Source organism: Schistocerca gregaria, chromosome 2 (genome assembly GCF_023897955.1).
Source record: "Schistocerca gregaria isolate iqSchGreg1 chromosome 2, iqSchGreg1.2, whole genome shotgun sequence".
Taxonomy (NCBI): Eukaryota; Metazoa; Arthropoda; class Insecta; order Orthoptera; family Acrididae; genus Schistocerca; species Schistocerca gregaria.
In genome coordinates, this window is record NC_064921.1 from 982,543,367 (window position 1) to 982,615,455 (window position 72,089).

Sequence of the window (72,089 nt, forward strand, 5' to 3'; positions counted from 1 at the left end):
CACCGTTTCTCTTACAGGCTAGCTTCTCGAACCTAATGTGGAATGTTGCTTAAGTTTCAAGGCCCGTGCGCTTTTTTTAACGTTTGTTTGTGGAATGTTAATGTACATAATGAACGTTTCCTCGAATACAAAGAAAATTTTTTGCTTCTGGCACACTCTTCTGGCAACATCTTTCGACTGTTTCAGCTGCTGTTGAGCACCATAGATCAAAACAAATCAGCATTCTTTCGGAACTTCCCTTGACTTCCTCCCTGTGATACATTATTTGTATCAGGAGTACGTTACACAATAACACCGGAATTTTCAGCTGTGATGTAGTAACATTTCAATTAAACTTATATTTCTCCTACTTGGAAAGCTTACGCTTTAATCTTCAAGTTCATCGTGTTGCTAATGAGTTAAGAGACAACTGCCCTTTGTAAACTTTGTTGTTTTAGTCTTCAGTTCGAAGACCGGTTTCATCCAGTTTTCCGTGCTAGTCCCTTCTAGGCTTTTCCTTTCTTCGTAACCACCGCAACCTATATCCATCTGTATTCAAGGCTTGGTCTTGCCCCATCTGCCCCTCCCCTCCCCCTCCCTCCACACACACACACACACACACATACACTTGCTTCCATTAACAGGCTGATAACTGGCTGATGCCTCAGGATGTGAACTATCAATCAGTTCCTTCTTTCAGTCAGGTTGTACCACGAATTCCTTTTTTCCTCCGTTTCAGTCAGTACCTCCTCGTTTATCATTGTATGTATCCATCTGATACTCAGCATTTTCCTATAGCATCTTATTTCAAAAGCTTCCATCCTCTTCTTGCTGTAGTTGCCTATGTACCACGTTCCATTGCCCTACAATGCTGTACTTTAGACGAAATACTTTCAGAAAAGAATTTATGACGCCTAAATGTATACTAGATGTTAGCACGTTCGTCTTCTTCAGATATACTTCTTTGCTGTTGCCAGTCTGCATTATATATCTTCCCTACTTCGGCCATCGTTAGCTGTGTTACTGCCCAAATACCAAAAATTATCCACTACTATGTGCCTAATTTCCTTGTATAATTCCCTCAGCATCGCTTGAATAAATTCGACTACATACCATTATTCATGTTTTTTTATTTTATTGAAATTCTGCCTATAATCTCTTTCCAAGACACTATCCACTCCGTTCGAGAGCTTTTCCAAGTTATTAGCCGTCTCTGGCAGAATTATATGTTATCGGCACACTGTAAAGTTTTTCCTTCTTCTCCTTTAATCTTCACTGCTTCTCCGTATAAAAATTGAGTACCATTGGGGATATTCTACAACTCTAACTCCTTTCTCAACTATGGTTTCCTTTTCGTGTCCTTCAACTTTTATAATCGCAGCATAGAGCCCGTAGAAGTTGTAAATAAAATTTTGGTCCTTGTGTTTCATCCCTGCTGGCTTCAAAATTTTAAAGAATGTAATCCAGTCCACACTGTCAAAAGCTTTCTCTGAATCTACAAACGCTACATACACGTAAGTTTGCCTGTATTAAGCATATATTCTGAGATAAGTCATAGTGTCAGTATTGACTCGCAAGGCAGTACATTTCTCTAGAATTCGAACCGGTCTTTCCAAAAGTCGGCCTATACCTGCTTTCCCATTCTTCTGGAAAATAATTTGAGTCAATAGTTTGCAACCGTGATTTATTAAACAGATGGTTCGGCAATATTGAAATATACCAGCATTGCGTCTTTGAAATTGGAGTTATTATGTTTCTCCTGACGTCTGAGGGTATTTCGCATGTCTCATACATCTTGTAGACGAGGTAAAATACTACTGTAACGGCTAGTTACCCCCTGGATCTCGATAATTCCGATGGAAATTCGTGTACTCCCTTGTCCTCGCCTCCTCTTAGGTCTCTCAGTTCTCTGTCAAACTCTGCTCGCAGTATCATATCTCCCATCTTATCTTCACCTACTTCCTCTTCTTTTTATAAAATATTATCCTCTAATTTGTTCCCCATACCATGACCCTCTAATATTCCTCCCACAGTGAATCTGTTTAGCATGTTCAAGATACTTTCGCGTCCTCATTTATCTTTAACTGTTTTTCTTCAGTTAGTAAATAAATCAAGACCGGTTAAAGCTGTGTACATTTTTTTCCTCCCTTATCGCAAAATATTGTCAACAACTATATCCGCAAAATGCAAAGTTACTTTCACTGTATGGACTCTTAAGACAGTTTTGTTGTCCCACAGTAATTTACAATGACTTTTCTCTGTTACTCTTGACTGAATACAAATTCAAAAAGAAATTGGAGAATCATTTGCTGCAGAATAACATTACATAAATTACACGCACGAACTTGGTGATATATTATAGATTTTTTTGTATACTTTTCGTTTTGTAGTATATTTTTCGTTTCTCAATCCTGGTTAGTGACTTTGTTTCGTAGTTGAATAGAAGCACACATTCGGGCAGACACCCATAGCAGCCAATGAAACTAAGTAATTTCTAGAAACGTAGAGAGTAGAAATGGAATATTCATCCCATTTGGCTTGACCAGAACATACCAACAATACTACTCAACCTCGTTAGAATGGTTCATTAATAACTGAACTATTTCAGATATACCTGTATGTTTCAGACTGTGAATTTTAATGTGCTACAAGTAAAACAATAACATTAGAAAACTATTATAACTGGAAAGCAGATTGGAGATTTAATCCACAAAAGAACTACACAAAAATGAACCTGTAAAGTGCAATGCTCTGTAGTTATATGGAGACCTCATACTTCAGGCAACTTAAACATCAACAACATATATAAAACCATATTTTTTTAATAGTAATTGGTGTCATGATCTCTTCTTGTGTGTCCCTCTACGGCTGACTGGAATTTTTTAAAACTCTTACAAAGTCTTTTTTCCCTTCCGTAACCTGTTTAATTGCCTCTTCTTTCTACGAAAGTACATTTGCATTTATTCGTCTATGTCTAATATGCACTCTTTCTTTATCTTATTCGTTGTTATTGCTGTCGAGTACGTAGCCAGTTATGTTTTACTGCAGCAGATTTATCTGGCGCGTTAGATCTACATGCATAATACATTCTGTATGTTCACCAAGAAATTGCGTCCAGTATGCTCTGTTTAACATTTTGGAATAAGCACCTTTCATATATGTACGTATTAGAATCCTGGAAACATGTAGAGCTGTCAAAGGAAATTCAACATCGAAAAACAAAAATTTTGTAGAGTGAGAGAACAAGTTAGTGATTCCGACGTCTTAGTACATATACACTGAAGAAATATAGTGTGGACGAAGGAGGAAAACATGTTTAAATGTATGATGGATATGCGGCGTAATAACAAGAAGACATCCATTAGTTTTCCTGAGTCATTCCCAGTTTATGAATCTCATTTTCTTCTCACATTAAAATGCAGGTGTTACATGATACCATAGTCTTAATGAAAAGCTATTACAGTGCGAGGTTATTTTTCTGATGCAGTGAAGATAAATAGCTATTACACATGTGGTACCCATTTTGTAAGTTATGTCCAAGAAACGGACAGGCGTTGTATGAAGCTTGAGGAAATAGTCGTTTTGGTCCGATGTTGTATCGGTAGTCGCTATAAACAGCACTACGTGTCAAATCACTGTAAACCGTGACGATGTAACTTCATAAATTACTGTTACTACGGGTGGATACGAGACCGTCTGAGATAAGGTAACCTAATAAACGGTTATTAGTTTAAAGTGTCCATCGTGATGACGGACTGTGGTACGTGTTTCGGCAACAAAAGGTCCGGGGAAATCTGTTAAAATGAGTGTAAGTATTTCAAGCACACCGGAAGTTATAACGTGCCTCTCCGCCGGAGTCGCCGTGGTGGGGGTCGGAGGGGAGAGTGGTGTGCTGTGGTGGGGGAGTAGAAGGGCCGCGTGGTGGGGATGGATGTCCTCACTTGCGCGCGGGGTGGGGACGCACTGTCACCGACACCATAGAATTTGTCTAATTGGCCGGTGAGCTTTTTAATATGGTAAGTGAAGCTAAGTACACTATTAAATATAATTACAGCAGAAGGTGTCTGGTGAAAAAAGGCAGCAGAGCTTCGTCTGCAGCCGAGGCAGCCTGGACGGTCACGTGGAGCCGCAGAGCGCGTCCGGGCGATCCGTTTTCGATCGCCGGACCTCGCCGGTGCCTCATAAATAACATCAAAGGCCGCTAATGGAAACGGTGCAAACTCACTCATTTCCTGGGCCCGGGCTGAGCCCGCCTGGGCCTAAATAAGCTTAAATGCCGCACAAAGCGTGGCCTGCGTTTTGTCCGGCGCCTGGCGCCGCATCTCCCATCAGCTGTCGCGAAAACGCGCGCGCCACTCAAGTAGAAGCTTTGTAAACAGAGACGGAGCTGCACAAAATGCGCGCAGATTCGTTAGCTTATCTAGATTTGCCGTAAATAAAAGAGCGTCCTTCCTGTATCTTGATCATCACGTTTCGCACAGCTATCCTACACCTGTTTACATCGCTGCACTGCCAAACATTTAATCTGTCAAGTACGTGCACTCTGCTATGAGCTCAATGTGATGCGGATTGCAAAGACTTCCACTAAATGACCTACTCAACGGTAGCGTACCTTTGATGGAAAGGCTATTACCGAAATTGCGGCGGCAAGAATGAAATATTTTACAGTCACAATTAGTGTGGTAACTTCATCGGTGAATGCACATCAGATAATGTAGAATACAAGCCATTATTCTATGTATAGAAAACAACTATTATCTCCTACAGACTCAACGTTAAAGGGAGAGCAGATATCTCCTTTCATTGCTCTCCTCGAGCTTAGCCTATAGCAGACATTAAAAGATGGGGTTCTTGATGAATAGTGCTAGGATCTGCGAAAGATGGCGTTCAATAATATCCAGGCAACGCGTTAGGTATTCAGTTTTAGGCGTTCAGGTTAACTAAGGGAAAAATTATATCACAACTGTTCGAAAACTATCTCGTCTCGATATGACGATTAGCACAGCTTTTATATATAATACATCCATATTTCTAAAAATCCACATTAGTTTCACTTACAAAGAGAAGGTGGTATTATAAATTTCATGATCAAAATGTCCGTCAACTAACTGCAAAGATTGCCATACACGAATTTTGAAGTGAAAGTTATCTCTGCAAGTTTCGCATTTTTGTTGGAGGTGCACCATAATAGCTTCAGTACTTCCACGCGTTTTGTTTCAGGTACATCTGCTTATTTTATCATCTACATTCTGTCCATAATTTTTAACTGAAACTAAAAACGACGAATTAAACTGGAAGAGCTCACATGAGTCTGAATATTACCAAAAGATAGATTCTAGGTGGTGAAACGTGTTACAGTTTATTAAAACGAATGGAAAGACTGGATACATATAGAGTGATAAATTCATTCATAATCAGTAGCTTACTGGCACAGTATATAATTTTTCATAAGCATCAGAACAAAATTTCTTAATAGCTAAATAAAACGATTTTCGGATATGTGTGAATTTCTAAGGGACCAAACTGCTGGGATCATAGGTCGCTAGACTTACACACTACGTAAACTAACTTAAAATAACTAACGCTAAGGACAACACACACACCCATGCCCGAGGGAGGACTCGAACCTCCGGGTGGAAGGGCCGCGAAATTTGTGACATGCTGCCTCTAACAGTTTTGGATAATGGGATACGGAGAATTAAATAAAACCGATTTACAATATAAATGCGAACGATTGCAAAAAAGATGTGCTTCAAATGAAGCGTTATTGTTAAATTATAAAATATTGTCAGGAAATTGAAGATCCAGTAGTAGAAATATTCATTAAAAAACCTTTTATAGAGTTGGTAAATGTTTCGTTTTGTATAGAACTTCGTTGCTACATGGAATTTTCTTCTCTTGGCTGAAATGTACAACAGCACTAAATGATGAGTGAAATATATTTTATAGCATGCATTGTTATACCGACACGTGTCTATAAAACTCTACCAAGAGTTTCACAAAAATATACTGACGTATACAAAGACCACAAATAGTTTGCTGTGAAGTCCACTCTTAAAATAATTTCACTCCATTTCCATCTTACGTCTGTTGTTTCTTAGTGAACTTCCTCTATGCCCTCGTTGTCGTTCGATATCTTGTGTATAATATTTTCAAATTTATTTTCCTTGACGCTTTTCAACGTGTGGAGGATATTAAAACGATATCAAACGACTCTCTCTCTCACTCTCCCTTCCTCCTTTCCCCCCCCCCCTCTCTCTCTCTCTCTCTCTCTCTCTCTCTCTCTCTCTCTCTCTCTCTCTCTCTCTCTCTCTCTCTCTCTCTTTCTACTTACTTTGCGCTGAGTATATCATTCTTCAATCCCTGACAATTTTTCACTCTTCAACCTTTTCTTCCCATGAAAATGTTACGGTTCCAGGATCCGAGGTAATCTTTTTTCCTTATCTATAATTAAAGCGTCTCATTCACAAGTTGTTTCATTTAAATCTTTATTTCTGCTGCCACAATTGCAGCAAATAATGTTTAATAGATTCTTCACTGACTCTTTCTAGCAGATTAAAACTTTATGCAGGACCAAGTCTCGAACTCGCCAACTTTTCCTTTGCGGACAATTGCTCTACCGACTGTTCTACCACAGCACGACAGACAACCTGTCCTCATAGCTTTACTGCCGACAGTACCTGGTTTCCTACATTTCAAACGTCACAGAAGTTCTCCTGCGAAGCTTGCAGGAGTAGCATTTCTGGAAGAAAGGATATTGCGTAGACATGGTTTAAGCATCATTTCTTCCAGGAGTGCTACTACTGAAAGATTCTCAGGAGAAGTTCTGTGAAGTTTGAAAGTTAGGAGGAGACGTATTGGCGGAAATAAAACTGTGAGGACGGATCCTTCCTGAGTCGTGCTGGATAAGACGGTCGGTAAAGTATTTGCCCGAACAATGTAAAGGTCTCAAGTTCGAATCTCGATTCGGAACACACTTGTTATCTGCCAGGAAATTTCATATCAGCGACACCTCGCTCCAGGATTAAAATTTCATTCCAGATTCAGCAGCTTTGTACTTACAGTGTAAAAGCATCTATAACTGACAAGAGAGGTCATCTAATATTCCTAAGATTCCCATTTTTGTGTGAGAGTCAGCTCTCTGTTATGTTTCAGCAAGCAACTGTTATTTTCCAGTTCTGTGAGGTTCTTTATGAACTCATAAAGGAGAAAACAAAGTAAATGAATGAGCTGTTGGAATGTTTACTTGTTTAAATGGTTGTCTAGAAGATATTTGACGAAGTATGCCACATATCATAAACGGCATTAAAAACTTTTGCGAAATAATTAGCTTATTTTGTGTGTGTGTGTGTGTGTGTGTGTGTGTGTGTGTGTGTGTGTGTGTGTGTGAGAGAGAGAGAGAGAGAGAGAGAGAGAGAGAGAGAGAGAGAGAGAAGGGGGGGGGGGGGACGAGTGAGGAAGAGGAAATAAACTGTAGACTGAGGCAAAGTCTAAAAGTACAGTAAGCGATTTCATATGGATGTAGGTGCGGAAACTATGCAGACGTAAAGAGGCTTGTATAGGATCAACCGATGTACGGACAATTAAACCAGTCTACAACAACAACTCTTCAGCATCCGCATTCTTCTGCTCAGAAACCCATCAACACGGTGTATTCATTTACGTTTTTGCTGAATAATGAAAATCTTTCGTATTTTAGGCAATACTATTACTATTACTATTTGGGTTCTTCTTTAAGTAACCATCACTTATAAATCCACTGCCAAAGCGGGATTATTTTATTCCAATTCTTCCTCTTCTGATGATCAGTACTTGTCAGCGGTGATCTCTATCGCATTGTATCTTAAAAATTCGTATTACAATTATCAAGAAAAAATAACTTTAGTCATTCTGTTAGTACAGATTTCTATAACTACTGCCACGTCCTGTTCACCGCCTTTTGCAATTACCTCTTCAACGCGAAGCCTAGTGTAATTAATTGCACCTTTGCAAATTTTTCGAGTTATTTCGCTGCCACTGTTTTTCCCTTACACAAAGAGGGGTCATTCAATTACATTTAATAACTTAATTACAACTAATTGAAAGCCTTTGTGTACAGCATAATTACAACATGTTACGTAAACAGCGACGACGAACAAACAGCGCTAGTTCCACTATGTTGCTCCCAGGCAGCGAGATTCAGTTTTATCGAAACAATTAAACCGCAGTTAGTAACTAAGCATTAGTCTTCAGGAAATATCTAACACGGAAGAATATACACTTTTCATATATGTAAGACACTTCGTACGTTAATTTTCTGATTGTTTTTCAGTCTTCTTGATTTATAAACGAAATTAAAACGATTTGTAACCGAGAGATGTGAAACAGTGGTTAATATGCTGGATCAACACTCAAGAGACGTAGGGATCAAATCTCCGTGCACCTACTGCAATACTGTCCTCTAAATAACTTTGTAAATATGCAGGAATGGTTCCTTCAGGAGCACCACTTCAGAGTTATTTTCTAACGTATGACTCAATGAGCTAGTACTCCGTTTTCAATGACTGTAGCGTCGACAGGACGCTAATCACGAACACTTTCTTTTGAATTCAACGTAATAATTCCCTAAGATTGTGAGAAAATGCAGAAGCAGGACACTCAATCACTATTTGCCAAACAATGTTTTGCCAAACAACATAATTTTTGTTCAGTTTAGCAAACAAAGTCTTTTAGGCGATCACGCTAACCTTTTGAGCAATTCGAAACAGGTGAAGTAGGAATGCTGAGATCGTTCCTGTCTTGTACAAGGAGACCAGCATCTTTGGTTCATGCTACGTTTCTCAAAGCCGTGTGACAGAAAATGCTTTTATAATGTTGTGTTTAGGTACATCCTAAACCTGTGATTCCTCTTATTACTGCTATACAGAAGACGCTTAAGTTAAAAATATAATGCTCTTAGGCGCAGTTCTAAGTACTTATAATAGGTGAGGCTGCGATATAATATGCATAATAATGAATTACAGTGATTATGAAATTTGCAGTCTCACACTGGGGGGAGAAAGAAGAGTCGTTTCACAACGTAAAACATACCAACAGCGAAAACAATTTCTGTAGCTCACGGTTGATACTGATACTGTGCCGGCCAGGGTGGCCAAGGGGTTCTAGGCGCTACGGTATGGGACCGCTACGGTCGCAGGTTCGAATCCTGCCTCGGGCATGGATGTGTGTGACGTCTTAGGTTAGTTAGGTTTATGTAGTTCTAAGTTCTAGGGGACTGATGACCTCAGAAGTTAAGTTCCATAGCGCTCAGAGCCATTTTGAACTGATACTGTTTTCATGTGCACCAAAGAATCCACTGAACCTCATGCACCTGTGACCTGAGGATGTTCAGTGAAGTTAACCGGTAGTTTGAATTAAAGAATTTCTTAAGAGAACTGAGGTGCTGTGTTATATATGTCCCATCTACATGGTTTTATAGCAGCAGAAGCTCATAAAAGTTGTATTATAACGTTTCTTCGTCTTCTTTTTCTTCCTTTACTTTTTCGCCTGCGCGCATTTCTCTGCAGAGTCATTGTCATGCATCGTTGTTGGCAGTTTTAGGCTGGAACTCTTACTATCGCCACCAGTTACCCCGGGACGAAATCTCTGTACACCAACTGTCTGTGTCTACTACATACTTGATGCCCAAGTGAGATTTTCTGAGAGTCTGCGTAGTTTTGGATAAAACCCCAAGAATATAAGGGTACTGATAAAAGAAAAGTTTCAAAAGCTTTTACGAATGGAAGTTGATACAGATGCAGAATAAAAGATAGAACTGACAATTTTAACAGTAAGCTAAAATATATATTGGTGGTATGAAGAATTTCTCTTGCTGTAGGGAAGATGTACATATTATAAAACAACAGAGCAAATGGGGTGCATATTATATAGTCAGTCACAATGAAACAGACAAATACAGGAAAAATGGAGAAATAGACAGCATGAGAAGCGTTCGAAAACTCTGAGAATTAAGGGAAGTTTAGAGGAGGGGAGGTACTGAACTGTGTTTCGTCATTTAATACTAAATCAGGACTGTGGTGGGTCGTATATTGGTTGATTCCTACTTCATCCAATAGATTTAAGCTTTTGGCCTCTGTTTGCTAAGTAGAGGACATGGGAGTGTGGCTGGTAGCTTTGGCCTTCACTAAGTGCACGCCCAGCAAAAGTGAAGTCATAATTCAGAAACCTCCAGCTACGTTCATGCTCAGCCAACCTCACTGCTATGACTCTGCCTGATTAACGAATATAAAACTTATCACAACCACGTAAAGTAATTTTGTATACCGCCCTCTTGGAAAGTAATTGGGTCTGCTATTTTAAATATGCTGGACTGCAGTGTTTCTCAGATAAAAGGGAATCCTAGGGTCGCAAGATTTCAGTGTTTTGGCTGCACTATGTAGTCCTTGACCGAGGTATGGGCTTCAAAACTAGTTCTTGCAAACATTGGAAGGTAGGGAAGAGGGAGCATAGAAGGTTGGTATAGTTTTCAGTTTTTGTTTACTATGCAAGATATGGTCGAACAGACCACGTCTGCTTTGAAATGTTCTGTACACACGGGAACAGATAAGACACAGTACACCACTGAGTGGAAAGCTGCATGTTTGAGTTCTACTGGATGTTGTGAGCAAGATGGTTCAGTATTATTATGTCTGTAGTTGCGGTCTTTCTGTAAATTTTAAAACAATGTATTTGTGTACTGGTGTCAGTGATTAAATCTGAGAAGTCAGTGATTAAATCTGAAAAGATTTGCCGGCCGAAGTGGCCGAGCGGTTCTAGGCCCTTCAGTCCGGAACTGCGCGACTGCTACGGTAGCAGGTTCGAATCTTGCCTCGGGGATGCATGTGTGTGAAGTCCTTCCGTTAGTTAGGTTTAAGTAGTTTTAAGTTCTAGGGGACTGATGACCTCAGATGTTAAGTCCCATAGTGCTCAGAGCCATTTGAACCATTTTGAGAAGATTATGGATTTGTTGTTAATCTCCGTGGTGAACTTAATGCATTTATGTACGCTGTTTAAGTTGTGAAAAAAGGTGTTTAGCTGCCTTGTACTTCTTGCCCACACACACACTACGTCATCTTCATATGTGGACCAGTATTTAATTTAATACTCAAAGATTATTTATTCAAGAAATGTTGTATATCTCAGCCACTGATTTAAACTGCCTCTCTTTGATCTGATTTTTGTTTTAATTGTAATCTACAGTTTACTTACCAGTTTGCACGAAGGAGCTGCGAATGGGGATCCAACTGGCCGGATGGGTACACCTCCCTTGTCTAGTTTCGGAATCCCGTACAGCTTTATTTCAAAATCGGAAAATATACTTTCACAAGAACCTGTAAAAAATACACCATAATGCGCTTTTGATTCTACCAAGAAGCGGAGAGAGAATCAGTTAACTCTCTGTTTTAGCTTTAACCATTACATTTATGCAGTGATTTCTTCTTGTGTCGATGTGATTATTTTTGTAATGAGACACTGTACGTTACTCCAAAAAGAGAGATGTCAGGATTGTAAATTTTTATGTTCAGACTAGGATGCGCTACAGTTTCGTACTTTTTGATCTGATGGAGAAATCATGGTTACAAACGCCTGTGGCTGATGATTTTCAATACTAGCGCCATAACACTAAACATTACTCGTCACCACCTTGTATCATGAAAACATTTTAGGCAAGTAGAATCTGAATTCCTTTCTGAACTGAATAAAAGAATTTGCTTCTGTCAAAACACCGATACAAACAGTAATGTTAAAAGGGGTACCTGAGAATTTTGTCGGTAGAGGATATATCACTAGCGTAGCAGAAGCGATCTGTCTCATGAATGCGCCTATGCGCCTACAGAAAGAAACGTCACATAGGTGGACTACGCGGGGAAGATCATATTTGTCGCCAGTGACAAGCGGTCATTCTGCGGATGAGAAGTTCTCGTCTCAGCGGTGACATGACAACACTCACCTGCCAATTCTGCGCGCCCTCCATACTCCACCGAATCCACCAATCAATTCTCGCAGATTTATCTCTTTTCGAAGCTATTTTCCCCGTACTAAACTGACTGCTTTGTTGTATTGAGAAATAGTTTCAGCAGATTACATTCAGGAGTGACTTCTCTGCGCTATAATATATACAATTCTGATGCTATTTCTCTGCTGTTCATATATATTATTGAAAACTAAGGAATCAAACAAATGTTTACGAAACAGTAAGATAGATCTTCATCGATGTCATTACAGACGGAGCACTTTAATTGGACAATTCCCTAGAAGGAAATTTACAGTGCCTTTGTTGAAGAAACGCTTATACCTGAAATTAATAAGGAATAAGATACAAAATATAAATCAGAACGTGGTTTTAAAGTCTTCTCAATTAATTGTCTTAATGTGCGAAATGCTTCACCCGATGTAAGACAAAAATATTTACTCACAGAATCAAAAACAATGAGTTTCAGCCTCTAACTTCCCGTAACTTCCCGCCGACGACAAGGTCATTAGAGACAGAAATACAAATCGGCGTTGAAGAAGGGTATGCATGGAATCTCGTCCTGCCCTTCCACAGGGAACCAGCATTTGCCTTAAGTGATTTGAAGAAACAACAAATTATTTGTGATGAGAGAACCAGTATTATACACAACATAAGTCACCAAGTAGTACGTACTTACTGATGATTCACTGGGTTAGTAGTACATACGTACTGACAGAATAACAATAAGTTTCCTCACAGTGAATTTAAATCCATGGTGTGTTTCTGTATAATGTGTAAAGCCCTCTGGTGCTTGATATTTTAAACAGTTCCTCCGAAGGTATAGTTCTCTGTTCCCATAGATTCAACGTCAATAGGATCAGATTACATTAGAGATTAGATTAATACTTGTTCCATAGATCATGAATACGACACTTCGTAATGATGTGGAAAGCTATTACATTAGACAAAATATTACATGACACTCAATTTTTTTGTGGGGGTTGGGAAATTACCGTCTTACTATATCTATATCCTAAAAGTCATCTAATGAGTAGAAGGACCTGCCATTAAGAAATTCTTTTAATTTCCTCTTAAATGCTATATTTCTATCTGTCAGACTTCTGATGCTATTAGGTAAGTGACCAAAGACTTTGGTGGCAGCATAATTTACCCCCTTCTGAGCCAACGTTAGATTTAACCTTGAGTAGTGAAGATCATCCTTTCTCCTAGTGTTGCAGCCATGTACACTGCTATTACTTTTGAATTCGTTCGGATTTTTATAAACAAATTTCATGAGTGAATATATCCATTGTGAGGCTACAGTGAAGATTTCTAGCTCTTTAATAAGTGTCTGCAGGATGATCTTGGATGAGCTTCAGCAAGTATTCTGATTACACTCTTTCGTGCAATGAACACTCTTTTACTCAATGATGAATTACCCCAGAATATGATGCCATACGAAAGCAGAGAATGAAAATAGGCGTGGTAAGCTAATTTACTCAGGTGTATATCGCCAAAATTTGCAGTGACCCCAATAGCGTTCCTTTAGTCTTTATTTTGTGCTTCGTATCTATTCCTGTACACATAGTACTACCCTACTGCAGTCACAGCATGGGTGCGAAAAAGAATTTCACTTTGTTTCCTACAACTTGACAAAATTTTTATGTTAGACAGATTTGCAGTGGTGTGCCGTTATTCCCAGTGCCATCCAGTGACCAAGTAACTGAGATATCAAACCGAAGGAATAACTCTATAACGTGCTCGTATCTCTCTGATTTTACCTTCATAGTCTTTCCGTGAGACAACTGTATAGGGAAACAATATGTCCGTTGACTTTTCTAGGTATGTACGCTCACGTTATTTTAGCAGTAAATCACACCGTGTCTCATAGTGCCTGTCTTGTAGCTTATATGACTGGAGCAGACTGAGCATATCTGTGACTGTTTTGCGCTTACTGAACGAATCCGTAAGAAGACTCGCTGCTTTTCTTGGATTTCAACGTTTTCCTCTATTATTTCTACCTTATAAGCGTCCCCGAATAAAGAATAATACTCAAGTATTGGTAGGAGAAGAGCTTTTTAAGGTTCTTCCTTGGTGGATGGCCCACACTTCCTTTTCATTCTTGCAGTGTTTCTCAGTCTGCCATCTGCCTTTCTAAGCCTTATGGTAGCGATCGGTTTGGAGGTACAATTCGCACTCGCTCCGTGTAGTGGTACCTTGGAGTCGACTAATAATGATTGACACTGATTAAAAATATAGCGTCAGCGTATTGAGCTCGTCTTACGTAGCTATTTACTGGTCCCTAAAATATAATATCGTGCCCCTATTTTAATCCGCTACGTGCCCGGTTACAGTTGTCGCCTGATAGATGTCCCCTTTTAGCACATGACACGCGCTCAGCCGATCGCGTCCTCGAGTTTATCTGTGTCAGTGAGATACCATCGGTCATTTGAAGCTCATTTTTGGGGAATACAGCCCTCCCCCCCTATTCAATAGTAGTTTTCTAAAATTTAGTTCAGTTATTAGTTTCCCTCCTTCTTGAGTTTCGCTCCCATTGCTGCTGAACTGACATTCGGTTTTTTACCCTTCACTACGCCACAGGATGAGCGCTTATGACCGTATCACTTTTGCGCCCTAAAACCATAACCAAAGAAAAAATGAGAAAGACTAGGATTGTAATATATGACTAAGCTGGTACGTGTTAACTGAAACGATGGCTGTGAGAAATTATGATTTAAATTAGTGCTTCTAGATAATAGCAGAAGGAGTTAAACGAGGTAGAAAAAGGGAAATCTTTGCTTCCGTTCAGATTTAGTGATTCTGCTGCACGCTGCGATCATTCGGATCAGAGAGTCAGGCTTTCTGATTCGTTGGGAATGTACCTACAACAAGAAGGAATAATATTAAGGTTTAGCGTCCCGTCGACGACGAAGTCGTTCAGAACGGAGAATAAGCTCGTAAAGATGAAAGAAGGGAACAGCGTCCGCCATGTTCCTTCAAGGAAATCGTCTTGGAATATGTCTCAAGCGATTCAGGGAAGCTCTGAAAAACTCAACTTACGATGACTGGACGACCTCTGAACCCCGGTCTTTTCGAAAGCGAATGCAGTTCCTGAACCACTGCAGCACCTCACTCGGTTAATGACATTTCAACCAGAGTCTCAATGCTTTTGAGAACCTAAAGGAGACCACAAAACTGTGGCGACAGTACAGAGACCGTGTTTTTAGACCTTTAAGCGATAGAGCGGCTACTCTCGTCCACTACAGATGATACCATCGAAGTATTCTGTACGGGCAATCGTTGGAAGAAACAGGACGCTAACCAGGAAATATTTGGAGAACCGCCAAGCAAACCGCCATGATGGTAACGACTAGTGTAACCGACAGACCGACCACCGTGTCATCCTTTGCCTTTGTCAGTGGCGCTATTGGATGTGGTATGGTGGTTTCGTGTGACGTGGAACAACTACTACTCGCTCAAGTAGCTGCTCAATTAGCATGGTTCAAATGGCTCTGAGCACTATGAGACTTATCTGAGGCCATTAGTCCCCTAGAACTTAGAACTACTTAAACCTAACTAACCTAAAGACATCACACACAGCCATGACCGAGGCAGGATTCGAACCTACGACCGTAGCGGTCGCACGGTTTCGGACTGACACGACTAGAACTGCTCGGCCATCACGGCCAGCTCAATTGGCATCACAAGGCTGAAAAATGGCTCTGAGCACTATGGGACTTTACATCTGTGGTCATCAGTCCCCTAGAACTTAGAACTACTTAAACCTAACTAACCTAAGGACATCACGTACATCCATGCCCGAGGCAGGATTCGAACCTGCGACCGTAGCAGTCGCGCGGTTCCTGACTGAGCGCCTAACCGCTAGACTCACAAGGCTGAGTGCACCCAATTAATGGACTATTGTATAAGGCATAAAACAAGGCGACCACCGTGTCAAATATTCTGGAACGGCATGGCTTCAGAAAACATCGCTCTTGTGCAACGCAGCTAGCTCTATATTCGCACGAAGTAATGGCCGCTATCGACAGGGGAGCTCAAGTTGATTCCGTATTTCTAGATTTCCGGAAAGCTTTTGACACCGTTCCTCACAAGCGACTTCTAATCAAGCTGCGGAGCTATGGGGTATCGTCTCAGTTGTGCGACTGGATTCGTGATTTCCTGTCAGGAAGGTCGCAGTTCGTAGTAATAGACGGCAAATCATCGAGTAAAACTGAAGTGATATCAGGTGTTCCCCAGGTAAGCGTCCTGGGACCTCTACTGTTCCTGATCTATATAAATGACCTGGGTGACAATCTGAGCAGTTCTCTTAGACTGTTCGCAGATGATGCTGTAATTTACCGTCTAGTAAGGTCATCCGAAGACCAGTATCAGTTGCAAAGCGATTTAGAAAAGATTGCTGTATGGTGTGTCAGGTGGCAGTTGACGCTAAATAACGAAAAGTGTGAGATGATCCACATGAGTTCCAAAAGAAATCCGTTGGAAGTACAATTCTCAAGGCTGTCAATTCAACTAAGTACCTGGGTGTTAAAATTACGAACAACTTCAGTTGGAAGGACCACATAGATAATATTGTCGGGAAGGCGAGCCAAAGGTTGCGTTTCATTGGCAAGACACTTAGAAGATGCAACAAGTCCACTAAAGAGACAGCTTACACTACACTCGTTCGTCCTCTGTTAGAATATTGCTGCGCGGTGTGGGATCCTTACCAGGTGGGACTGACGGAGGACATCGAAAGGGTGCAAAAAAGGGCAGCTCGTTTTGTATTATCACGTTACAGGGGAGAGAGTGTGGCAGATATGATACACGAGTTGGGATGGAAGTCATTACAGCATAGACGTTTTTCGTCGCGGCGAGACCTTTTTACGAAATTTCAGTCACCAACTTTCTCTTCCGAATGTGAAAATATTTTGTTGAGCCCAACCTACATAGGTAGGAATGATCATCAAAATAAAATAAGAGAAATCAGAGCTCGAACAGAAAGGTTTAGGTGTTCGTTTTTCCCGCTCACTGTCCGGAGTGGAATAGTAGAGAGATAGTATGATTGTGGTTCGATGAACCCTCTGCCAAGCACTTAAATGTGAATTGCAGAGTAGTCATGTAGATGTATAGATGTAGATGTAGATGTAAATCTAGATGACCAGACGGGGATTTGAACCGCCGTCTTCCCGAATGTGGGCTCAGTGTCGTACATTTACGCCACCTGGCTCGAACTGTACTTGCAACAGTTTGCTGGTTTAGAACAGGGGTCTCCAAACATTTTAGCCTAAGGGCCACACTGGCTTTTCCAACAAGCCCCAAGGGCCGCCACCTAGCTTGTCTAAGTTTTCTTGTGGCCTGATACCCCTGTACCGCTGGGAACTTCTCGGTAGAGTTCAGAAGTTTTTGTGGCGCTTACCACTGCTGCCATTCTTTACGAACTGATACTCAGTGGCGCTACAGTAGGCAATACGCAGTGAACTGTTTTTGTTTGACCTTGAGCTGTGGACTTAATTTCATTTCAGCTACATTGGTACAAAGAAATACTTTATAATTTTTTCATATTGCGGGGCCACAGTCATAAAATATTTCTTTAAAGTCAGTACCGCCATTAGGCTGTTGTTTATTTACAGTGTTACATTTACACTTACACAATCATGATTTCGGCTTCAAAGGGACCTTATCAAGTGTTTCCTGAAAGCAGGTTAGGCAATAACAGTGAAACACATAACAAGTGATATAACAGTATAACAAACCATATTTGTAATGTTCCCTTACAACTGTTACAAATTGCCTAAGATGGTTTTCATATGTGGTAGCTGATTCAGTTGTTAACATTAGTATGTCATCTTTACGTCATGTAAATAAGATGTCACTACTATAACATGTAAATAAGATTTATAGCACCAAGATTACAGCCATATAAATCAATACCACGGTGTACTCATGTCTGTAATTGTATCTCACCAACCATTAACAAATACTATGATATCCCCACTTTTATATTACGTTAAATTAAAATATGCTGTTTAGCTTGAAATCTTTTGATTCTTTTATTTGCTTAAATGCTTTTATGTACATGACATGTTTCACAAAACTGTGTTATTTGCACTTGTTCTTAAGTAATGTTCCAACGGGTATAAGCCAGGAAGTTGTTTTTGAAATGATTATTCAAGACTGCACTAAACAGATACTTTATACGAAATGATGTTCGTTTAGCAGGTTAGTTTCTTACGGTTTTCTCCGCTCGTTGTGCTAATCACTCGTTATGAGATTTGCTCGAAAAGCAAGGTTCGAAGTTAATAAAAAAACAAAATACGACGGGCCGGATACCACTCATGTCTAGCCGATTACCGCAGGCCGGATTGATGGTGTTCGCGGGTCGGTACTGTCCCGCCGGCCGTAGTTTGGAGACCCCTGGTTTAGAAAGTCAACAATAGCATAAAACGAAGGAGTGTTTGTTGACTGAGAAGAAAAATATACAGGGTGTTAAAAGAAGGTACGGCCAAACTTTCAGGAAACATTCCTCACACTCAAATAAAGAAAATATGTTATGTGGACATGTGTCCGGAATCGCTTACTTTCCATGTTAAAGCTCATTTTATTACTTCTCTTCAAATCACATTAATCACGGAATGGAAACACACAGCAACAGAACGTACCAGCGTGACTTCAAACACTTGGTTACGGGAAATGTTCAAAATGTCCTCCGTTAGCGAGGAAACATGCATCCATCCTCCGTCGCATGGAATCCCTGATGCGCTGATGCAGCCCTGGAGAATGGCGTGTTGAATCACAGCCGTCCACAATATGAGCACGAAGAGTCTCTACATTTGGTACCGGGGTTGCATAGACAAGAGCTTTCAAATGCCCCCATAAATGAAAGTCAAGAGGGTTGAGGTCAGGAGAGCGTGGAGGCCACGGAATTGGTCCGCCTCTACCAATCCATCGGTCATCGAATCTGTTGTTGAGAAGCGTACGAACACTTCGACTGAAATGTGCAGGAGCTCCACCGTGCATGAACCACATGTTGTGTCGTACTTGTAAAGGCACACGCTGTACATGGTACGAAAACAACTGGTTCTCCCGTAGCACACTCCATACAGTGACGTGGTCAACTTCTCTGACGCTGACATTAGGGCTCGGCCGCGGTGGTCTAGCGGTTCTAGGCGCGCAGTCCGGAACCGCGCGACTGCTACGGTCACAAGTTCGAATCCTGCCTCGGGCGTGGATGTGTGTGATGTCCTTAGGTTAGTTAGGTTTAAGTTAGATCTAAGTTCTAGGGGACTGATGACCACAGATGTTAAGTCCTATAGTGCTCAGAGCCATTTGACATTAGGGTTATCGTCAACTGCACGAAGAATTGCCTAGTCCATTGCAGGTATCCTCGTCGTTCTAGGTCTTCCCCAGTCGCGAGTCATAGGCTGGAATGTTCCATGCTCCCTAAGATGGCGATCAATTGCTTCGACGTCTTCCTGTCGGGACACCTTGGTTCTGGAAATCTGTCTCGATACAAACGTACCCCGCCACGACTATTGCCCCGTGCTAATCCATACATCAAATGGGCATCTGCCAACTCCGCATTTCTAAACATTGCACTGACTGCAAAGCCACGTTCGTGATGAACACTAACCTGTTGATGCTACGTACTGATGTGCTTGATGCTAGTACTGTAGAGCAATGAGTCGCATCTCCACACAAGCACCGAAGTCAACGTTACCTTCCTTCAATTGGGCCAACTGGCGGTGAATGGAGGAAGTAGAGTACATACTGACGAAACTAAAATGAGCTCTAAGATGAAAATTAAGCGTTTCCGGACACATGTCCACATAACATCTTTTCTTTATTTGTGTGTGAGGAATGTTTCCTGAAGGTTTGGCCGTACCTTTTTGTAACACCCTGTATAACGTAAATAGGGACAAAGAAGCGGTGCCGCGTATGCATTGGGCGAGCAGCCGGTGGACGCCTGGTGGCTGGTGGCTGGTGGCTGGTGGCTGGTGGCTGGTGGCTGGTGGGCGAGTGGGGTAAATGGCGCGTGAGGCCGCAGCACACGCCTCGCTCATCAATTTGACGCGCACCCGCGGGTCGTCGGTTCGAGTCCGGGCGAGCACTGGCCACCCGCAGTCTGCGGCTGCGCTTCTGTGTGTGAGCCGGCGGCAGGCGGGGAAGTGCGGGGACAGGCGAGGGCCGTATCATCAGCGCGCCATAATTTACGTTCCTATCCGCTCACATTGTTGATGGCTTCATGAATTATGTCCACACAGTAGCGCGCTGGAATGCACACTGTGGGCCCCACTAAATTCTCGTTCTCCCTCTGTGTCTATATACGTCCTTTCCTGGCTTGTTTATCAAAGGCAGAAGCACCGTAGCTCATTCTGTGTAGTAGCTTACACACAAAAGTCTTTGATATTTCTGGCTGCATTGGTATGTGGAAAACTGTCCATCGTAAGGATGCTGAGACACAAGAAATACGAAAAATTTGAAGCTGTTATTTTTAGTGTTGTGAGCATACGTATTCGTTCTTGTTGCTTCCGGCAGAACGTCGCTGTCATCGCCTTCATGGATTTCGTACTTCCCGGCCAGATGGTAGAGGCAGTCTACTAAATGATAAAACAGTACCCCTACTAGACGGTTGCACCAGCAATAATGGGGAGATGTGACTTTATAAACTTTCCTGCCACACTCGATGACAATAAGCTGAATAATCTGCTACGGAGGAACAGTATCTATTGCCGAGGACACCGAATGCTAGACGATGAGATATATAGCTGCCACTGGGTCTCACTATTTGGATTGTATCTTAAGCGAATATATTGAAATTAGGCAGGTCATTTATTAAATATTGATAAGGGACATCCTTTAAACACGTGATCTTCTGTTATCTGATAGGCTTTTATACTCTGCACCGATTCATCGTTTCTATAACTTCGTTTTGCATTAAATTCTGTAACGAGAACTTTCCTCACAGCCGATTTGGTTCTTTGTGCTGTATAAAATAACCGTCATTTTATCATCGAGATATGATCTCATCGTCAAGTAACGTAGGACGATGTTCTACAACCTAATTAATTAAATTCCAGTTCCTTAGTGCTGTCCAAGATTTACGGAAGGTTTTGCTTGTTTGGAAGGTGAATAGCCGATCTGGTAAGCCCCTCGCTTTTATTTCTCATTGGGATCCCCTGTCTGCCCCAATACCAGCTTGTCTGATAATATGCTTAATAGAAATGCGGCGCTTTAATGGCCCGAATCTTGAAAAGCCCGCTGCAATCATTCGGTGGAAAATGAAAAGATTGCAAATTAAAATAAATAAATAAAAAGAATACTGCTCTCTGGGCGTTACATTTAATTGTGAGATAAATGCCGGAACTGGAAATTCCTTTCGTATTGTTCCTATTTCGGATTCACATGCCACTGTACCATCTAGGCTGGTATAAGGTTGAAAAGTTGCTGACTTTTCTGTAGATAGTTGCCAGAAGAAGAAGAAGAAGAAGAGTACAGGAGCCAGTTTCTGCAAAATGATGGACTGCTGAACTATTGCTTTAATGTGAGTATAAGATCTGGCTGCACTGAAATATTGCCTTAATGTCAGTGTAAGATCTGGCTGCAGAATCGAAATTGGATTAGAAGTACTTAAACCTAACCAAACTAAGGACATCACTCACATCCATGCCCGAGGCAGGATTCGAACCTGCGACCGTATCAGTCGCGTGGTTCCGGACTGAAGCCGGTCACCGCGGCCGGCTCGAAATTGGAAATTTGTGGTATGTTCCCATGGGACCAAATTGCTGAGGTCATCGGTCCGTAAGCTTACACACTACTTAATCTAACTGAAACTAACTTATGCTAAGGACAACACACACACCCATGCCCGAGGGAAGACTCGAACCTCCGATGGGAGGAGCCGCGCGAACCGTGACAAGGCGCCTGAGACCACGCGGATACCCCGCTCGACGAATTCGGAAATAATACAGTCATTAACCATTAGAGTCTATTACTCTGATAGGAGGAACACGTCACACAACGTGCACTCTCAGATTTGTACCGATTTTCCCTTTTTTTGTTATTTGGAATTGTTTTAGGAAAACCAAAAATTATGTGATCAGCTGTACAGCACATGCTGGATGTTGACGAACGTAGGGTACAGTGTTTACAAGGAATAGTGATTAATTTTGTGGCTGACAGGCAATGAAAATGCAACATTCCAGGTGGATATTAACAACAATATACCCAATGCAACAAGCCAGAAATCCGTCTGGACAGCAGCGTGCACGATTCGGGGAGACGCGCTGGCCCCGAACAAAATACGCTCGGTGGATTAACGAAGAGGGCCGGTGTGTCAGTGAATTCCTACATCAGAGTAGGTGAATACCGGGCTGGTTCCCACGTCCCGCCTGAGTTGCACGCTACCCAAACACTTAGTAAATGTTGTCACACTTCCTCTTTGTATATCACTAGACGCACACGGGTGGTGTACACGAATTCCGTACCGGTGGAGAGGGGGGGGGGGGGAGGGGGGGGGGGCTGTTGGGCTGTTGCAAGGCAGTACCCAGCATCAAGCTAAAAGCATCAATATGTATTTCATAAATGATCGGAAGTGGTTGACAATGTAAGGCGCCAGAATACATGTTTCGTAGCTCCTGATGACAGAAAGACCTGTAGGGTAACGTTAACGGGTAAGTCGATGGTATGCTCAGCTGTGATGTACAGTACCGGGTGATCAAAAAGTCAGTATAAACTTGAAAACTTAAGAAACCACGGAATAATGTGGATAGAGAGGTAAAAATTGACACACATGCTTGGAATGACATGGGGTGCGCTCGTCGTTTGGTGATGATCGTGTGCTCAGCCGCCACTTTCGTCATGCTTGGCCTCCCAGGTCCCCAGATCCCAGTCCGTGCGATTATTGGCTTTGGGGTTACCTGAAGTCGCAAGTGTATCGTGATCGACCGATATCTCTAGGGATGCTGAAAGACAACATCCGACGCCAATGCCTCACCATAACATCAGACATGCTTTACAGTGCTGTACACAACATTATTCCTCGAATACAGCTACTGTTGAGGAATCATGGTGGACATATTGAGCATTTCCTGTAAAGAACATCATCTTTGCTTTCTCTTACTTTGTTATGCTAATTATTGCTATTCTGATCAGATGAAGCGCTATCGGTCGGACATTTTTTGAACGTTTGTATTTTTATTTTTTTCTAATAAAACCCCATGTCATTCCAAGCATGTGTGTCAATTTGTACCTCTCTATCTACATTATTCCGTGATTTATTCAGTTTTCAAATTTATACTGACTTTTTGATCAGCCGGTATTTATTTTTGAAGATTCGTAATGGGGACCAGTCTCCCACGTACTGGTGTACATGCCTGAGAATAGTTGCGGTTGCCTATTTGAAAAAAGCTATACAGGTAATAGCGAGCACGTCTAAAATAATTTTATAGGACCATTATCGTGCTTACAAACTTACCTCACCCAAGCCGCTTATGGGCAACATACTCTGCATTAATCATTAATTATCAGGCAAATGGCATCAAATGACACATCACAACAACACAGTCTACCTACGGGTAGTGGAGGGTACGTCATCCGCCCAAAGAGTTCCGAGACTTAGTGTTTGGTGCTTACGTGCACTCAACGGCGAGATTATCAGCGGTTCCCAGACTAATTTTACTCCTGGTGTAGAAGCGACGTCAGAGCAGCAAACGCGCAGTGCAGCTTGAAATAAGAAGCGTAAACAAGGTATGTGTATTCGACAAGTCAATCGTGAGCAGGCGGTGTTAAATAGTGGACGTGCGGTTCAAACCAATATGATGCACGAGTTGAACAACATTCCAAAGAAGGACTTTTCTGTCGGTTTGACGTGGTTGTGTGAACGTTCTGTGCGCTGTCTTCCAACGGGGAAGTCTATGTAGAACACCTGATGTACTAAGGACGTCATCACAACTTTTGTCTAATATTGTAATTATTCCAGTTTTGAAACTTTTTGGACTGACGGTTATCTTCAGTCCTGTATCTAGACTGTCTATACTGCGTATTCTGGTAACGTGAAAACTCGAGTTGACTCAGACGTAGGGAATGGCAATTCAATGAGATTTAGCTATTTTATTTTATTTGTTTATTTACGTTGATGTGATTAGGGCCTTCGGGCCTTATCTTACACCAGGCCAGGGTGTCGCACATACAGTAGCTTTTTTACATAGTAGTTACCTAAGAAATAACAATTTTAGTATAAGAAGTAGTATTAAAATGGTTTGAGTAATTAATACTGATAACCAACTAATAAAGTTAATAGTGACAGTACTCCTCTTACTGCTGCTATTGCCACTAATAATGATAAAAGTAATAATAATAATGACAGTAATAACGGTAGTGGCAGAAATAAAAAGAATTTATATATGTGAAAGACAAATTTTTTTATATAGCGAATTCTGGGGAAAGAAAATTTAAGGAGACTGCACAAGCTAAGAACACTGGAAAATTAGGAAGATCTAGTAGGAAAGAACGTTAGACACGGGTGCATGTTCGTACAGGCACAAGGGAAATCATTATTGCTGCTTTAGTACATACTTCATTATCTGTCTTCTGATGCTGGAGACGTGCTTCTGTTCTCTAAGAAATGTGTAAGGTTATTTCAGTGTCAGGTACCTTCTTCTAAGAACAATTTGGAGGAAGTAGCTGAACAGTGGAGTGGGACAGGAAGAATTTTGCTCCGATGGGGACGGATGTTTTAGTCATTTCGTTCAAATAATAGCGTTAAGGTCGAGGAGGGATGTGAGGGACAGTGTACGTTGATAAGACAGTAGAGAAGACACGGGGAACGGAAAACACTGCGCATGTCTGCATGTACCCAGTATAGCTATGCAAATGATGATGGTGAAATATGATTAAAATGTTACACGTCACAGATACGTCGAAAACACGCATTCACGCCAGTTCCAGGCGCCGTGAGCTGTCCTGAGACAGACTTTGCAGGATAAAATCGTTGTAATCAATAATTGGAAATATAATTGTCTGCACAAGTTTGCTTTTCGGCTCAAGAGACTAGAGCATTTTGTATTTCTGTAGTGCATGGTGAGGTGATGATCCTGTCTTCCACATTTCACTTATGTGCTCGGTCCAGTTCAGATTTTCGTGTAATTGTACCCCTAGAATATTTGCTGGGATAGGAAAGCTGCCGTTTGCCCATTTAGGGTTAAAATTGGTAGGGATTCCCGATGTTTCGGGCTAATGAGTTCAGAATGTCCAACCAGTAACGCTTGGGTTATGGATGGGTTGAATTGTAATGCTATATCCTGTGCCCATTTTGATAGTGCAGACAGGTCGGTGACTTAGGTATATTGAATTTTCCCGTAGGTACAGCTGGAGGTCACCAGCATACGTGTGGTACTAGCAGTAGGACAAAACGGATGACACATAACGGACATGTAGTGAAAAGAGTGTAGGACCTCGTACCGATCCCTGGAGGACGCCTGATACTTCCTGCATCCATGGTGACTTTATGGCGCCGGACGTAACGTATTGCTGACGAGGCGTCAGGTATGAGCGAAATCATTACAATGCACTGTGATAGAAAGTAGTACGCCGATGTCGACAGTGTCGAAGGCTTCGCTGAAGTTTAAGGAACACACGATAGTCGCCTCATGTGCATCCTTGGAAAGCTTCAGATCATCTGTTACATTTAATAAGGCAGATGTTGCGCTGCAATGTTTACGTAATCCTGATTGGTATTCGTCTAGTAGGTTATTTATAGTAATTTAATTTGGTAGTTTTTGGTCCACTAGGTATTTTAAGGCCATCCTAATAGGTTGCAGATCACAGGATGTTGTGATAACGTCCTTTTTAGGTAGGGGCTTAACTCCGAGATCTAAGGGAAGACACTTGCGATTAAGCAGTGGTTGAAGATATCTGCTATAGTTACCAGTTGCACTTTCCACTCTCTGCTGATCAGCGTCGAACCTTCAATTGCTTATGACGTACGAGCATAATCAAAAAACCGTACAGCCGCGTGCCAGTACATGTCGCAGATCCGAAATAAGTGGAATGATAGCAGCACTCAAGACAATATCCTCCATAAACAGCCACCATTTATCCTAATTGAGTTCTGGCACTGTCTGATGAAATACTGTAGATATATCACAGCTTACATTTCATGCTTTCTTGGGACACGGCACCTCATTTAACGCCCCTTAAACACGTGCCTGCTAGCGGTAGCATTACATATTCACTGCGCTCTCAATTCGTTCCGTCTGTTGCGGCACTTGGTCAGGATAAGGCAGGTGCTCAGCGTCGGTGTTTGCGTTCGAAAGAGCAATTTCACAACTAGAGTCTACACAAATACAACGTCATGTTAGGAAGAATTCCACTAACAGCTAGCAAAATTGTTGTCTATTAAAAATACAACCTGTTTCGCGGGCTAAAGCCGCATCCTCAGGCTCAACAACATTAACATTACTATTCAGTGAATATTGTCAATACTATGACGAGCGGAAAGTAACGAAGCCACGGAACTATGCAATTACTACTCAGGCAAATTTTAAAACATGATTCTGAAATGACAAGTTTAGCTTATCAGCAAATATTCCTAAATGATTGGAGTACGTCCTCGTTACTTTTCACTCGCCATAGTATTGACCGTTTTCATTCGCCTTTCAACAACTACGAATGCCCTGAATATTAAACAGTTTGTGACAAATACTATAAAAAGGAAGCCGAAACATTGACTATCTAATTCAGGAAGTGTTTAGATTATGGATACTAATGTTATATTAAAATTTTGCTGACAATCTGCATCCAATATCTACATATGTCAACTCTCAATGGATAAAACTAAGTATTGCAGCCAAATGGTGATTTAGGACCGATACCGGTCGTAATGAAGTATGCAACCCTATAGCTGTGTGTCTGCCCATCGTCAACACAGCTTTTCTCCGATAAGAAACGGTTGTTTTGAACTAACTTCTCACACGTAAACAATTAAACGAAATTTCTTGATCTAAGAAAGACATTCCCCCATTATTTGTAACGGCACCTGTTATGATTTGATGAAACTGCAAATGTCTACACAGCTAAATTTTCCCAGCATGACTTAACGCCTAGCAGTTGTCACGAACAGTAATTATTAACTGGTTAAACCTACGAAATCGATGGATGCACCGCAGACGAATGAAATGAGATAACCGTATGGCATTATTGACCGGGAGACCCCATCTGTGGATGATCGGCAGCCTGGTGCAAGTCTTTCTATTTGACAACACTTCGGCGATTCTCTCGTCTTTGTGATAAAACATGAGACGAAATCAGTATCACGACACCCAGCACCCAGTTCCCGGGCCGAAGAAAATCTCCGATGCAAGCGGGAAGCGAACCCGGGACCCTGTAACGCTAACCACCAGATCACGAGTTGCGGCCGCACGCTAATGAGGATCACTGTGCCGGCCGGAGTGGCCGAGCGGTTCTAGGCGCTACAGTCTGGTGCCGCGAGACCGCTACGGTCGCAGGTTCGAATCCTGCCTCGGGCACTCATGTGTGTGACGTCCTTAGGTTAGTTAGGTTTAAGTAGTTCTAAGATATAGGGGACTGATGACCTCAGATGTTACGTCCCATAGTGCTCAGAGCCATTTGAACCATTTGAAAAAAGGATCACTGTACTGACGAAGAAGAAAAAAAATATAGGTTCCCACCATTTGTTGACGTCACGTCCTTGTTATAGACTTCCAGGATTACAGATCATCTGGTTAGAAAGATAAAAATATTCTCGGTAGCAGTACTAAGCCTAATACGTTGAATACAATTTTATGAGATAGTGTAGAACTACAGTTTACATGGAATACAATTAAAAGAAAACAAAACAAACAAACAGTGAGGTCAGATAACAAGTTGATATTTTGTTTAGGCCAGACGAACACTGTATGGATTGTAAAATGGCCCAAAATGCTTCTGCAAAAGTAAACAGTAAGTTCAAAACTAAGCTTTCAGTGAGAGTGAAAAAGAAGATACGAAAGCAGCGTGTAATAACAGTTGTTTTTGTTTACCTTTGGCGGTGACAGATGGGCCTCCAGTGTTAAAACATTTAAAAACTATGGTTTGATCAATAACCAACAAAGATATGTGTATTGGGAATAAATGTGAGACAAAAATGTCAAATTGTTCTTGGGACAGAATGAAGTGGACGATGCAGTTGTGTAATGCAGAACCAACATGGACGAGTATAGTTGTAGAAAGTAATGAAAATAATGCTCAGAGAAACGTAGAGATAATCTTTATGTTGTAGTGACTGCCAAATGGTTTTGTCCGCCCCTGATGATATTTAAACATATTTACGGAGTTTTTTTCAGTAATACACACAGACCACGGAGGTATGTGCTACAGTATCTATACTTATATATGATAACGCCTGCCTGAAATATAGTTTTGTGAGCAATTATCAGAGTCAACAAGCGAAGACAATAATTAGCATGGTATGAAATTACTAGGTTGATAATCTCGACAGTGGCAAGAAAATTATATTTCAACGCTGCTATGGAGAACCTTTCAAGTAGCAAAACAATATATAAGAATGGTACCTCTTACTCTCAATGGAGAACACGTTGCGTGGCAGTGTGAGACAACTGAAAATGTTTGAGGACAGGCACAAAAACTTAAGTCGTTCCCGTATGGTGCGACTGGTTGCACGCTGTCTGCAGACGGCATAGATTCGGGTTCGAGCCCCCGTCTTGTGTACAGTACTGACTTGTGACGAACACTCCGGTGATTATTATTTTTTATTTATTCATTTATTTAACCTGATATGATTAGGTCCATCAGGCCCTCTCTTATATCGACCAAGGTATCACAAACACAGTACATTTTTTGCATCGTAGTTACTAAGAGCTAACAATTCTAATATGACATATAGTATTAAACTAATTTGAATATCTATAATGACAATGTGAGCCAACACTACTGACTATGAACTAACAAAATTAATGCTGACAGTACTTCTACTACAACAACCTCAGCCAATAATAATGACAATAATAATAATAATAATAATAATAATAATAATAATAATAACGATATTGGCAGATAGAAAAACAGTTTATAGGTGTACAAAATAGATTTTTTCTGATATGGGGGGTTCTGGGGAAAGGAAACTTACACCAGCTAAGAACACTGAAAAAAAAACACGGGAGAATGAGGAAGATATAGTTGGAGAGAAGGTTAGACACGGGTGCTTGTGCACACACTATTTTAATCATTATTGTTGCTTCAGTATATAGGCAATTACCTGTCTTCCGAAACTAGAGATGTTATTCAGTTCCTTAATATAGTGTGGGAAGTTGTTTCCAGATTCCGGTTCTTGTTACTGAGAAGGACTTCGAGAAAATGGCTGAACTATCGATTGAGACAGAAATGATTTTTCTCTGATGGAAATGGATGTTTCTGCCATTTTGTGAAAATAAGAGCTTTAAACTCAAGGAGATATGTGAAGGACAGTGTTCGCTGATAATACGGTAGAGAAGACATAGTATTTGGAAACTCTGAACTTGTCTGCACGCAGCTAGGATAACTGTGGGCATCATGGTGAAATATGATCGAAGAGTCAAACATCACAGAGTTATCGAACACACGCTTTCATATCCAGTTCATGGCGGCCATAGAATTTCTGTAAAATTCGAGTGATAATATTTTTTTTTCTTTAAAACAATGCACAAATTATAAAACTTCTAGTAAACAGCAATTTTCAAATACCTTGTCCACTGTAAACGATGATATAGAACACCGGCAAATGTGAATACGTGCATTAAAGGAAACTGCATTAAAGGAAACTGTTCAACCACCTAACGTTTCTTGGTTCAAAATACAGCACATTACATTCCTGTGAAACATGTTTATTGATTAAGAATTTTGAAGTACCTCTTCGCATGTCTTTCTGTACGGATATATTTTGTATTACGTTGTCTACATGGGCATGTTTGAACTTGTCTTCCTGTCCTTATTACCTCCAAATTCCTGAATCCTGTGCCGTTCTATGCCAGTTGTTTCCGTCAGTCCTGTTGCTTGTAGTTTTAACTTCAGTTACCCATATACTTCTGGGACTCTCCCTTAATCTCTTTCCAAATGACTTCTGCGTGAATATTCTTGAAACTAAGTGATCTTCTTTCATTCTTATCAAATCTAATTCTCATTGAAGTCCTCTGTAATTTATTATGCTCATTGCTGTTGCTTTTCATGATGACATGTGCATTTCTGTGTGAAGTCTTCTCTTCCAACTTCGCACCGAGAGAGGTGGCGCAGTGGTTACAACATGAGGCTCGCATTCGGGAGGACGACAGTCCAAACCCGCTTCCAGACATCCTGATTTAGGTTTTCCATGATTTTCCTAAATCGCTTCAGGCTAATGCAGAGATGGTTCCTCTAAAAAGGCACCGCCGACTTCCTTGCCACCCTTCCCTAATCAGATGGGAAAGATGATCTCGCTGTTTTGTCCCCTTCCCCAAATCAGCCAACAACGAACCAACCAATCCAAGTTTGCAATTCATTATCACAGTATGCACCAAACATTTTCTTAAAAACTTTGTTTTCAAATACATCTAATTGTTGTTCTTCAATTTTAGTTAAGCTCCACGCTTCTGCTCCAGAGGTTAGGACTGGTCTGATGATAGCTCCAGTTTAGCTTTCCTTGCGACTAGTTTAGGCCCTAGACGTTTTTGTATCGAGTAGTAGCCTCTATTGACATTTCGCAGTCTCATTTTTTTCTTCTACTTGTGACTGATTTTGTTCGTGTATCGGTGCGCCGAGAAATTTGAACTGTTCAACACATTGGAATTTATGTCTGCCAATTATTAGATGTGATTGTTTGTCTTCTTCATCTTTGAACTATCTGTATTTTGTTTTATGATCATTCACTTTTGGGTCAAGATTGGATAATTATTCTACGATCTCCGAAACTAACTGTCTAACCTCTATTTTCCAATGAACACTATATCACCTGCATACGCTGAAGTCTTGACTTCATATCTTTGGAGGACCTCAGAAGGTACTAGAACGTATTTCCTCACATCTTTCTCTAATCCTAGATTAAAGAAAAGAGCAGGAGAGTATCTCCCTGTATAGTCCAGTTTTATTTTTAAAATGGTCAGATTTCATTTTGTTTAGTAACACCCTGCTTATGTTAAAATCCATTAGAATTTTTTTTTTTAAATCTAAAATTTAAATGAAAATGCCAAGCCGGTTATTACACTCCACAGCCTTTGCTGGAGTACGAAGTCATAAGCTTCCATTAAATCGATGAACAAGTATCGTATTTTTTTCTTTTTTACATTCCCACACGTTTTCCTTTATTCTTCTGATTACAGATGTATTGTCATCAGTGGACCTATTTTTGTGAAAGCAGTCCTCATAATCCCAGACTACATTTTCTACGTATGGCTTCAAACGGGTTAGCAATAAAGCCCCTCCTTTTTTATGCATACGATCTATTAATCATTCTTTCCACTCTGTTGATATAGTCTCACTATTCCAAATCACCTGTACCAGGTAATACAAACTTCTTTGCAGAGTTTTTTCACAACCTTTTAGTTTCTCAGCTGGAGTTCCTTCATTTCCAGTTACCTTGCCATTTTTTAGGTGTTTGATACTTCCTAGCACCTCTTCATATGTTGGTTTTGGAATTTGGACATTATTAGGACTGCTGGTGGAATTCGTAATTGGTGATTCCGGATCAAAATAGTTCAGTAGATTGTCAAAATATTTCTTGCATGTTAATAAAACTTTATATGGTTCAATAATCATATTTCCACCCTTATACTTCATCACCATAGATTTGTAATAAAAACCTCTTCTAATTTTGCTGACTCTGCCACACTTTCTCCGAATAGTATTATCTCGATGATATTCATAAATACGTTCAATCTGTTGTTTTAGATATGGTTTCTTTTTCTTAACATTTATTGTATTAGCCTGCGTTTGATCGTGTCGATAAGTAAGTTCTATTTCGTGTTTCTTATTTGTTTGTAGCAATTTCCTAGGTAAATTCATAACTCAGTGTTCAGCTACCTCACATTCGCCACCAAACAACTTCCTCCTGCCTTGCTTTACTTTCTATAGATTATTACTTGCTGCTGTGATGGTAACTTCTTTTATTCTTTCTCAGCACTTATTACTAGCCATTTCTTGATTTTTCTCTCTTTCTGCTTGAAACCTCTACTCGGTTTAAATTTTTAGCTTTCTACTTTAGAATGACGTCTGGCCCCACAACATTCTCCAGATCAAATCTGTTGACGTCTCGTTTTAGATGCTATCTTCAACCCGATTTTAGTAGCACTTACTAGATTATGGCCCGACCCCATTTTCGCTCCTCGAGAGGATCACTAATTTCCTTTCTATGTCTGTATTTGAACATGGTCAATTTGATTTATTGTTTTCTTATTACTTGAATTCCAGATATCCTTATTTATGAGGAAGGCATTTCTGCTAATAATCATGTCCGTTGACGTAACATGGTCATTACTGCTCTCATACAAGCGTTCATTTCCGACAGTAGGTATGGGCACACAAAAGCAGATAATTTTATCCACACATCTGAATCTTAACTGACAAGTGATCCACCGACTGGGATTTCATTCTTCTTTGTGAGGAAAGTAGATTGCTGTATTTGTTTTGCAAACGTTTGTTTGAATAACTATTTTTGTATCATCTAAAGCTCCTTTAAAACTCACAGCGATAAACAAAAATATTAATTCCATGGCTCATACAGTAGTAGTATACTGAAAATAAAGAAAAAAGACTGGTATGAGTGCAATCAAAATGTAAACATTGGGCTTCAAGATGAGAGGTCATTGCTGTCTTGAAACACGGGTTATTTCAGTCCAGCCGGTGCTCTGTTTATAAGTGAAAGACACTGATTCATTTTGCTGTTCCATTGCCACAGTAAAGAAATGAGAGGACTTTCGGTTTCGATACGGAGAACGACGCAGAGAACCAGTTTGGAAGAACATGAGTGCAGTCATAAGACAAAATGTGTCATCTGTTATGGGCTGTAGAACACAAAATATTCATGCAACCCTTACAATTAGTTTCTCATATTATCGATTAATTAATTTGTAATTATGGTCGAATGAGAAAGCGTCATAATTGATAAGGATGCTATATTTCCCTTGGTGCATATTTAGTAAGACATGTCGGAAAAGGGATACAACAACGCGAAGAAATTTCTCCCTTGCAACTCAAATATCAGTGATTTATTAGGTCCTTGATACCATAAAGTAAAAAACTACCGTTACATAGTTTGTGATCTTGCGCGAATGTCTGAGTAAGTAACTTTTTTTTTCGTTTCTGTTTTTTAGAATATTAATTCACCTAGTTTGTGTGAATAGCGTTTGGCAAGATGGTACGCCGATCCTTTTTCATATTACAAATTTATGTCTGCGACAATTGAAGCTAACTTCCTCAAAACTCAGAGAAAGGGGACGACAAATGGAAGTCTATTTTTATATGGACACAAAATCAAACAAGTAACAAAATTTTAGGTATAATCAATAAGGGACAGCAGCACGTGATTATCATTAACTGATATAAAACAGTCTAAATCTCGATTTATTTGTATTTGACAATTGTTTTCATCTATACATGCAACCATACTTACACAAATATGTTATATACCTTCCATGACTGACTGACTACCACTGGCAGATATTACTTCGCCCTGTATTTCCCATTCAACAGCGTTACCGTGGATATCAAATTGGTCTGAAGATGGTTGTACATATAACTGAAACCGGTTACCAAGTGCAAACAGGTTACGATTAGAGTTTCAGATTAGTTTAAAGAAGTACCCGTCAGGCAAACTGATGCATCCCTAGTATCAAATTCCATCTTATTAGCTAACTAAATAAATCACTGTTTTAATGTCTACAAAGACTTTTCGTACAATCCGTCAAATCTAAATCACAAACGTGTAAATCCTCTTTAAAGCGTAATGCTTTCCACAGGCAGTAGCCCTCGGGAATATTTAAAAAAAACTCGAATATTGTGCCCCTCTGCTGTTATTGCTAAATCCGCCAAATGGACAGAGCTGGTCGTGAATTATTATGTATCGACTTTGAGCTTTGTGACGTAAATAAATAAAATTAATAAAATTATTCTATATGTGGCATACTTTCGTAATAATACTAAGCATCTCTGTTGCGACTTTCCAACTTTCGTTTGCGATTTGCTTTTTTTTTATTTTGGGTTCATCATTAGGTTTGTTATATACCATTATAGTTTTATCGTGCATTCGAATTTTCTTTGAAAAGAAGGATCATATATAACTGGATAATAAGAGGTACTGTTAATGTCATGTACTTATGTAGCGGAATGTGTTTAAATTAATACTTCTGGAAAAGTTGTGAACACTTTTCGGATATTTAGACCCGTTCGAAGCTGACTGGTAGACTATCGCTGGAGCCATTTCAGCAGACCCTAATGTTTAGTTATACTGTATTACATACCACGTTTTACTTGAACATAAACAATAAAGATTTTAAGCGAGTATTAAAACATGACATGACTATCTTGAAGAAAATATTCACGAAGTATTCCTCTGCCTAATCCGTTTTTAACCAATTTCTTCAACACACATTTTTCAGCTGTCGAGTAGTCTCCCTCTCTCTAGCAGATACAGCGTAACGTATTTTCTGCACAGAAGAAGAGTGTGTCAATATTTATTTTGCTTTCTCATAAAATTAAAGACGTATGAATTTGTAATTGAATGGGTCTGTGGAAGGTAGTGCCTCAACTGAGTAAGGATTAGTATCATCACCTGTTGTGAGAGCGAATGGACCACATATGAGGAACAAGTAGTTATACCTCACCGCCAAAAATCAGCTTCTGGTCTATGAGTTTTGCCGTACGCTTCTGTATTGTAGGCTACAAAAGCTCCAGATTTATAGCTGAATTGAGACATTGGTTTCTGAGATGATGCTCGATGGTGGTTATCAGTTATCATACATCTGATTACGATGGCGTTATATATCTGAAGATCGTTGCCTATAACTGCAGCTGGTTGTGTAATAAAGTGCCATATAGCTGTGTGCAAATTGTGATTCTCCAAAAACTTGTAGAAGTTGCAAATAATCGCTTCCTGGCAATAAAAGGTCTTGTGGGTTAGCACTTCTTCCACTGGGCCCTTCAGTCACTCTTACATGTACCATTTAGAGACATATGAACACTTTACACATGTACTTTCTGTCAATTCTTCTCCTCCACAACTAATTTCCAAACCAATTGTAACGTCGGTATGTAGAATCTGTGTTGGTCAGTTAAAAACTTGGTAAAATAATATATTTTATAACGTTTTCTACTCTTGATATGACGTTCTTTTTTCTCCTTAGAAAAAATTTTAGGGCATTCAACAACAAGTAATAATCTACAGAATAGCAAAACTTCTGCAAATTTTTCTGTTTTTCCTCCAACATTTTATTAGAGTTCAAATCTCTCTCATCTGTCACAAGAAGATGATATTTTCAGCAGATACCTTTCTCGCATCCATCTTAAAGTTGCGTTTTAACAAAAAATTTAGGTCGCACAGGATTCCACTTCTATGCGTTTTGTGGTTATTTCAATAAGACTAATTCTAATTTCCTAATTTCCTTTATTGAGTTCACTTTTTGTAGTATAATCTCGTGTAGCTATTTAGCAAGAAGTCCTTTTGGACAAATTATTTTTTCCCAAGTAGTGTACGAATTAAAACAGAAACTATGAGGGGTAGTCAAATGAGAACGTGACAGATGAAAAAAGTAAGCAAACTGTTTTTTCAAAACTAATCGCTATAGACTGTCAATGGTTTCATAGAAAAATGTTACCGTTTACCTCCGGAACCGTGATTCTGCCCAGGCGTAAATCTATTCTTGGCCGTCGATTTGCGTCGGACGAAGAAGTGTAGGCCTGAGTTAAATCGCAACCGGAAACATTTTTCCACGCACGCACCGACCGTCTTGTCTCACAGCGGCATACAAGTATGAACAATACGGCGTTTGTTTATGAAATAACAAAGAATTTACTTAAATTTTTCCCAGCTATCTCGTTTTCACTTGAATGCCCTGCCCATTTCTCATTGTCAGCTGAGCGCCTATGATGAATGCCAAGGTACTGGCATAGTCTCGAAACTGGTTCGCTATTCTGTTGTGTTTTAAGCAAAAGCTACTCCAACCCTTTCCCTATGTCAAAGATTCTATACAAGTTAAGTACATACATTATCACACTAATGGGAGCATACAACATCTACGTCACTCGCGCCGGAAATCATCCTAACAGATCATAGAAATATCTACAAATTAGTACGTTAACTGACTAAGTTTTGCAGCCAAAGATGATTCGCTAACCCCATAAATGGACCATATAAGATTGTCATCTATCTCTATCCAAAAAATATCCTCTGAAATTATGAAATAATAGATAATGTAGTCTGGATTAATAACATTTAAATACAATTAGACAGCAGATTGCACGTAAGTTGTAAGTGTGTCAAATTTGTAAGTTACGTAAATAAACTAATTACAAGTAGGATATCGGATGTGTTGTGATGGACTATGTTTACTGTGAATCATTAACATTGCCATCGTTAACAGTGTTAACTTGACAAACGAATGTAAAGCTTTCACCCTTGGCATGGTTTACATTAATCTTCATGCGTTTTCCAGAGAAAACCGAAGCTCTCTGAAGTGTCTGGAAAGTGAAGTAATGTGCGATGACGCTTCTGTTTCTTTCTCTCTCTCTCTCTCTCTCTCTCTCTCTCTCTCTCTCTCTCTCTCTCTGTATGTATATATGTATGTGTGTGTGTATGTGTATGTGTGTGTGCCTGTGTGCGTGTGTGTGTGTGTGTTCTGTAGATCTCTAGCTGGTGATAGTTCGTGTTGTGTCACCGTAATTGCACATGTGCTTCCCTAGCAGCATGTATGAAAAATCTATATACTTACTTTACCCGGAGAAGGTGCACGTAAATAGAGAACATATACTTTAATAACTTTCCAGCACACGTAAAGAGTTCTTCCATTGACAAAGCACAGCTTAAGAAACACCTAACGGTCTTTCTGTCTACTTTGTCGACGATCTACTTAGCATATTATCAAAATTAGCAATAATATCAAATAATGTCAGCTGTACGTAGCATTCTACTTACCCACACAGTAAGTGCAACTATGTGATCAGAAAACGAAAAATATTTTTTTTCAGTTGCTGATGGTTTATCGGAGTAGTCTACAAAGTATCTGATTATTTAATCTACTTCAGTACACACATATTTACACTACTTGTAACTTTTATTAACTGCGTGCTTGACGGCAGCCTCATTTAAAATCTTTGGGATCACCATTAAACACAACCATATTAGTTTCTTCGCATAATATCAATTCTGTATTGTATCTCTTGCCATATTACACATCTAGAATGATTTTATCACTAATTGAATGGAGAACCATGTAAATAGGTTATCACTTAATTGAGTGAAATAGTCGGCATAATATTGATATTATATTCTCTGCATTATGACAGTACTCGTTCTGTTTACCTTAGGTTCTCCTGAACAACAGAAGACCGTTCTAAATTTTTATTGGTGCTACGAGAAATTTATATATTTATGTTTCTAAAGGCATTATTTTTCCGATGTCTGACCAGTTCACAATTTTTAAATTACAATCTTAGTTTACTATTTGTTACTTACCATGTGGCGGGCCCGGGTTCGATTCTCGGCTGCATTGGACACTTTCTCCTCTCGTGGTCTGGGTGTTGTGTTGTCCTCATCATCAATTCATCACCGCCGTGAAAATCATCCATTATGACGTCACCTGAAATAAGACTTGCACCGGCCGCTGAACTTCCCCAGATGGGGCCTCCCGGCGATCAGTGCCACACCATCATTTCATTTCATTTTTACTGAAAAAATTCTTTGACAGTATGACCAATAAATAAGAGAAATTTCTCTTGTTTTGTGGTTTCTTTCTGAATTAGCAGAGATGCAGACGTTATATTTTTCTGAACACTCTCGTAAAAAATTACACCCGTTGTGGTCTGGGTATGTATTTGCCGTGTAAATACGAAAGCAAAATTTGCCTTAAAATCAGTTCCAATGTTAATCTTAATTTTGTACATTTTATTTATTCCCTTTTATGAACTTGGGCATGCCGCAGGCAGTCAGTGAATTGTACTAATATGCAATCCTGACATTGTTGACAGATACAGTTACGAGAAAAAATATTATATTAACAGAATCTTCCGTCGGACCTTGGTAGAAGAACATTATAATAAATGAAAAGCACCAGTTTACTTTTGTTCTACAATATTGTTTTTGTTGTAAGCCGAAAACCGATTTACAATCAAGTAATACTGTAGAACAAAAGCGAACTGGTGCTTTTCATTTATTAGAAAAATATTAGTTCCAAGTGAACAAAAATTCTAGGCATAAGCCTTCAGGAAGAATCAAGTGCTACAATTCTAGATTACTAACAGGTACGTATAAATGAAATAGTAGATCGAAGAACTACATAACGAAATCCTGCTACGCAACGCGTTAATCAGATTCCAGCACAACAAAAGTTACAAGTTTCAGTGAGCATATTTTAGTAAAGAATTATTACAATGAAAGCTTTCGCGTACGAACAGTAGTACGTTTTCTGAAAGTTTCTTAGAAGACTAAGTTAGTGGTAACGATCTGATCCCCTTCAACTCAACTACCAAGGATAAATTTGGAAAGACTGAGGAAAATACGTTCATAAATAAACAGTAGTTTTCTCACAAAGCGTTGGTACAAAATACGTCTACTACACGGAATTTAGAACATATTCATGAATATGTGTTCCTTTGATCGACATTTATTATCGTCTACATTGAGAATTATTTATTAAATTCGGGTTCATGAGCGACAGACTTCCTAAACTGTGAGTGCTGCTAAACTACGTCAATGGAGCATTTCACCTGCAGACCTGTAAAAGGCATGCAGCGCACTGTTCCACGCGATATCTGCCGAACACTAACTTCCTTTGCATGTTATTTACATTTAAAGTACACGGTCCAATACATCGTGAGGAAAGCGAAGCCTGCCCGTATTCAACGTATTCCATTACTCAATATTCATGCGGTATTTCCGAAACGAGACCACTAATACATCACTTTTGATCGCACATGTTGTATTCATACGCTTCATTAAAATATACAGCGTGAGCCCTGTGTTTTCCCTTCCGCGGTCACCTCTTAACGTGACACGGCGCTTTCACATGGCAGTTCACGATCAAGTGCGATCAGGAAACGGAGAAGATCGATAGGAATTTTTATGTCCAATGTTGTTGGTAAATCTCAACGTGGCTCTCCAATGAATATTTCCTGAGTTATATTTTTGTAAGACTGAAGAAATTCGAAGATGAAAATTCTAAATAGTTCCTTCGGATGTCGTGAGATTCTTCATGTAGCCAAAGAAATAACACAGGCTTATATACCAACTCTCGCTTTTTTCTTAAGCGTATTTATAACTTTCGTCAGTTACGTAACATTGACTTGTAGGAGGTCATTTAACATCACTTGGAGGGAAACTAAAAGCATAAACGAGTCCACACATTAAATTCAGTTCTGCTGGTAAACTACACACTAAAACACAAACGTTCCATTCAACAGCGGAGACAAAAATGTGATGGCTAAAAACTGTTCAAAGATTTCGAAACAATGAGGCAGTCTAACATTGAAGGAGATGGGACCTGGATAAACTGAAAGAATCAGAGGTTGTACAGAGTTTCAGGTAGAGCATAAGGGTACAATTGACAGGAATGGGGGAAAGAAATACAGTAGAAGAAGAATGGGTAGCTTTGAGGGATGAAATAGTGAAGGCAGAAGAGGATCAAATAGGTAAAAAGACAAGGGATAGTAGAAACCCTTGGGTAACTGAAGAAATATTGAATTTAATTGTTGAAAGGAGAAAATATAAAAATGCAGTAAATGAAGCAGGTAAAAAGGAATATAAACGTCTCAAAAATGATATCGACAGGAAGTGCAAAATGGCTAAGCAGGGATGCCTAGAGGACAAATGTAAGGATGTAGAGGCTTATCTCACGAGGGGTAAGATAGATACTGCCTACAGGAAAATTACAGAGACCTTTGGAGAAAAAAGAACCTCTTGCATGAATATCAAGAGCTTTGATGTAAACCCAGTTCTAAGCAAAGAAGGGAAAGCAGAAATGTGGAAGGAGCATACAGAGTGTCTATACAAGGGCGATGTACTTGACGACAATATTATGGAAATGGAAGATGATGTAGATGAAGATGAAATGGGAGATACGATACTGCGTGAAGAGTTTGACAGAGCACTGAAAGACCTGACTCAAAACAAGGCCCCCGGAGTAGACAACATTCCATTGGAACTACTGACAGCCTTGGTAAAGCCAGTCCTGACAAAACTCTACCATCTGGAGAGCAAGATGTATGAAACGGGCGAAATACCCTCAGACTTCAAGAAGAGTATAATAATTCCAATCCCAAAGAAAGCAGGTGTTGACAGATGTGGAAATTACCGAACAATCAGTTTAATTATCCACAGCTGCAAAATACTAACACGAATTCTTTACAGACGAATGGAAAAACTGATAGAAGCCGACCTCGGGGAAAATCAGTTTGGATTCCGTAGAAATACTGGAACACGTGAGGCAATACTGACCTTAAAACTTATCTTAGAAGAAAGATTAAGGAAAGGCAAACCTACGTTTCTAGCATTTTTAGACATAGATAAAGCTTTTGACAATGTTGATTGGAATACTCTCTTTCAAATTCTGAAGGTGGCAGGGGTAAAATACAGGGAGTGAAAGGCTATTTACAATTTGTACAGAAACCAGATGGCAGTTATAAGAGTTGAGGGGTATGAAAGGGAAGCAGTGGTTGGGAAGGGAGTGAGATATGGTTGCAGCCTATCCCCGATGTTACTCAATCTGTATATTGAGCAAGCAATAAAGGAAACAAAAGAAAAGTTCGGAGTAGGTATTAAAATCCATGGCGAAGAAATAAAAACTTTGAGGTTCGCCGATGACACAGTAATTCTGTCAGAGACAGCAAAGGACTTGGAAGAGCAGTTGAACGGAATGTACAGTGTCTTGAAAGGAGGGTATAAAATAAACATCAACAAAAGCAAAACGAGGATAATGGAATGTAGTCGAAGTAAGTCGGGTGATGCTCAGGGAATTAGATTAGGAAATGAGACACTTAAATTAGTAAAGGAGATTTGCTATTTGTGGAGCAAAATAACTGATGATGATCTAAGTAGGGAGGATATAAAATGTAGACTGGCAATGGTAAGGAAAGCGTTTCTGAAGAAGAAAATTTTGTTAACATCGAGTATAGATTTAAATGTCAGGAAGTCCTTTCTGAAAGTATTTGTATGGAGTATAGCCATGTATGGAAGTGAATTGTGGATAATAAATAGTTTAGACAAGAAGAGAATAGAAGCTTTCGAAATGTGGTGCTACAGAAGAATGCTGAAGATTAGATGGGTAGATCACATAACTAATGAGGAGGTATTGAATAGGATTGGGGAGAAGAGAAGTTTGTGGCACAACTTGACAAGAAGAAGGGATCGGTTGGTAGGACATGTTTTGAGACATCAAGGGATCACAAATTTAGCATTGGAGGGCAGCGAGGAGGGTAAAAATCGTAGAGGGAGACCAAGAGATGAATACACTAATCAGATTCAGAAGCATGTAGGCTGTAGTACGAACTGGGAGATCAAGAAGCTTGCACAGGATAGAGTAGCATGGAGAGCTGCATCAAACCAGTCTCAAGACTGAAGACCACAACAACAACATAATACATGGGAAATAATTGTCGAAACACACATCGATTCTACAAATGATATTATTTTGTATAACAACGATATCTGCGTGACATACTGTCAGAAAAAATTTTATAACAATGATTTCAGTCCAAAGCGAAGTAAGGATGAAGCTAGAAAATTTTTTTCACTACGCAGGAGTTTTTACTGTTGTATAGATCGATTTGTTGCATTGTGACGTGCTGATCTTCGCTCTCGGTTGCAACGAAAAGTTAAGCCATGTGATATATTTTGAGTAATATAGAAAAGAAAACTGCGATTTGAAGCAAGCTGCAATGTTGATTTTATCCAGATATTAATGGTACAGTGTTTACAACTGTACAGCTTGCTATACCAAAGTTATGGTATTCTCGTAATTTATTATAAGCCAGAAACAGATTTCGATTATTCAGCCATTACACTATGTGGAAACAAATAGATAAAGATGTAAACATTTCATGTAGTTCATTTTAGATGGAATGGAAAGAGCAGACAGGCCTAAGCGCTCCTAAATATGATATTTAGTAGCTTTCATATTGTAAGGCAGTGTAATTACTAAACTTCCTGACAGATAAAGCTGTGTGTACGACCATAACCCGAGGGAGGGACCTCTATCTTTCGCGGACTCACTGCCTGAGCTATCCAAACACGACTCACGACTCTCCCTCATAGCCATACTTTCGTGTACTTCCGTAAATCATCTGCTACCTTCCCAAACTATGAGGCGAGTCGTGAGTCCTGCTTGAATAGCTCAGTCGGTAAAGTAATTGCCTGCGAAAGGTAAAGGTCCCTGGTTCGTGTCGCGGTCCCGCATACATGTTAAACTGCCGGGAAGTTTCAGATCAGCACGCACTCGAATGCAGAGTGGACACTCCTTCTGGAAAGTGTAGTTATTATTTCCGTTGTTGAGGGGATTTTGCTTACATTTCACCGACTAGTCCGCACAGAGAAATTTACACAATGTAGAGAAGTACCTCGATCTCTGGATGAGTCTTTCTGACTGCTTGTTTGGTACATTATTAGGTTCACACGTGTCCTCGAATTTTAGTAAAGTGAAGACTAATTTACAACCAGAAATGAGTCTGTTTAGCAGTGTATACAATATATATATTAGATATTGAAAATAGGAAATACACTCGGATCAATGAAGGATTTTGTTGGAGAAGCAGTGATATGGTAATTTACCAGAAGTGTAAAATAATTCTGCAGAAAACTTTGAATGTTCTATCCTAACCAGGATAGTAACAAATCAATATAAACATTAATAGAATGAAAATAACATTAATTCACAGTTACTGATAGAAGAAATATTGTTCACTGCATATATTTAATAAAAACTCTTCTGACGCTTTTTACATAGATATCATTGGTAGCTGTCTTCTACACTGGAAATGAACTGGTATAAAAGTCAGGAGGACACTAACACAAGTATGCATACAACATTAAGTGAGGAAGTTTTTTCGATTCTCTGACATGGATGCAGTTTTTTCAACTTTTTAGTGTATTGAACCTCTTAGTAACACAGAACCATTATGTAAATAATCTTTTCATGTTTAGACCAAGGTTAATATCTGCAAAACATTGTTATTTCGTACTATTAATTCGTTGACTGAGATAAAAATATTATTAGATCAGGAATCTATTGGCATCAATTTTAAATGTTTTTAGCTTAACACTGAAGCCAGTAAAAATCAGTAAGCACTATATTGTTTTTTTTTTATCGTAGAAATGTCAGATTGATAGCATTATTCTAATATCACACTTTTGTTTTGTTTTAGGAGAAATACAGCACAAAGAATGAGGTACGTTGATAACCGCGTGAAAGTGTTCACTTTCACAACACATAGCTGCTCTCCTTTTTCCATTTTTATACAAATGTGGAAGATGAGAACCTCTTTCTCACATTATAAATATAGTTTTATTTTTATTGTGCCCCGTAGACTTTCATTTTAGAAGTATCACACATCCCATTTCGCTATAGAAGAGTCACGGCCTAGGCTACAACATAATGCCGCATGGAGTTATGTTTCCTACTCCGGAAGAATCTGTTGTGTGCACAGTTTCGCTCTCGCACAAGCTAGTATAGCGACACATAGAAGTTATTTAGTTACTGTACTTGGACTCGCGTAACTGTGATTGCTGCATACAGGAACCGTGAGTATTGTGCAATTATCAATAAGATATTCGCATTCTCGAACTGGTAGGTAGGCGTCAGTATTAGCATAACAAGAGTGTTGTGCCGCAGCCCCTGTATAAAGGGTGTCCCCAGGTGAAAGCGAGCGGCACGTGGCAGCTCTGCACAAACCGGTCGGCACGTGTCGGGATTCGAAGCCAGTACACCTGCCCCAGAGACACCTCTACAAGGAAGCTGTGGACCCTCCAAGCGACGGCGCCCTTTTCAACCACAGACGTCTTTCCACTTCTGTTCCCTCTCTTCTCTGCTGGAGTGTTCTGTCGACATTGATATCATTACATTTATGTCGTGAGCGAAGCAAGGAAAGGGGCAACAGATCTTGCGCAATTACCTCAAGCCACTTAAAATGCTACAATAACTCCAAATTAGTTTGGCCCAGCGATGAGTTTAGCCCCTCCTCATGGAACATTCTGAAATTAAATGCTGGTGGGAATCCTCGAATAGAATCCTGACCTTGGCCTTCCAAGGTGAGATATTGCTATCGCTTAATACCAGCGCATCTCTTGGCCCTAATGAAAACTTCTGTCTGCCAGCACTTGTAAGAGATAAAAAAAAAGGCGAAGAAGATAGCCTATGTCACAGCCTATTGGACGTGCAAAAATTATTATTGTTCAAAATTCCTGATAAATTAACGAGGCACTGTTCCTGGGAAGTATGGACAAAGACGCAGTTCCATGAGAAATTTAAGTCACGCCGCGGGACGTTCTCGGATGTTTCTGCCGGTAAAGCAGTTTCATGCTAAAAGTAAAAACACTTCCTCAAGTCTTTGTCCGATAACAACTGTAATCTCCTATTAAGTTACATTAGAGTGTACTAACCGCTTCAGACTGAAAAAATTCATAATGCTAAAAAAAACCGCAAACGCATTTAACGTAACTCGCCTGTTCAAAAATGGTTCAAATGGCTCTGAGCAGCATGCGACTTCACTTCTGAGGTCATTAGTCGCCTAGAACTTAGAACTAATTAAACCCAACTAACCTAAGGACATCACACACATCCATGCCCGAGGCAGGATTCGAACCTGCGACCGTAGCGGTCGCTCGGTTCCAGACTGTAGCGCCTAGAACCGCACGGCCACTCCGGCCGGCCAACTCGGCTGTGAACATCTGGAAAAATACTAACAACTTTCATGAAGTTTGTGCGGCTCTAACTAAAAAACGTGACCTCCTAGCAGGACGAAAATATTATAAAACGATAGGAGTGTATCTTGCTGAACATTTTGATATACACAAATCACATTAGTTCTCAAGCTGACTTCATTACAATTTTTTATGAAGTTCAGTAAATTACATTTTTAGATCCCGGTCTATACTTAGAATCTATGCACTGACTATCTACAGTACTTAGATGCCTGAAACTTTAAGTATACATTAACATCATATCTGTCTAAAAAGTAGACTACAATCACATCATTTCAGCCACATGTTTTTATTCTAGAAATGTTTACATCTGATAATGAAAATTAAATGTACTTTCTTATGATTAATCTTTATGTATTTTCCTTCCTATTGCTGGTACATTAGTGTCTGTAGGCCCCTTTCCTACAAAATGTATCCTGAAATATCACAAAAAATTACAGATCTGTAGCAAAACAATTTTTGTGCATAAAATAAACACGTAAGCAAATTTAATTCTTGATAAATTCAACTCAAAATTATATTTGATCTATGACTCATCTCCCTTGTCCCTAAAACACCACTGTTGCATAATTTTCTTCTTTTAAATGTTCCTCAGCTTCTCTCTTGCTTCTCGTGTTATTCTGCTATCTTCAGTTGCCTCAAAGACTGACTATTCAGCTGCGGCCACTCTCATGTAATCAGCTGCCAACAGTGACTGCATTATATTAAGCCTGTATTTATTCTTCGTAACCCTAGAACTTCACACATACTGGTTGCCCCCCACCCATTAAAACAAATTACAAGCATAATAATAACTCTCGAGAATGGCACAATAGCAGCAACCAAACTTCAGAAAAGTTTATAAGGGAAACGATACTCTACAATGAAAAATATGCAAGGGAAACATAAGAACATCACGAAGAGTATCTTCTAACAGGGCTGCCAACTTGAAAAGCAGTATATGTTTTTCAAATAGGAGTCTAATGACGACAGTGATCTGTGAAAGCAGCGGCAACATGGATATGGACGCTAAGCAAGAGATTTTTAAGCTGGCTTTTAAACGTCTTCATGTTGTTCAATTCAGTTCTTTTAACCACCATTTTGCTCAAAACTCTCTAAATGTTGCTTTAAGGTGAAAAACGAAATACCGATTTTTTGAAGAGGATTCAAAGGCAAGTTAGCTTAAAATTAACTATCTCAAAGGTGGTTAAACGTCAAACCACCAACTGCAAAATAAACATCTTCTAGTACGTAGTCTCACTTTAATCACGTTCAGTGGTGCATGTATATGAAAACTGTCAGCTGTATAGTCGTCCTAAATGTCCCTGAAGCTACGACGTTCGGTGCTACTAGTTTTAGCACTATGAACAGAAAACGTTTGCCATTTCAGTCCGAAGCTTTGTATTTATAACTTTTTTTTCCTTTGGTCACATGTTTAGTGCCGACAATAGTAGACATTTTGATTTCTCAAGATTAAAAAAACTTTGCACAGACGTGTAGAAAGCCTCAGTCTGATGCTTATGAAATGACAAACCACACTGTTCTTTGAGTTTGAAGACATATTTAAAAACGTAATTAGAGATGTTACCAAAATAGAAAAAAACACAAGAAAATTTATCGACAGTTTCAGCTCACATTAGATCAATTGTCCAACTATTTTGTAAGTCTTAAGCATCACTGAATGCACTCCAACAGCTGTCGGAGGTCTTAGGCGACTGCTGTTGATACTCTGAATTTTTTACTTAGGTGCAAACGCGGTGTTAACAGACATTTAGTCATGAGCTGTTCGAGATTTATTTTTGTTGAAGTCCACAGCTGTTCGGAGCTACAACGCCATTTTGAAGGGCTTCATTGACGTTTTCGGGATCTGTACATGCTTCACCTTCAGCTTATCAGCTGGGCAAGATATGTTCAAAGAGCATCTCAGAGGTTACTTCCCATCAATGATGATCAATGAAGCTTCTAGAGCGCAGGAAAGATAACTGCTTAAATGCCTCTGTGCGAATTATAATCACTCTAAGCTTAGCGGTCCCTCAAAACCGATAGTAAGGGGCTCATTTAATACAGCTTTTGAAACTTTCTAAGTATGCTTTTGCATGTAATTGCTGTCTGTCTTCAGCTGTCTGCCAATTCAAGTTTTGGTCCATTTCTGTGATGCTTACCATTGACTCAATCCCATTAACGTTCGACCGTCCTTGTATAGATACGTTCAGGAATCTACTGTTAATCCTATTTGATATGGATCCCACTCACTCGAACAGTATAGTAGGTCGGGTCACGCGAGTGTTTTGTAATCATTGTTATTTGTAATCCGACTGTCTATTCCCAGTATCCCACCAATAACATAAAGTACGTCACCAGCTATTCTTAACACTGATCCTAAGTGGTCATTCAGTTTCATATCTCCAAAAATTGTTATACTTATCTAGTTTCACGAGTTAAGTAGATCCAAGTGTGACTCACTGATGTCGTAGCCATAGTATACTACGTTTTTACGTTTTGTGATGATCAAACTTTTACATTCCTCGTTTTAAAGCAAGTTGCCAGGCCATGTAACATTTTGAAACTTATGATGATCTAACTGGGTCTTTGTTAAACTTATTCTTTAGATAGTTCTTCCCCATAGATAACTGCATCATCTGCCAAAGTATAAGGTTACTATTAACTTTGTGTACCACGTCATTAACATACAACATGAACGGTTTTCTGGGTTTCTCCTGATGCTACATATATCACCATTCTTAAAGACGGAAATTATGACGATTATTTGTCATAAATAACACTAGCATGTCACCACTTCTCAGAATTCTGCTAAATATAACCAAAGAAAAATTCAAAGGATCTACTGGAAAACACTTTGGAGATATCGCAGACAGCATCACTTCGTTTGAGGATAACTTATGATATTACTACACATTTTCTTAAAGAAAATTGTATTGTAGAGATCGAGTGTAAATGAAAAAAACTAAATGAGATCTGTGCCTTTTTCGGAAGAGAGATTCTGTGAATTTCAAAAAATAGGTGAGAGGTGCCTGCAGAAGTGAAGCTTAAAGTCGTACGAGTACGACTCACTCAGTAAGAGCATTTCCACCAAAACGAAAGGGTGGAGGTTCTAGTCACAGCGTGTCACAGTGTTTTGAGCGCTCAGGTATTTTCATAGGAGCGTTCATCCCGGAACAGAGAGTCCATTCTGTAGACGAAAGCTGTACGAACTTTTCAAAAATTTTGGGCTTGAAATTAGCAAGTTATTTCCAGACAAGGAATGCTCTACAGTATAGAAGAAGTCATTCAAAGGCATTAAGTTTTTTTGATCTGCTTTTGAAAATACTGCTACTGTATGTACAATGTCGAGGGGTTTTACATCTATATATTTCACTGCCAAATTTAGAGTTACTGTATTGTATTTCATTTCATTTATTTTTCCTTCCAGTATCTTATTTGTTAATTTCTCTATTGCCTTCAGGCTTGAATGGATTCTTGCTCTCAACTTCTTAGCTGCGAGTAAATGGAGTAAATGCACTCTGCTGTTGTGGTTAATATTGTCAGATGTTTACAGGGGTATTTGTGTGAATGCATTATATAGTTCTTATAACTTTGATGTATTGAGTATGTTCTACCAAAATGTGGTTTTACTTCAAAATGTTACCCCCTATAACATCAGTGAATTAATATATCCAACATTAATTAACACACTAACTTCTGTGCTCCTAAAGCTGAACATCAATGATTTAGCAGTCCTGTTCAGCCAGTTTAAAGATAGCTTATTATTTCCTGTTTACTATTACCTTTACCTCACTTATGATGATGAGCAAAACCAAATACTGCTAACTTCACCAATATATACTTTCGCTTGAGGTAAATAAATTATAGATCTTCTTATGACACGTTGACAAGGCAGACACAGTGCTTCCACCGTTTACTACAAAAGGTGACTTACCTGCTTAACGTATCAGCTGTTAATGGGATATTACAATAACGGCTGTGTCACCAAGGTAAAATCGGTCTTCCAAAGAAATGGGAACCAGGCAGAAAAGAGAGAGGGAAATTTTTTGCGATAGCTGTGTTTTATTGACATCAAGTGTGATGTTAGATTAGCAATTTATGGCTTTCTTTCACACAATTTTACCCAAGCCATATACATGAAAATCGTTTCACGAATATTCATCGTGCACTTATCATTATTTTTATATATTATATTTTGTTAATGACCTCATGCAAGTATAAATTAACTGCCTCGCAGTGCACACAGTAAAAGTGAGTATCATAGGCTGTCTGCGATGTGCAACAGTCGACGTTTCAGTATCACGCTCGTATACTGGCTCTCGTTCCACCAGTTTAAAATAGATACATGACATTATTTTGAGATCAATAAGTTCAATACAAAATCATAATTAAATGACAACAATGTAAAAATTCGTTTTGTATACGGGACCGACCTAAGTAGTGAAACCTAGACATCTGTATTTATCATTTATATTGAAGTCATACCGAAAGCTTTTTTTGCGGAGAGTACAACTGTTTGAAATGTTGTGTAAAGTTTACTTTGAATGAATGTGGAACATTGAGTTATATTGTTTGTTTTCTCTTGCCCTTTAGGGATTCTGATTATGCCCCCTTTTCGTAGATACAGCTACTTGCCTATCTTTCCATAAGCTGCTTCTCTACAGTCTGTACCCTGATTTAGACCTAAATTAAAATATTAGTTTAACCTTCAGTGAAACATTTATCACATGCTTAGTAAAAGAGTGTTCAGTTCTATATGGGCGTAATTCTGACGGGTCTAACTCTCACAAATTTGATTCTTCTTTAAATCTAGTACCTAATGTACTTCTTGAAACAGAATATTTCTCATTCACTTCCCTCATTATCGATTCGAGAAGTCTTACTTTTCGCGGCTTCTTTCATGCTATTTTCATCCCATTTATGTGGTGACTTCTCCATAACATCATGTTAGAGCAAGAAACGTAGATATTTAAGTTTTTAAGATATCTGTTTCGTTTGGTGCAACTGGACATCGGTTTTTGGCGTACAGTCGAAGCATACTTGTTTAACATTTCAGTTGTTATTACTTGGGCTAGACATTGTCACAGCCTACAAAATATCGGTTGAACGATATAATAAAAATCCAACATTACTTACTTTCATACAAAATATCGAAGTCCAAAAGTGAAGTTCGTAGATCAAAAAATTCGTAGGGAATAGATAACTTGTTGCTACACCGAAAAGCACTGTTGTTTTGAGTCAGAATCGCGTCAGTGGTCTTGTTCCTCTATAGATAAGACTACAGTGGCGTTTTAGTGCTTTCACTATTGCTATAGTTTAAAAATAGCACTTGTCCGATCCAATTCACAGTCCCATACTATCCTAAGTTTTTCTATACACCGTACTCTCCGCAAATTTACTTGCAGACTATTGACGTCAATAAGAATGTAGACCATCAGTGCCAACTGGTGTTACTAATTAAGTTCCAAGTTTCTGAAATGAAATCAATTTTATTCTCTCCTTCCCTACCCAGGATAAAATAACTTGGTCTTCTACGTGAGGGTATGGCGGTAGTCGTTGTGAAACGTAACAGCTAGGAGCTTACCAAGTCTTTAAGGTTTGTTACCGGCAGTAATCTAAACACAGTCAAACACGGGTAATGTAAGTAATACGGTACGTTGGGAACTGTAGTGATGAAATAAATATGTGCAATATATTCCTTATGTCTCAAGTAGATACTGTAATTGATAGGAATGTTTGAAACGATACTATTTTCTTAAAATCACTAAAATACAGATACGATCATAGCCTATGCCAGATACTTTAAATCCGATGTTAGGTGAAAGTAAAGAATAGAATCAAATAAAAATAAGAGTCTTATTATCCAACAGCGAAGCATTGTCTTGTCTGTCAGCCTCATTTTCGAAAGACTGTGTTTACTGAAATGAAATAAATTTTTACTAAAGCTGGAAACATGCTATGAAGAAATTGTATTCGATATTTTACGATTAATCCATTAAAATGTAATACGTACTGTAATATCCACGTATCTGACTATTTTCATTGAGAATGAGACTGATCTGTAACGCGCCTAATGTACAGCGCAATATCATTTTATTTTGCGATTCATACAGCGCCATTTAATCTGTCAAAATTCATTGTATTTCTTTCATTTTCTGTTTTTAACAACCACGTCATTGCAGCAAAATGTCTATAAGCCCCATGCGGAACCATTGTTGCTTCCCCAGTTTTGCTCAAAGTTTCGAGGTAGCCATGTACGGATCTGGTTTGTAAATGTGTCATCGATTCTTAAAGAAACACTCCCTGTCCATTTTGTACACCTGTACCATGGTTTGCCTGATTGCGGTAATGGCTTCACCATAGAAATAAACTACGTTCAAACTCTAAATCATGTGTGACACGAAATAATGTGAACATTACTACCTACATGGTCAGTCTTTGTTCTATCAGGACAGCAACAAACCAATTCTACGCAAAAAATAGCTCGAATTAAGTACTTGTACCAGCAAGAAGAGGAAACGTTTCAGTTGCCACATTAACGCGTTGTGTGACGAATGTTTGGCTACCCTCATTTTTCTCCTGAATTCAAGCTACAGTCTGTCTTTCTCTCTAAATGAAACTGCTTTCAGTCGTTAATATTCGTATGACTCTGACGTCGAGCGAATCTCGATAGCACGAAAGAAGGACTACACGTTTCCCTGTCACCGTTTCTGGTACCTGTTGCTTCAGAAGGAGGAATATCGTGCTGCCTCCGCACCTACTGAGGAGGCAGCGTCGGTCGTCAGCTGATTAAGCGTCTGCGTCACGGCTGTGTCCAGGTGTTCTGAATGCCCCCACACCGGCACTACAAGTGGGCTGGCGTATCTAAACATGAGCTACGTCTAGCTACCCGAGCTCTGATAGGAATGAATACAACTAGCCTCTTTAATACTCACTGTGTGGCCTGAAGCTCACATTTTGTTCGTGTTTGCTTTCGAATATTTAATTATAGAAATTTGGTTCAGGCTTGAACAAACAAAAATTCTTCTTCTTTAACAACCAAACATATTTCGGTGAAGCTCCACTGTCGTCAGTGGGTTGATTTATTTCCGTAGTATCACATATTGATGTTTATGAATCTGTCCATCATTTCCAATGCAGCCGACATTTTACTTCCACTTCTTCACTCTTCTGTAAACTATACTTTCTAACACGTCTATTTTTGCCTTGGCCGAACTGGTGAATACCAGTAACCCTTCCCCCCCCCCCCCCCCCCCCTCACCACCGCGCAGTCCTCTTTAGAGACGTCCTTAGTTTAGTTGGGTTTAAGTAGTTCTAAGTTCTAGGGGACTGATGACCTCAGATGTTAAGTCCCATAGTGCTCAGACCAATTTTTTTTGTAACCGTGTCGGTTTTATTGAATCGTTGTTATTCATCCATAGGTGAATGAAAAATTCAAAACTAAACCTGCTAAACGAAAGGAGTTACAACCCTTTATATATTCATCTACGACCTTTTGTGCAAATAGCGCTTTATGTAAAACAGTTTATTTCAGTCCATATCGTATCAAAAGCAAGTTATAAAAGCATTATCATGAAATTGCATTAAGAATATAATTTTCTACGAGGGTCATTCAATAATTAAAGAAAAAAACTGGTCTGGGAAAAAACTGTTAGTATGGAAAGTTTGATACTTGTATGGCTTCAAGTTGGCATCACTGTTAATGAACCCTGATCAGCTGGTGTATCAACATTGTTTTGTTTATAACCTCAAAAATACATTTCAAGATGGCGAGTCCGCTTGAAACGTCCACATTAGTTGAACAACGTTCTGTTATTCTTTTTTAATTGCTGAAGGCGAGAAACCAGTGAATATATAATGTAGAATGTCTGAAGTTTATGGTGAAAGTTGGATGAATCGTGCAAATTTTTGGAAGTGGGAAGAGCAGTTCAAAAATCGTCGCGACTCAGTGACTGACGACCACCGTTCTGGCTGACCAGTTGCAGTTTCAACTCCCTCACTTGGAAGTCAAATTGATGACATTAATCGTGCCGACAGCCGTATGACTGTAGAAATGATGGTTGATAAGGTTCAAGTTAGTACTGGTACAGTTCATAACATTATCTGTAAGAAGCTGAAGTACCGCAAAACATGTGCAGGATGGATCCAAAGAGTCGAGAGTGTGCACAGAGCTACAGGACCACTATGGTGAGCACTTCCCCGACAAAATTTTAACTCGTGATGAAACTTAGGTTCACTATTATGAGCCAGAATCAAAAAGACGAAGCATGGAGCGGAAACACACCAAAACACCTGTCAAGAAAAAATTCAAAATCCAAGCATCAGGCAGGAAAAGTCATGTTGATGGTGTTTTGGGATGCTGAAGGTCCAGTTATTTGTGATTATCTCGAAGACCAGCGTACAATTATCAGCCAGTACTACTTGGATTTGCTTTTAAACAAGAAGTGGTGTGATTCTCCAGCAAGGCAACACACGTCCTCATATTGCTCAACTATTCCGTGAAACCATAGACAAAATGGGCTGGGAAGTATTGCCTCATCCTTCTTACAGTCCTGATTTACCACCTAGCGATTTCCATTTGTTTGGGGCACTGAAGGAGGCTTTACGTGGGAAGGGCTTCCAGGCCAACAAGGACATGAAAAAGTTTGTGGGAAATTGGTTCAAACATCAAGATGAAGAGTTCTTTGCAGCCAGAATAAGAAAGGTTGTAGACCGATGGAACAAGTGCACAGATGTTCAAAATACTGTTTTGTAAAAATAAACGCTTTTTTCTCCCCATCAATTTCTCTATTTAATTATTGAATGGCCCTCATACAAGTATTAAATATTTTTAACCCATAACGTTGCTATAACAGTATTTTATTCAGATAACCTTATGGCCATGAGCTGATCTCAACGCCACAGTCATTTTCAAGATATATGCAAAACATATAAGATGTCGGTACATAATTTTTGTAAGTTTTCATTCGTTACAAATTACTTTATAATTTAATGTTACAATGGGGAAGTACTTACGTCCTTACCACATCGTTATCATTGGTACTGTCGAAATTTATTACATGTTAATAAGTTCATGGAGTTCTATTAATCTGCAGCTGTTGTGCACTATTATTTAGATGTTTGATTCGTTTTTAAAATTGACAGCTTCTGTTGACAGCTTGGTAACGATGTACTATAGGTACATCTCTGGTGCAAAATGACAACCGTACACAATCTCAAAACACCAACCGATCTGGAAAAATATAACCAATTGTAGTGAGTGTGAAAAACTCTACATACGCCAAACTGGCACGAACTTCAACATAAGGTTTCAAGAATTCATAAGAAATAGCGATACAAACCAGTCCTCATTATTTCATCAAATCAAAACAGAAAATCACTGTGTGAACCAGACAGAAAATGCTGTAGAAATCCTGGGCATAACACCAAATTGCTTGAAACTAATTTTTCGCAATAAATTGAAATTTACACTCACACGTGCATAAACCCGAACGAAATCTTAAGCGAACAGACAGAATTAAAACAGACATTACATCGACAACTTCACTGAAATCATCAAAAACCATAATGGATAAATAATGTAGCGAAATATAATACCTTCAGTAAACAATACAAAGATACTATTATCACGCAGATCCATACATGAAAGTAGAAAAAAGAAGGGAGTTGTCATTACGTCACAAGCTTGAAGCTGACTCCCGTCATCTTATGTACCCTAAAAACATTATGTTCACAGCATTTATGCCTCCATAGTTCACTGCAGTGATATATCCCATGCCTAGTTTCGACCGTTGTCTACGATGCGTATATTTCCATTCAGTACTGTCATATGGAGTTACGTTCTGGTGTAACATATCTTTAAGAAAGAAGATATTCAGTGCTCAAAAACTTTCTGTAAGAATATGATGTGGTTCTCACCAACGATCATTTTGTAGACATCTGTATCAGGCGTTTGGCACGCTGACTAGCTCTTCACAGTATATCAAACAGTGGAATGGAAAGTAGGAGTTGGAACATCAACAGTAATGTTAAAAGAATAGACTGCTAGTTACCGTAAAAAAGACACGTCAAGTAGCAGAAGGCACGACGAAAAGATTGTTTACATCAGCTTTTTGGTAAACCCTTCTTCATAAAAAAAGGAAAATACACTCACATATTAATAGAATCATACACACAAAACTCGCGCACACATAACTGTTGTCTCCGGTACCCCGTACCCAGAATTGTCGACTATTATTTATATTCCAATCTGGACACCCCTCTGATTGATTTTACCTAACTGCCTTTTCACTATCCCACAAACCCGACATGTTTTCTTTTGTTACTGTCCTCTAATGTTTTACTTTGTTCAGTTCCCGTACTTTCTCTACTTTCCTGTGTTTCCCATTGTCTTCCAAACCGTAAATGCTCCAACATTCGAGCCACACTATATTAATGGTCTCATCCTCGCACAACATACAGCTACGTGAATGTGCTGATTGTTTGTGCAGCATCTCACGGCTAAATTCCTCAAATCGATAATTATTCACATTTCCTCCTTCTTTATAAAAGGATTCTGCCTAGAACAGCCGGAGACAGCGATTTCATGTATGCGCGCTTGTCGCTTGTGTGTATGCATGTGTGTGTGTGTGTGTGTATGAGTGCGTGCGCGCGCGCGTGTGTGTGTGTGTGTGTGTGTGTGTGTGTGTGTGTGTGTGTGTGTGTGTGTGTGTGTTAGTTTTGTGTTTATGACTGTATGTGTCTGGTATGCTTCCTTTCTGAAGGTTTTGACCGAAAACTTGTGTGAACGCTCTTTATGTCGTGCCTGCCCGCCGCTCGACTTGTGAATAGCGATGTACCTACCACATTGTCTAGTTATCCCATCATGAAGTTCGCTGTGAAGAATCCACTTCACATAAACAGGCACAATGATGCTCATAATTACAGAAGAAAAAAACTGTCATTCATTACGTCACAGTGTAGCACAAACATGGGTTCACAATGCTGCAACCACAAGTTTTGATCACTTACACAGTAATATAAGATACCTGACACCCGACAGACACAAAAGTAAAATTTGCAAACTAAACTTAAAACGTTCCTCTTCGACAACTCTTCCTTTTCCGCAGAAGTCCATTATGGTAATTTGTAAATCGTGATAGGTAGGAATTACTGGTTTAACATCTGTCTGTCTTTAATTTAAAAACAAAAAACAACTAGTAAAAAAATAATCAGCATAGAGGAACATGTACAAAATAAGATTGATGTTAATATAAAATGACTCGTTCCACATCATTACGATTTATTGTGCAAATTATAATTAGAGCGTTAAACTAGGTAACTATTGGTACATCAAAAGCATGGTAATGGCTTATATACTTTGAAAACCAGAAAATGAAATTCAAAAGTAAAATCAAGCAAATGATGAAAGTAGACAAACATTGAAACTGTTACTTAGTTGATTGTTCTTGAGAAACTGACAGAGGTATGGGGGGGGGGGGGGGGGGGGAAATATTCCGGGTAAAGAAGCGAACAGACTACTGATGGAAACGTAGGCCTAAATGTTCCACAGGTTAGGCTATCATCATCAACAACAACATCATCATCATTTAAGACTGATTATGCCTTTCAGCGTTCAGTCTGGAGCATAGCCCCCTTATAAAATTCCTCCACGATCCCCTATTCAGTGCTAACATTGGTGCCTCTTCTGACGTTAAACCTGTTACTTCAAAATCATTCTTAACCGAATCCAGGTACCTTCTCCTTGGTCTGCCCCGACTCCTCCTACCCTCTACTGCTGAACCCATGAGTGTCTTGGGTAACCTTGCTTCTCCCATGCGTGTAACATGACCCCACCAACTAAACCTGTTTGCCCTGACTGCTACATCTATAGAGTTCATTCCCAGTTTTTCTTTGATTTACTCAATTTGGGCACCCTCCTGCCATTGTTCCCATCTACAGGTTAGGCTATCATTACTAAAATATTACTCACATACATGATAAAGCAAAATACCGATTGTACGGGTCTAAGAGTTAAGGATCATTCCCTTAATCACAATTATAGTATTGCACAATACTATAACATGTTTAAAAAGCATTTAGTTTTTTCCTGTAAATTGCTAGTATTGGCTACACGTTGAATATCACATCATAGATAAGATCTCAAAGTGAGTAGATGAGTAAACTACAGTTAATTCACTGACAAACTAATAAAACAAGAACTCGCTTCTGAATGCAGTTCTATTTCTTTGATATTTCAATAGGCAAAACCAATAAAACAAGAACTCGATTCTGCATGCAGTTCTGTTTCTTCGACATTTCAATAGGCAAAGCGAGTTGGAGTCTCAGTCCGGCACACAGTTTTAATCTTCCAGGAAGTTTCATATCAGCACACACTCCGCTGCAAAGTGAAAATCTCATTCTGGCATTTCAATAATCGTTCACTTTGTTGATATGAACAAAATGCGATAGCATGTTTTGCGTCTTCCGTCATTGTACACATGTATGGACTAGCAAAGAACGCGTAGATAAGTTTTTTGCAAAAATGACCATTAAAAATGTTGTGTTTAAGTGCTGGAAGCTGAAAATGTAACGAACAAGAAGCAGTACCAGTAACCAAATAAGCATTGGTTTTGGAGTCCCAGCTTGATTTGCTATCGATACAAATACAATAAAAGTAGAATTAGATGGAATACAAAAACATTCTCATCGTATCTCAGCCTTCTCATCTTGCAAGAAGAAAACAAGTTACATTAACGTGGCCAAATGTGTCTTTTTGCTGCAGCAACTTCGCATTCAAGAAAAGGAAAACTTGGATATTCCCTTTCTGACACAATGTTACTTATGTAAATACTGCAATTTTTTTAATATTTAAAAGAGTTGTTGCGTGGATACGACGGAAGTAATGGACAAGAAGCAATCATAAACAGTTGTCTGCTAATGTTTTGAACTATTTAAGATGATGGCAGGCCCCGCCCACTTTGTCCTTCAAAACAAGGTAGAGCGTAAGTCTTCAGTGCCACCTCCCTTCTTTTTTTTTTTTACCTCTGTGGTTCCATAGATTAATAAAGCAGTGATGTAACTATAGTTCACAGATAAAGATTATACCACCAATAAACAATACAAAGATGAAAATGTCACACAAATCCATAGACTAATAAACCAGATATGTAAGCATAGAACGTCGTGACAAATCTGTCAACAGAAGCTGTCTGTTTTAAAAACGAATCAAACATCTAGAAAATAATGCTCAGCGACTGCAGGTTAAAAATCTCCATCAACTTATTGCCATATAATAATTCTCGACAACTCCCGCGATAACGAAGTGTTAAGGACGTAAATTCCAAATTGTAATTTAAAGTTATAACGTAATTTACAATTAACGGAAATGTACAAAAATTATGTACTAACATCTTGTGTGTTTTACAGATGTCTTGAAAATGGCCATGGTATTGAAATGAGCTCGTAACCATAAAACGGCGAAGTAAAATTTTATTATAGCAGCGTTATTGGTTAAAATTATTTAATGTTTTTACAAGAGAAGAAGGGAGAACCGATAGAGGTACTCAGGGTACCCTCCGCTACACACCGTCAGCCTTCAGTGCCACCTCCCTTCTTTTTTTTTTACCTCTATGGTTCCATAGATTAATAAAGCAGTGATGTAACTATAGTTCACAGATAAAGATTATACCACCAATAAACAATACAAAGATGAAAATGTCACACAAATCCATAGACTAATAAACCAGATATGTAAGCATAGAACGTCGTGACAAATCTGTCAACAGAAGCTGTCAGTTTTAAAAACGAATCAAACATCTAGAAAATAATGCTCAGCGACTGCAGATTAAAAATCTCCATCAACTTATTGCCATATAATAATTCTCGACAACTCCCGCGATAACGAAGTGTTAAGGACGTAAATTCCAAATTGTAATTTAAAGTTATAACGTAATTTACAATTAACGGAAATGTACAAAAATTATGTACTAACATCTTGCGTGTTTTACAGATGTCTTGAAAATGGCTATGGTATTGAAATGAGCTCGTAACCATAAAACGGCGAAGTAAAATTTTATTATAGCAGCGTTATTGGTTAAAATTATTTAATGTTTTTACAAGAGAAGAAGGGAGAACCGATAGAGGTACTCAGGGTACCCTCCGCTACACGCCGTCAGGTGGCTTGCGGAGTATGGATGTAGATGTAGATTTACAACATTACAGATGCACGAGAAATAACAGTGTTGTTCAGATAATTCGATACTGATTTAGTAATTAACTTGATGGATTTGTTAGGAGGTAGAAATGCATAAAGTTGTACTCCTAACGTAAGTTACCTGGTTCCGCGTTATGTCCCTAAACAGAGTAATTAGGCGCGACCGCCGACGTTCCACCCCCTGCCAGTAGCGTCACTGGAGGCGGTATGGAGGGGCGTGAGCTCAGCACACCGCTCTCCCGGCCGTTATCGGGTTTCTTGACCTTCGACCCGGTACTTATCTGTCGGACAGGTCCTCAGCTGGCCTCAAGAAGCTGAGTGCGCCCCACACCAGTCCTCCCGTGAAGAAAACGTCTTTTTCAGTAGCGGGAGTCAAACAGGGTCCCATAGCAGATAGAACTGACCACTCACCTACGAAGGCAGACAACTGAGTCAAGTAACGGAGGTTAAAAAAAGAAGAAAATACACTCCTGGAAATTGAAATAAGAACACCGTGAATTCATTGTCCCAGGAAGGGGAAACTTGATTGACACATTCCTGGGGTCAGATACATCACATGATCACACTGACAGAACCACAGGCACATAGACACAGGCAACAGAGCATGCACAATGTCGGCACTAGTACAGTGTATATCCACCTTTCGCAGCAATGCAGGCTGCTATTCTCCCATGGAGACGATCGTAGAGATGCTGGATGTAGTCCTGTCGAACGGCTTGCCATGCCATTTCCACCTGGCGCCTCAGTTGGACCAGCGTTCGTGCTGGACGTGCAGACCGCGTGAGACGACGCTTCATCCAGTACCAAACATGCTCAATGGGGGACAGATCCGGAGATGTTGCTGGCCAGGGTAGTTGACTTACACCTTCTAGAGCACGTTGGGTGGCACGGGATACATGCGGACGTGCATTGTCCTGTTGGAACAGCAAGTTCCCTTTCCGGTCTAGGAATGCTAGAACGATGGGTTCGATGACGGTTTGGATGTCCCGTGCACTATTCAGTGTCCCCTCGACGATCACCAGAGGTGTACGGCCAGTGTAGGAGATCGCTCCCCACACCATGATGCCGGGTGTTGGCCCTGTGTGCCTCGGTCGTATGCAGTCCTGATTGTGGCGCTCACCTGCCATCATTGGCACCAAGGCAGAAGCGACTCTCATCGCTGAAGACGACACGTCTCCATTCGTCCCTCCATTCACGCCTGTCGCGACACCACTGGAGGCGGGCTGCACGATGTTGGGGCGTGAGCGGAAGACGGCCTAACGGTGTGCGGGACCGTAGCCCAGCTTCATGGAGACGGTTGCGAATGGTCCTCGCCGATACCCCAGGAGCAACAGTGTCCCTAATTTGCTGGGAAGTGGCGGTGCGGTCCCCTACGGCACTGCGTAGGATCCTACGGTCTTGGCGTGCATCCGTGCGTCGCTGCAGTCCGGTCCCAGGTCGACGGGCACGTGCACCTTCCGCCGACCACTGGCGACAACATCGATGTACTGTGGAGACCTCACGCCCCACGTGTTGAGCAATTCGGCGGTACGTCCACCCGGCCTCCCGCATGCCCACTATACGCCCTCGCTCAAAGTCCGTCAACTGCACATACGGTTCACGTACACGCTGTCGCGGCTTGCTACCAGTGTTAAAGACTGCGATGGAGCTCCGTATGCCACGGCAAACTGGCTGACACTGACGGCGGGGGTGCACAAATGCTGCGCAGCTAGCGCCATTCGACGGCCAACACCACGGTTCATGGTGTGTCCGCTGTACCGTGCGTGTGATCATTGCTTGTACAGCCCTCTCGCAGTGTCTGGAGCAAGTATGGTGGGTCTGACACACCGGTGTCAGTGTGTTCTTTTTTCCTTTTCCAGGAGTGTATATGTTTAAAAACTAAAATACCCTTCACATAATTCATGCTTGATGCCGAAGCTATAGCATATGAACAACGAACATTTGATTTATTATTCTGTAGCTACAGGCGAAAAATGTTTGGAAGGCTTGAAATTATGTCTGAGGCTTGTTGGAGAACTATCAAAAATAGGATGAGTGTTGTCCGAATAATTTAGGGTCTGCTTTAAGGAAAGCTCCTTTTTCACTCTTCTCTCTGATTATGACGTCATCTCTCCTGACCTATGTGGCACGCAGATGTATAATTTTGCAAGTACATTGACTGATATATGTGGATACTGTCTGCAAAACGTGTAGCGAGTAAGGTTAGTAGCCAAGAAGTATTAAATTGAAACGTCACATCTGATGCTGAAGCTATATTGCAGGGACAGCAAAAATGTAGCAAGCGATATTTTTTTTTTCTCTCGTTGTTCTGTGGGGAACATCAGCAAGAAAAAGTTTCGACAGGGTTTTAAATTATGCTTAATGCTCGTTTGAGGTCGCTAAGTGCTTGATTCAAGAATACTGGATGAATGTACTCTGATTAATTTTGCGCACCATGAGTTAAAATGGCTTAAGATATAGACAGAGAGTCTAACTATAACACTCAGATTTCGTGTTAAACATTTAACTAGGGTTATAGCTGTTAGTGAGTGGTTTATGATAGCATTTTAAATTTTTAATTCAATCGCTACTTGTGAGAAATACTGATAACCAAACTTCTGTTGCTCCTGGAATCTATTCGACAGCCAACCTGCAACCGTTTTGGGTGACTGTTTTAGCCGTTTCTTAATACCGACGCAATAGTGTGAACAATAGCACAACAAAAGGTAGAAAGGACAGTTTACATAGAGCGACGAGGAAATGCCGAGTTTAAAGAAAATATCAGCTGTATTGGAAATGTTAGACATCCACATAGACTTCATTAACATGTGTTACTAAGAAAATAAGAGCACCCATTGATGATTCTGAAACTTCACCGAAATATATTTCGATGGTAAAGCGCTGAAATTATTTGTGATTCCTCATTCCAAAACCATGTTTCCAAATTATATCGCCTCACTAAAATGAAATACACTATAAAATAAAAAAGACGCACCACAGAGGAATGTGACTTTAGAAACAAACAAAGAGAAACAAATAATTACAATATCAGAAAGATTGGACGATTTGTTTGGGAGAAAGAGGAGTTATTCGGTTTGGTATTCATTTATAGAGTTGTTGCGTGCCCTCCTGAGCGATGTGGTGCGAGGCTCTAAATGGCGTATTAGATTGACCGTATCCCCAGCTAGCTCGAGAGCTCTGCCCATAGTGGCCAAAAGAGCTGAATTTCGGAGAGATCCCGTGACCTTGCTAGCAAAATTTGGGTTTGACAAGCACGCAAACATGCAGTAGAAACTCTCGTCGTGTGTGCTCTGGCATTATCTTGCTGGAATATAAGCCCAGGATGAAAGGCAACAAGGAAGGGCCTAGCATATTGTCGACGCACTGGTGCACTGTAAGGATACCATGGAAAGATATGGCTCATCAGACCATCACTTCTGGCTGTTGGACTGCATGTTGGGCGACAGTCAGGCTGGTATCCACTCACTGTCTGGGGCGTCTCCAGACACGTTTTCGCTGATCATCGGGGCTCATTTCGAAGCGGGATTCATCACTGAACACAATTTTTCTGAAATCAGTGAGATTCCAGGCCGAAGAGGTGTGGGCTACTGACATGACTCTACCCACCATTCGGCCTGACATCTAGGAGTAATGTTCTGGGTACCATTTCGCTTCATAGTGGGACCCCTTTGGTTGCTATCCACGGCCCCTTCACAGCACGGGGGTATGTCGGCGATATTCTAGACTCTGTTTTGTTGCTCTTCATGGCAAGACATTGCGTTTGTCCGAAGAAATAAAAAAGCACGAAAAGTCCTTCTTACACAAAATCGCGAAACAGTGAGTAACGAAAGCTTAAACATTATTTCGTTCTTGCGATAAACTGTACTTAATTATGTACAAAACAACAAAATTCCACAAAAACAGTTCTTCCTTTTTTCAGCGAAATTATCCATGTTATTGTTACAATTATTATTATCATTATTATTATTATTATTATTATTGACAGCGGCTGAAGTTGTATAAATATGTTGATAAGCATAACTGTTTTACAGCAGATGCTATTAATTTCGCACTGTCATATGTACCTGAATTTAAAAATTAGTGAACATCCAGAATGTATACCTACAAGCCGCCACTCATCATTTCTCCGAACATTGTCTAGGGAGATGACAACCAAAAACTCATATGTTTTACTACATAGATGTTTCTACGTTCCATACTTGAAATACGAAAACTTAGCAGCTTCGTTTCTGTCAACTGTGCTTGATGGCTTACTATAGCGCAGAAATAAGACATTTTTGACAATCTAAGTTTTGATATGTGGCTGAGTAATTTATTTGTAACCATCACCAAGTATTACAAGATTCGAATTAAAATTAGACCATAGAATCAAGAGAGGCAGAAACAAAAAAAAATACGAGATACATCTTTGAAAAACGAAAATGAAAATGTGTGGGCAGGCTCATTCTGAGACACCACCGCTCGTAGAGAAAGTAATACCCTCACAGCTGTTTTCTGCTCTCTGTTTGCCAAACTCTTGCAATACTCCAAAACTGATGTGGCTTGCAGCAAATACATACATTTACGTTACGAATGAAATATCTAGCAACGTTACCAGCCCTTCGTGCGGGGATAACAGTCCATCACGTATTGACACGGACCCTAGCGAAGGCAAACTACCTTCCTTGATCCTTGGCTCTCCTGCTGGTGAAATCTGTAGCTCACTAGCCAGAAGACTTTGATACTTCAGTTACTGATGCTTCAGTTAGTCACGGGGAATCAAGAGGCAGAGCTATAAAATCGTCGTGATCCTCTTAAACATAACTGTGAAGTTGCAAAGATAATGTGAAAAGGTGAAAAATTCTATACTGGACTCAGACAGAAGGAGAAACGACGACTCGTTTGAAGTCTTTCAACCACAACTGCAGATATAAGGGTAATGCTTATGTTTCTCTTACGCAATGACAGAGAGTACGGCTATTTACAATTTTTTTTCTTTTAAACTGATTCCTGGGAGAAGTTCTGGCAGCCTGTGCTAGAGTCCAGGTCCCAAAGCGTAGAAAAGAAAACGCAGCACGATATAAAAATGAACAGCTTCAGGCTCGGCACATAGTTCCTGCTAAAGACAATAGATATCTATTATGTGCGTTTTAATCCAATGATAACCATAAAATCTTAGAATAGAAAATCATTTGCACCCAGCATGAGATATGTACACCATCATGCCTCGGGAGCAGGTGGAAAGGACAAGCGTGACCACGGCGCGGACTGTGGGCAGAAGGAGCAGCTCCTAGTGGAGGAATCTCACACACGAACAGTGCAGGCAGCAAGTACGCAGTTTGCACGCAGAAGTCGTAGTGGACATGCTGCAGCGCGCCCCATATCACGAACTAGAGAGCACCAAGACGGCCTCCGGTTGCAGAGCTCCGTCTTCATCGTTGGGCGTTACACGAGCACAGCAACGCAGCTAGGAGCGTCAAAGTTCACAGGAAAACCACGGAACTCGTAAAACAGTAGACCTAAAGACTGCGGACCGATGCCGGTTTCTCCTCGTAGCTGGATGCTGGCAGACTGAGATACCTCTACCTGAAAATGAGGATCATTTGTACTGGCCTGGTCCGTATTTGTTGAGCCCCAGCACTATCTTCTTCCAGTCCAGTCATAGCAGAGGCTTGACCTGCGCTTGAGGTAAATGGGCTGTCCGCGCCGTGGATGCTCCACCTTTCTGCTGTGTCGGTACTTCCGTGCCGCTCGTGCTCGGCTTCGAGATGGTGTGAAGTAACTGCCTCATTGCCAGAGCAGCAGTTACCGCTGACTCAGCCTGGCGTACTGCGTATCTGTCCCGTCAAACTCGACTCGCTCACCTGGAATCTTGCAGCAACGGAGGGCAATACCTTAATTTTACTCAGCCGCGCTAAGTACGGGGTGTTTCTCAATTAGCCATACAAAAGTCACCTTTAATTGTGAAAAGGGTGAATAACTTAGAGAAATGTTTGATACACTGTTAGTTCCCGACGTTCACGCTAGGTGGCATGTGTGAATCAGTTATTCCAACAGTCACCGTGGACTGGCGTAACGGCACAGAGACGGCGCAGTGTTGTTTATGCTTTCGTGAATCCAAATCTGCTGCAACAGTTCAGAGAAAAATCAAGACTGAGTATCACAAACCACCACCTCAAAGACAAACTGTTATTGTTTGGTACAATCGTATCGCCGAAACTTGCTGTTTATCACATACGACGCAGGGTTCAAAAATGGTTCAACTGGCTCTGAGCACTACGTGATCAGTCCCCTAGAACTTAGAACTAATTAAACCTAGCTAACCTAAGGACATCACACACATCCATGCCCGAGGCAGGATTCGAACCTGCGACCGTAGGGGTCGCACGATACCAGACTGAAGTGCCTAGAACCGCTCGGCCACCCCGGCCGGCAGAACGCAGGGTCAGGGCTGGCCAGCAGTGTCTGATGCAGAAACTGAACACGTTCAGTAGTCTTTTATCTGAAGCCCTGGTAAATCAACGAGACGTGCCCTCTTAGAATTGTTAAGTGTGGTTGATATTACAGAAACGCTTATCATTCAAACTTCACAAACTGGAACTGTTCCAAGCTTTAAGAGAAAGTGACAAGAAAAATGAGATGAATTATTAGCCATCAGAGTCATCTTACTTAACCGTAATGAAGTTCTGTGTTTGGGGCTACATTTAAGACAAAGTGTGTTTTTTCCTCCGCTTCCGGCACACGTCGACGAGCTGCGACAACAGATAGGCCAAGCAGTTGCCACCGTATGTCGAGACTATCTTCGTAGGATTTCGAAGGAAAGTGAACGGATGGGACACTCTTTGTCGTCTTACAGGTAGCCACATTGAACATTTGTATGTGAAACTTGGGTATACACTGCATTCACTGCTGTATCAAACATTTCTGTAATTTATTTACTCATTTTACAATCAAATGTTACTTCTGCTTCAATCATTGTCGTATATAAACACCAAGTACATAATTTTGTGGTGCAACAGAATGAACTCATTGCTTACTCTGTGTGTTGTTCTGGCTTCAAACTACTGTCACATTCTGGACCTATAGTTATGATATTCTCTTATTTTGCAAGAAAAGATTCTTGGATTTCTGTGTTTTTGAGAATCAGAAAAGAACATACAACAATTTTATCCAGAAAATTATCGAAACTAATGTTGTTAGATTTGCTGCACGCTCGAAGTAACTGATATTCACTATGTATGAGGTAACTGAGATTCTGTTATCTATAATGCGAATCAGTTATGCGTATGTAACCAGATAGTGCGTGACATATCCGCTATTTCAACTTTAGTGAAAGAATATAGCCTGGAAGAAAGAATATAGCGGAGACACGGCATAACCACAGCCTGGGGGAATGTTTCCGGAATGAGCTTTTCTCTTTGCAGCGGAAAGTGCGCTGATATGAAACTGCCTGGCAGTTTAAACTGTATGCCAGACCGAGACTTGAGCTCCGGATCTTTACTTTTCGCAGGGAGTTTTAGTCTGTCAGGACAGCTCCAGATTAAAAATCTCTTTCTGGAAACTTCCCCACAGGCTGTGACTAAGCGATGTCTCCGCAATATCCTTTCTTTTCAGGAGTGCTAGTCTCGCAAGTTTCGCTGGAGAGCTTGTGTAAAGTTTGGAAGATAGAAGACGAGGTACTGGCGTAAATAAAACTGTGAGGACGATTCGTGAATTGTGCTAGGTTAGTTCAGCCGTTGTAACATTTGTCCGCGGATGGGAAAGGTCCCGAGCTCGAGTCTCGATCCGGTACACAGTTTTAATCTATCACGAAGTTTCATATCAGCGCACACTGGGCTGCAGAGTGAAAGTCTCATTCTGGAGTTCGTTGTCATATTAGAGAAGCTTTCATTTAAGTCCATTCACCTTCGTCTTTGTACATCTTGCGAACGGTATCATCGGTTTGATCATCAGAGGAGCTATCAGCTAAATACAAAATTTTCCTAGGACACTTAAAAAAGTAGGGATGATTAGGGTTCATCGTCTCGTCGACCATAAGATCGTTAGAGAAGGAGCATAAACTAGTATTGAGGAACTATGGAATAGCCGGCCGGTGTGACCGTGCGGTTCTAGCCGCTACAGTCTGGAGCCGAGCGACCGCTAGGGTCGCAGGTTCGAATCCTGCCTCCGGCATGGATGTGCGTGATGTCTTTAGGTTAGCTAGGTTTAATTAGTTCTAAGTTCTAGGTGATTGATGACCTCAGAAGTTAAGTCGCATAGTGCTCAGAGCCAGCCAACTATGGAGTAGATAATCTATCCTGCTATTCCAAAGCGATTTAGGGAACTTATGGAAAACCTAAATCCGTGTGGCCAGAGGGATTTGAACCATCGTCCACCCGAATGTGTGTCTTGTGTCATAACACTGCGGTGGCGTTTCGGAGATTCACACTGTTTATCCACAGAATAGCATGCTAAAATCGCTAGGAAACTAAACCGGAACCTGACCATCCTGTTAATACTATACGATGTAATTTTTATTACACACTTATAATTTCATAATAATGTAATATTTTAGTTGTATGAACAACCTAGTGTGCACCGACGGCACTCGTTTGGCAGAGACAATTACTGTGTTCCTCTGTCAGTTTGCAAAGCTGATCAGTGAGTGACAGGGAGTCAAGAGCCTGCTGTTGCCACTAATATCACTTTTCAAAAATCCACGTAGAACATGCAGGAACAGTCAAACAGCAGACTGATTTGCTATTAGACTGGGAATCAGTCGAACATGTAGGCCCGGTTTTCTTCAGTCTGTGCTCGTGACGCCCGAAGTGTGCCGTGTAAATCTATTGAACAGCACAGTGGTTTTTGTTCAGTTGCTATATGTTAGGGAGAGTGAGGGCTGTTACCCAGTTTAATGGTATTGGCCGTTGTACGAGTCGCTAAAACACACGAAACGAAAATGTTCTGGCGTGACAGTCGGAAATCACCCTCATTCAAAACGTTGTACTGTCTCTGTCTGTCCGTCTGCAGCCTCTCGTACCCTCTCTCTTACACACACACACACACACACACACACACACACACACACAGACAAAGAAACACGTGCCTGTATAGGCAGGTGTTACAACCTCGTAATTTCCGGAATGAATCACGCGATTAAAGATGCCCTGTCGTCGGATTGTCGGATTATTTTACACATCTGCTTTTCACTTAATTTCAGTCTTAGGTGGAAACTATTTCGTGGGAACATTTTCGGGACACATAAGTGGGACAGGAAGGATTATTTGGAATTTATTTTGTGACGATTATTGTACATTTAAGTAAGTTCGTACCAATCAGAATCAAAGCTACAGTATTATTAACATGTCATGCACAACATTTCAGGATATTCTGTCCATAATCAGACATATTTAGTCTCATACAACTTAGCATTCCATTAAACATCAGATAAGGCCAATCTCTAAGAACTGATATTTCTTGAGGTCCTAGGAGACAGGGATACTAGGTGTTTAGGGGTTGCAAAGAAGTTCAGTGATGGCGATGGGCGAGGTGGAGGTGAAGACATTTCATTGTTGTCACCTACTATTACTGTCGCAGCCCTACAGCTTAAATGCAGTGTAAAAAACTGTTACACCAAGTCTTTAAGATACTCCCTCATCTAATCGGAAACGCTTCTTTTCTTCTCTGAATCAAGAAATTTTTGATAAGTACATACGTACCTCTTTCTCGTTTCACACCACTAGTGTAGAGTAGCTCTTTCATATCTTTCGATGTGTCATCATGAATAGGCCAATTAGAAAACATTCTCGTTGTTCCTTCGAGTCTACATAGACACAGTTAGAAAATTGTTATGAAATGTTTACGAGACTGGCAGTAAATCCGAAGATCCTTTTAATGTAGTCTACACTTACCTGTTAAACGTAAGACCTATCAGAGCGCCAGATATACACTTACGAGCAAATGAAGCCCAGCCACCACCTGTTAACCTGTAGCAATCCCTTTGCCCCTGAGATCTGGGGTCAGTATCTAGGCATACTCGCGCGGGGTAGCCTCGCGGGTTGGGGCGCATTGTCACGCCTCGCCCGGAGGTTCGAGTCCTTCCTCGGGCATGAACATGTGTGTTGTTCGTAGCGTAAGTTTAAATAGTGTGTAGGCTTAAGAACCGACGACCTCAGCAGTTTGGTCCCATAGGATCTTGTCACAAATTTCCAAATTTTCTAGGCATATCATTCACAAGACGCCGAAAGCGTTGAGGTGTCATCCTGATACAGGACCGCACAATTTTCGCCCATTAGTCGAGGAGGTTGTTTTGGAAGGAAGAAGGAAGATTAGTATTTAATGTCCCGTCAACAATGAGACCATTAGAGACGGCTCACAAATTCGTATTAGGAAAGGATGGGAAAAGATACTAGCAGTGCCGTTTCAAATGAACCACCCCGGCATTTGCCTTAAGCAGTTTGGGGAAATCGCGTAAAACCTTAATCTGGACGGTCGGACGGAGATTTCAACCGTCGTCCTCTCGAATGCGAGTCCAGTGTGCTAACCACTACGCCACCTCTCCGGCTGAGACTGTTTTGAGCTGCATCCAAGGCGAGCAGACTTCTCGCTATGGCATCCCTGGATTCGTGGACAGGGTCGAGATCAGGCAACCTGTAGGGCAATAAAGGCTCCCTCATTCATGAGGAAACAGTATTCCTCAAAACCATTTTGACAGCATATGGAATCGTGAAGCTGGTGGGTGCACTGTCTTGCTGAAGTTAGTAGTCGACTTTACTGTGCTGCAGGCGAACAAAACATATTACCAATAATTCTGGAAGAATGTGGCACAGCGTGAAAGCCCCTTAGCCTACTTTTGCTTCTGTCCCACGTCACCGGTTGTGCTTGGTAATGTTTAACTCCTCAAATATATTTTTAGCAATATAGCTGTACGCATACCAGCAAAGTTCAATTTGTGGTATAGGACAGCCAATCCAAGTTGCTGGTGGCGATAACTTCAAACATTCTAGATGGTGGAACTACCAAAGTAAATGGTAGAAAATTTAAAAATTATCCGGAACTACTCCAGTTGTTTTTTTCATAAGGTCTCACTGATATCACACTCCATGCGCCATTTACAAAAGTATCCAAACGACTTCAGTTACTGGCGCATCTTACAGTGTTTCCACGTTTGAAATATCTGAATTATTTGTCAAAAATGCGTAATCACTCACTAAATGTTTATGTCTGTTGTTTACAAATCAAAAATAAGTACATTTATTGACAATACTGGTATAATTTAGAGTTTTTCTACATTTAAAATTTCTGTATCATTTATCAAAAATATGTATGCACACACATACATAATTTACATGTTAGCAATATTACCATGATGAAATGTCTGTCATAAAGATGTAAAGGATACAACTTAAAATATTCATATCTAAAATGTCTACATCATTTATTAAAAAATTACATCAATAACACACAATACATGCTTCATTGTTATTTCCACATCTAATATATATGTCAAAAGTGTGTAAAGATATTAACTATATTGTTGTAAATTGTAGTATTTCCACACCTAAATTGTATTTAAGTACATATGACCCCACCAATTTAGCTTGCAGGTTAAGCTTCACTGAACAGTGACCAAATTTAGTCACTTTACTACACTTGGTGCAAAGTGCAATGTAGCCCCCCCCAAAAAAAAAATATTTCCATGTCTAAACTTTTTATACTGTTGTTCTAAATGTTGGATAAAATAATGTCAGCTACTGGAAAAGCACAATTATTGTACAACTTACAGGACTTTGGACTCTCTAATTAAGTATCACAATGCTATTTCCATGTCTAAATTATATGTTTTATTGTTTTATAACAGTACAAAGAAAGTTAGTTAAAATAACATGATGAGCAGATAATGCAGTAATGGTCAATGTTTTCTCTTTTGCCTAAATGAGGCTATGTCACTGACAGCACAAAAACGTTTCAAACCAAGGAGATGGAGAAGATGACCAATCAAGAAAAATATCAGTAACGTTACTAACTGACTAATATAGCTTTGATCCCAGATGTATCTGTGGTTATACAACACTAGCACGTTTATCCACTGACATCACGTTTTCTGAATCTAAAGCACAACAAAGCATAATAAAAATGGTGTGTTTTGGTACAAACTTTATGTGGTGTACCACCAGATATGATATGTAAACACTACATTCTTTGAATATGTCTGAGAAAATCGTGAACAAGGTTCAAAGGAGAGAAAAGTTTGATCTCTCGAAAATTTAATTTTTGCACAAACAAATAATTGTCTATATTATATATCAGTATATATGTAAAGATTTCCTCTATAACTATACAAATGTGTGTCACATATTATAATATGTAAGTATAACATTGAAATACATGCAATATAGTATGTTGAAACTGCTTGATCAAACACAATGATAGACAAGATCCCAGACAGATCTCTGACTGTGATCGAAAATTCGACCTTAGCACCAAAATAGACTTGTGTGTGTTATTTATTAAAATTACTAAAGATTTGTTCTATAACAGTACAAAACATATATGGCACTACTGTCATAATTTAACTGTTCTGTAAAATTAAAAACAAATGCACAGGTGACACACACTGGCTCTGCTGATATAATTTCAAGGTCAAGCTGCACTTATCAATGAGCAAAGTTCAGTTATCATATCACACTTTAAAAAAGGCAAAAGTTGTCTGTATTATTTATCAAAATACATCAACATTTGTTCTATAACATTACAGAACACACAGAAGCTATTGATCTAACATAGGCATTAAAGAGCACTTCTCGATGAGAATGGTTATATGTATTTATCACACTTTTAACCCAAGGAAACAGTAAATACACCTT